Genomic DNA, 70,580 nt, shown 5'->3' on the forward strand with positions numbered 1-70,580 from the left:
AACTATGATTTCATAGAGGAGAGAACATCCTCCCTGAATGACTTCAGGAAAGTTCTTCCTTGCCTGTAGTAGGATGGTGGGGTGGGGTGGGGTGAACACCAGCTCACAAATAATGACATGGAGATTTATTAATTATGAAAGCTCTGCCTTAACTTAAGCTTGTCCCTCTAGGTCTTATAATTTAAATTAACCCATTTATTTTCATCTACATTCTGTCATGTGGCTTGTTACCTCAGCTCTCTGTACTGCCCATACTGCTTCCCCTGTATCTGGCTGGTGACCTGTCTTCTTCTTCCCAAAGTTCTCTCTCTCTGCCTGAAAGTCCCACCTATACTTCCTGCCTAGCTATTGGCCATTCAGCTTTTTATTACACTGATCACAGCACTATATCTTCACACAATGTACAAATATCCTACAGTATTTCCCCCTTAAAAAGCTATAGGCTGAGCTTTCATAATTAACAGTAAGTCTCCATGTGATTATTTGGAAGCTGGCTGGTGGGACAGACAAAGAGTTATTACATTTGGCACCCAATGTGGGGCATGTGCACAGAGCCTGTTGCTTGCAGTATACAGACGTGCAGCTCATTTAAGAGGCTCGGCGAGCTCAGTTAGTAGAGCATGAGACTCTTAATCTCAGGGTTATGGGTTTGAACCCCATGTTGGATGCCATATGTAGTCAGATTTCTTGGAGGGCTGCCAGCTTACAAATAATGACACGGAGATTTATTAATTATAAAGCTTGGCCTTAGCTTAGGCTTGTCCCACTATCACATCCCCCCCCCCCCGAGCTGAGGATGGAACCCAGGGCCTTGCTCTTACTAGGCAAGCACTCTACCACCTACTAGCTCTTATAACTTAAGTTAATCCATTTATATTAATCTACATTCTATCACATGGTGTGACTTCCCTTCCATCTTTTACCTCCTGTTTCCTCTCTGTGACTCCTGGTTTCTCCTGGCTCTCAATTCCTCCTCCTCTTCCTTTTTCTCTCCCTGGAAATCCTGTCTATACCTCCTGCCTAGCTATTGTCCATTCAGCTCTCTATTAAATCAATCATAGCAATATATCTTCACATAGTGTACAAATATCACACAACATTTCTCCCTTATCATCTAAATGAAAAGGAAAGGTTTTTAACTCTAACATAGTAAAACTATATACAACGAGAACAATTATCAGGTAAGAATTACATTCACAATGTCCAATTCATTTATACTTGGCATGTTCAGAGAAATTACTCTATTATCTATCTTATCATGATGGATTTAAAGCTTTATACCTAAGCCATTTTCTATCATAACTTGTATTGCTATGTCATAAAACTATACTTTTACACCTCAAAACATTTTCTTAGATAAACAATTTAAGCTTTTATTTCTCTCAATCTTATATACTTTATAACTCTTTGTGAGTTTTTTCAATTTGGTAACAAGGAAAACTGCAACTATAACTATCTCATCTTCAATTACATCAGAGACCTGAGAAGGATTTAATATTACCTGAGTAAACAGGAAGTGCAGAACAAACAACTTCCAAAACTATAGAAATGACAGAGACATCTGAGTGTCTGGACAGTCACCCAAGGTCGCTTTGCAATGTTGGGGCATCCATCTTCAGCCTACAGGCCTTGAATATCTGACAGACCATTCTGTGAAGCAGAAATTTTGAAGGACTATCCTACCTTGTCTTGGTAAAGTTCAGCAGTTGCCTTCTTTTGTGTGTCTTGTTTGTCCAGTTTGGACAGCATTCTGTTAGCAGTTGAGGCAAGGGCAGTTTCTTGCCCAGATGGCTAGCTTTGCCACATAGAAAGTAAACCCCATAAGGAGGTTCCTCAATGCCCATCATCCTTATTTGAAGTAAATGGATGCTGCCAGGAGCATGTGAGACATGTCTCACTGTCATGAAAAGCCTTATGTTATTAGAACATTTTAAATGCCACATTCTGTAGGTCTTTAAATGTTTGAAGACTATCTATCTGTTTAAAAAATATGTATCTGTTTGCCGGGCGGTGGTGGCGCACGCCTTTAATCCCAGCACTCGGGAGGCAGAGCCAGGTGGATCTCTGTGATTTCGAGGCCAGCCTGGGCTACCAAGTGAGCTCCAGGAAAGGTGCAAAGCTATGTAGAGAAAGCCTGTATCAAAAAACCAAATATATATATATATATATATATATATATATATATATATATATATATGTTTAACCTTGAAAATATATTTAACATGACTACCAGTTTGATTATTATAGACAACTAACTACTAACCTGTATTTCTTTATTATTCTAAATAGCTTTTAAGGACTAGAATTTACATTAGATTGTTAAGTGGGGTGCATAGGTAAAACACCTTGAAGAAGAGTAGAATCATATATACAGTAAAACAAAAACAACCTTAAATTTGTGTCAATATACAAAAATCTATACCAATGTAAAATATTTAAGACTAGTGGTTGTTCAAAAGTAGACTCAGCAATCTACCCTGTCATCTCATCATTTCTATACTATAACCCCACCCCCTTTTCCCTTCAAAAAGAGATCCCTGAATCTAATCTCCTTTGTTCAGCTTTTTTCCTGACCATGACCAATAACAACTTGTAACCCACCCTGCCCCCGCACCCCCCGCCCAAATGATGACAAATATCCATAATTCTCCAAATGAACTAAAATCACCCATCCCACCTCTTGGGAATGTGGGCATCATGTCCTCTAGACTGCTTTCTGTTTTCTGGAGGTGACAGCATCTTTAGGGGACCCTGGGGAAATTGGGATAATCGTCAAGTCCTAGGAGATCTAGCTGTATTATTTCTTGTTTAGTCTCTGTGTGATGGGAAAGTGTAGAGCTTATTTGAAGTCTTGGCTGGATAGTCTGTGAGGCTGGACCATCTCAGATAGCAGCTTTGAAGTTGTTCTGGATGCAGAATCTTGAGGAAACTGCAATAGAGGCATTCTGAGAGGCTGGATCACTTGGGTTGCTTGCCTTCATTTGGTGTCTACTTTTAAAAACACACACACACACAAACTTTTAAAGATAACATATATATCTGCATTAACACAGGTATGGAATGTCCAGTGTGTAAAAGTCAGTTAAAGATATATATTTTTTAATGTTTGAGCAGGTAAAAGGCATCTGTTAAGTTTATAAGTTTCTTTGGACTGTATAATTAAAAGCTCTATCCATGCCAAATGAAAGGACGGCATGTAATAATAAGTCATGAGGACTCTGTAGCCAACAAGATTTAGCATGTCTCATCTAATCTCAGAGATGTTTCTGTGTCGAGGGATCAGTATAGACACCACCTGTCCTGTAGTCTTTCTTGGCTTTTTCTGTAGCCAAGATCCTCAGGAGGTCTCCCCCTATCAGATCTGATCTCCACTGACTTTGAATGAATTCATAGCTTTTCGCTCCTGTGGAAACAAAAGCAAAACCTCTCACCCAATGTGACATATTTTCAGACTTCCATTTTGAAGTTAAGACATTCTTAAAATATTGGTTTAATTTAGCAGTTCCCATAATCCAATGTCTCTCAGCATCTATTGTTTCCTGTTTATTAGCATTTAAAAGAATTCAAAGCCAACAAAACACCATACAGAATCGAGACACCCTGTATATTTCCCATCTTTATGTGGCTTATTGTTTTTATATTACTTTATTTTTATTTAAAGATTTTACTTATTATTTTTAAGCTATTTTTTCTATGACTGTCTATATCCATTATCTTTCTTTCTTTTTTTTTTCTTCAGCACCTAAACCTATTCAGACATATTGTATCTGTTTAGAGGTTTCTTTGGTCTGGACCTGATTGTACTAAGCACCTACAGCATTCTTGATCACACGAGACAAATCTTAAACTGTTTGGCTAGGCCCTCTGCCAAAGTGGCTTCAGTTTATGACACTGGTGACTGGCTCTGTCCCCTGCAGGTCCACCGAGCTGTCCCAGCTCTGGAAAGCTGCTGTGTCTATGCTGTGGTAGGTGTTTCCATCAAGTCTCCTGGTGCAGAGTAGCGTATCAGCTGCTCCTAGCAGAGCCTCTTAAATGAGTCTCCGTGCTTCTGTACACTGCAAGCATTGGGCTCTGCATATGTGCCCCACATTGGGTGCCAAATATGGCAAGTCTTTCTCCGTCCCACCAGCCAGCTCACAAATAATGACATGGAGACTTATTACTTATGAGAGCTTGGCCTTAGTTAGGCTTGTCGCACTAGCTCTTATAACTTAACCCATTTACTTTAATCTACATTCTATTACATGACTCCTAACCTCATCTTTCCATATTGCCCATGCTGCTTCCTCTGGCCATGATCTGCCTTCTTCTTCCCAGAGTTCTCTCTCTGCCAGGAAGTCTCACCTATCCACCTGCCTAGCTATTGGCCATTCAGCTTTTTTTTTTTTTTTTAAAAAAAAAACACCAATCACAGCAAATATAACTTCACACAGTGTACAAATATCCCACAACACTTGCCTGTGCTTTGAAACAGTTAAATCAAAGGAAAACCTTCTGGAATATATGAGAAAGTCTGAAAAGCAAGCTCACATTAATTATTACATGTGCCCTGTAATTACAGATGAAGGCAGATTTGTCAGGTATAAAAACTGAATGCAGGGCATCTTTATATTTTCTTGTTTCCAAAAATGTTTCACTTACCTCTGCTCCCAGTCCTTCCTTCAGCACAGCTGATTATGCACACACTTTACACTCTCACACAGACACCACACACACACACACACACACACACACACACACACACACACGAGACATCATTTCAGAGATCTCATCTAGGGTCCTACCCTTAACAAAGTCTAACCATTATGTTCATCAACAGAGGGGGAAGAGGTACTTCATTGATCTGGGGATAGTGGTGGTGGTAGTTGCTTGCTTAGACTAGTTTTGCAGAAATCATGGGGAGAAAAAAGAAAGCAAACATATAATGAAAGTTTTATGTGTACATCTCCTATCTTCTTTGTTTTGTATTTTTGAGACAGGATTTCTCTGTATACTAAAGAGAAATGGATTAGAGCAGAGTGCAACTACGCCCGCTGCTTATCTTTTGACCTCACCTCATACACCTTACAGGCCAAATAATAAAGCAGCCAGGTAAATAAAGATATAATCATTGCCTTTAAAACTCATCCCTTGGCTCTGGGTGTGGTGGCACATGCCTTTAAGAACAGCACTCAGGAAGCAGAGGCAGGTGGATCTCTATGAACTCTAGGCCAGCCTGATCTACACAGAGAATTTCAGGCCAACCGGGCTACATAGTAAGACCCTGACTCCACCCCTGCTTCTGATCCCTCCCCTCAAAAAGGGAAAAAAGGTCACCTCTGAGTGTGGTGCTTGTCTAGCATGTGTGAAACCCTGGGTTTAATTCCCAGCACTTCAAATAAAAAATTAGCTGGGCGGTGGTGGCGCACGCCTTTAATCCCAGCACTTGAGAGGCAGAGCCAGGTGGATCTCTATGAGTTCAAGGCCAGCCTGGGCTACCAAGTGAGCTCCAGGAAAGGCGCAAAGCTACACAGAGAAACCCTATCTCGAAAAACAAAAATAAATAAATAAATAAATAAATAAATAAATAAATAAATAAATAAAATTAAAGTCACCCCAATCTGATCTGAACTTTGTGTTCAGTGGGTTCCAAAGTGATACAGGATCCCTGCCCCTTTGGTAATCTGGTTTGATCATCTACCCTGTCAAAACTATATGGACACTGGATTTTTTTTTCTTCCGTGATGTCCTGGCCTTCTAGGAGCTATGGCTCCAGACATTACTGGGCTTGACATAGTCTCGTATACAACCCCTCCTCAGGGGACTAGCCTTGGCTCTCTACCTTCTGCATGTGTGGCACAGGGGCTTAACATGCGTGACACCCTACTGTGCCTGTCCACTGAGGGTACACGTGACTTTCTTTCTTCATTCTAACTAGTATGTGTGCTGTGGATATTGCTCTGTATGCTGTGAATGTGTTGCTCTGATTGGTTAATAAATAAAGTGCTGATTGGCCAGTAGCCAGGCAGGAAGTACAGGCGGGACAAAGAGAGAGGAGAATTCTGAGAACAGGAAGGCTGAGTCAGGAGTCACCAACCAGACACAGAGGAAGCAAGATGGTAAGACACCGGTAAGCCACGAGCCACGTGGCAAGGTATAGATTAATAGAAATGGGTTGATTTAAGTGTAAGAGCTAGTCAGTAATAAGCCTGAGCAAATGGCCAAACAGTTTTAATTAATATTAGCCTCTGTGTGTTGACTTGGGTCTGAGTGGCTGTGGGATTAGTGGGTGAAAGAGATTTGTCCTGACTACCAAGCAGGCTGGGACACAGGAAATCTTCAAGCTACGTATGTAAGTTGAGGTAAAAGGTTTAGCCCAGTTCTGAAGAACCGCATTTCAGAAGAACCTGAAAACAAATAGGACAAATATGACAAGCAAAAACAAAGCTTTTGTGTGTGTGTGTGTGTGTGTGTGTGTGTGTGTGTGTGTGTGTGTGTGTGTAACAACAGCATTGAAGTGGTAGGGTCTATGGATTTCAGATGGTTAAAACTATTCAGCTGCTAAGCCTCTTTGTGACCATAGCTCTGTACTTGTTAGAGAGTTCCCAAAGGGCTAAAGACAGAGGAGACAATAACTCACATAAAGAGTTGGGGTGGAGGTAGAGAATGTCCTGTGGGAAAAGGGACCCACAGCTAGGTAGGGCCTAGCAAAATCTTCCAGTCTTTAGCATCTAGCCCATAACAACAATGGTGGCACAGTGTTTAGTTATAGTCTTTTGCTTGGATTTAGAATTCTCCCTCCCCCACTCTTTGACCTCTAAAGTGAACTACAGAATCAATATTAATTGATTATGGTGCATTCATTAGGATACAATACAGACATGTACAAATCAGTCAATTCTTCCATCTACGGTGATGTCTCAGTCCATTCAGGCTGCTATAACAAAATTTCAGAAACCAAGGACTAGGGATATAGTTCAGCCAGTGGAATGCTTACCCAACATGCACAGCAGCCTGGGTTCAATCTCCAGCACTGGACATACACTTGTAATTCCACTGGGTGATGGAGAGGTAGAAGTAGGAAGATCAGAAACACAAGGTCATCCTTGGCCACATAGCAAGTTAGGAGCCAGTCTGTTCTTCACAAGACTTTTCCTCACAAAAATTAAATTAAAATAAATAAAAATGCAATCTGGATAGTTTATAAACTATTCTGAACAGTTCTAGAAGTTAGAAAATGGAAGGCCAAGGCCCCTAGCAGTTGATGTTGGTGAGGTTGTGCTTTCTGGTTTACCTGGTGGAGGGGGCCAGATGTGTCTCTGAAGCTCCCTCAGAAGATTCCACCTGAATGACTCAGTAATGATCCAGAAAAACCCACCCCCTAACCTATCATATTGGTGATGAGGTTTCAACATGTGACTTGGGAAGCAGGGCCCAAAACATTGAAACCATGGCCAATAGACGAGGCTGGCTTGTCCATGGAGCAAAGCCAGTGAACTGATTCTATTCGAAGAGGTAAAACCAGCTTGAGCAAACCCTGTGCAAGACTTAGCACAGGCCACCATCATGAAAGTGGCATGGTGATGACCAGGTGTGCAGCAGGAGAGGAAAATGAAGGATTATTCATTGGTGATGTGAGTCTCTTGGCTCTGCTAGATGGCTGTATGGCCATGCACTCTGATGAGTGCACACAGGAGAAGGGACATATCTCAGATACCTCTCAACTACTGCATTAGGACCAACCTTAGGGACCTGGATTATGATTCAGAGTCATATATTTGGAGGGGAGAAGTCTAGGGGATTTTGAGTCTTGGAGGAAAAGATGAAAAGCATTATGGAGAAAGCTGAGTGTATGTGGAGATTGTGAGCCTGCGTGGAGAGCTAGTTGGGGGCTGTCACTCAATTAATTAGAATAACAGATTGCTCATACCTGGCACATTCTCTAAGTAGAAAAAGAAGTAGCAAAAATGGAGTGAGAATAATAATAATAATAATGATAGTAATAAAGAATTAACTGATACCAAATGTTTTCCCCTTGGTCTCTGCTTGCCCAGGTCTGACTGGTACAACTTATAATTAGTCTCTGCCTGCAGATGTGTGGTTCCAATGACTTGTGGATTAAGGAGAAACTCTAGAATTTCTCAGTACCTGACAAGTTGTAACGTGAAAAGCTACACTTAGTCCATTAAAGATTTTTCACAGTGACATTTGAGTGCAGCTTGAGAAATACGCCACCTTGCCATTTATCATTTTCAGGGCACGGGTGTCGGGAAGGAGGTTGCCACAAAGAACAAAACAAAATGGATTGCATGTGTAGAGGTGAGCTAGTGAATGCTGATAAATGTACTTCACTGAATGTCAGCAAATGTCACTTGAGAAGCCATTTGCAGCTACCATAACACTCCCCAAACCAACAAAGAGTACCTAAAACAGGCAAAATGAACTGGGCGTCTTGCTTCCGCATGAATAAGCAATCAGGCCTCTCAGAAGTTACACCAGAAAGTTGTTAAACTTGATAGAATGGGCTTTTCAGCCATACTGACACATGTCTAGATTGCTGCAGAGGGCTGGGGACCTTCTGAGGACACTGGGGCTGTGACTGGGGGACAAGACGTAGTAGCCCCTTCAGTCCTGTGGGTGCCTTCCTTTTGCGTGTGGACAGACTAGCTGTCTCGGAGGCACACATGTTTTCTGGCTTCTTCTGCCCAGCATGCTGCTTTTGCAGATTCTAAGAGCCCCACCCCCTTCTAATCTAGCTTCCCTTGAAGGAGGGACCAGGTGGGACTCAGGAATGCAGTTCTCATATCAAGAGATGTCTCCACATCAACCACTCTTGACCCAGCGTTTTTGTCCCTCATACAGAAAAAGGAGTTGAGTGACGGCATCAGTTTCTGTTTCATTCCTGGTGATTGGTCAATACTTAGTTCTCATGTGACTTGGGATTTCTGGAAGCTGGAAGCAGGCTTCCTTTAGAATTCTGCTTGGGCCCACATGTGCCTCTCTCCCTCCTCAGCTCGGTGCTTCTCCACAGATCACTGCAAAGAAGTAAATGGGAGAGAAAGAAGATCGTGGACTCAGAACAACTCTCCAGGGAAATAGGAGAGTCATTAAAATGAAATCACAGCCTCTCTCCATTTCCTAATCTCTGTGGACTCCTCCCTCCCCTCAGTACCCACACACAAGGTCACCCAATACTTACTTCCTCCTCTGTGCCAAGACTCCCAGACTAGCCTAAATTAGCTAACCTTGTAAACGTTCTGCACACACATATGCACGCCTGTTCAGTGCCCACTTAAATTGAGGTCAGTTAGGCAAGCATGGGAGCAATGCTTTGGATTAGAGCCCTTCCTGGACTCTGTCCCCGAATGCGGCGATGGATGGACTCTGCTCCTCACACTGTTACAGTCTACATTCTGACCGTGTCCTCTGAACACATTTTACAACCAGGAAGAGACGGGCTCCTGGGAAATCAGCTTCCCCTGGATGAACTCTGAGGGTTGGTACCTGGAGGAGTGGCTGGGCAGGTTTCTCTTTCACAATCCTTGTAGAGAGGCCTTCATTACCCTGCTGGTGAATTAGGTACTTCCCATGGACGGGCTTTTGCTTCAGTCCTGGAAGCTCAAAAGACGTCTGTTTAATATTGAAATTGGATTGCTCTCAACTTGTTATCTTTCATGCTTAGTTTGGGAAGGGACAGTGGCATGTTTAGTGAGAAGAGAAAGATGAGGGAGTAGAGAGGGAAGACGCGAGAAGAGAGGTCTCTGGAGGTGAGGGTGATAATCAACTGGAGGTGATACTTACCAGAGGAATGACAGATGAAATGCCCTGCTTAGGGAAGGATTCATTGTACAGTCTGGGACCCACTTTACTCAAGTAAATGCTTTTCTGAAGAGCCCATGCCTGCTGTGTCCCAGTGTGGGGTTCCTATCTCAGATTCAAAGACCCACTATAGCGTATAAACACATTCTGAAGGGAAATCAGGAGAGGTATAGACGTCACATCGTGCCAGGATTATTCATTTTTCTGCTTCCACTTTTTCAACTTGTATTTTTCTTTCTTTCTTTTTCTTTTCTTTTCTTTTTTTCTTTTTTTTTCTTTTTTTTTTTTTTTTTTTTTTTTTTTTTGAGACATGGTCTCCTGCAATCCAGGCTGGCCTTGAACTTGCTATATAGCCAGGGTTGACCTTGAACTGCTAACCCTCCTGCTTCTACCTCTCAGGCATGGGGATGACAAGTATATACACACAGAGTGAATTTATGTCTTAGAGTTCAAACTAATGAGCATCTATTTCGAGAAGAGGGGAAAAAATGCTCATAATTGGTTAATATCACCCAAATTTTGCTGCCATTGCTGGCGACAAGAGCTAGGTAAAGATAGATAGATAGATAGATAGATAGATAGATAGATAGATAGATAGATAGATAGATAAACAAATAATCTGGAGTGGTAAGAAGGTGGTCTCAGCTCTTGGCTCCTGCTCTCTGACCTCTGGACTTTAACTCTGCATTTGGCTCTGTGTTTCTTATTTAATAAGACCATTTAGAATTACATCTACAGATAGATAGAGAAATAAATAAATAATCTATCTTTATAATAGTTTTTAATGCTTAAGGAACCAAAACAGACAAGAATTGTCCAGCATCATCTCCGTCTCTCGGGTGGGAAAAAGCAGACCTACTTTGAGTTCGAACCTCTATCTACACTCAGTCGCTGGTCTGGCTTTCCTTGAGTCTCATCCAGAGGCCGTGTCCAGCAGAGCGGGTTCCTTTCCTACATACCTAACCCATCAGACACTTTGCATTCTGAGAGGGTAAACTGGTGCCCTGTGAGGATGGGCATTCAAAACACAAAACTAAAATTTGAAGTGTGTCCTTACTCTTGCAAGGATGGGCACAGGGCAGTGATGGCGGCAGTGTCCATCCATAGAGGTCTCAGAACAAGAACACGTACTCACCAGATGATACCAGTAAATGGAATTTGTCAGCCCCAGACATCAACAGCAGCCTCATGCTGACCTCCCTGGTTGGCCTCCAGGGAGGGGAATAGAACACTGACATTATAAAGTTGGAGAGAACTAAGGAAATATTAGGATGATAGAGCAGGCAGGCCATCCCAGGGCAAAATGTTCAGAGGAATTTACAAGGTTTTTGTTTGTGTGTGTGTGTGTGTGTGTGTGTGTTTTGTTTTACCATGGGCTCATTTACTCCATTGTTTGCCCACCTTAGGTCAGATGAGATGTTATGGCTTCCCTGGATAGCATAATAACTGTGCTGCTTACCATTTAGACTTAGACTGGACCTTCAGTGCCCGGTTCAAATCCTACCTCTTCCTGGAAGCCATCTGAGATGAGACTCCTGTTTGTTCCCAGCGGGACACCTGCTGTCTTCCACTACTCATGTCCTCTTTACAAAGAAAAAAAAAAAAGCCAGTGCCCTGAAAAAAAGAATCCAGGCTATCTCTTCATCACTGAGTTGGTCTCTCTTAATCAGGACTTTGAAATGGGATTTAAGGCTACTGTAAACTGAGTTATCTTCCACACACACTGAGATTTAAGCTATTTGAGTTTAAATATATGGAAAACAGTTTTCTCGGCTGTTGGTGATATTTACATTCAGCGTATAATAGGAAAATGCAGTTGGGGGAGAAGCATATGGGTAGCCATCTGGATTATTTGGGTACACTCTGTATAGTAGGGGAGAAATCAGGAAGTGAACTTGGGTGTGTGTGTTGGGGGGGGGGGCTGAATTAGCCAAACTGGCCTTTGCTGTCAAGTGTCACCCTTCACGTTACACTTTGGTATTTAAAGCTGTTTCTCCCACCTCTGTATCAAGCAGGCTTGAGAGACTTAGGGGCTGACTTCTCATGCAAAGAGAATGGGGTAGTTCCCATTGGTTTGGCGTCACCCGGCATCAACACAGCCAGTTTCCTCAATACAGTGAGCGACCTTCACTGTTTCTGTAGGGAAAGTGTGGGTAGGAATTAGCCCCTCTTTCTTCTCTCTCTGCTTAGGTGGTCACAGGGGAAGGATGGCCACCTTACCAATCACACACCGCTGGTTTCTCTATCGAAAACAAAGGTGTTGTAAGAGGTTTACAAAAAATAGCGGTGGCTTTTGATAATGTTCCTCTCTTCCATTCTTCCTTTTAAATCAAGAACTGGGAATTCCCTTCCTTCCTTCTGATACCTGTTTTGTTTTCTTGTTTGTTTGTTTGTTTGTTTCAGAGAAATCTCTTTAATGCAAATTCTTACTCTTTTCAATGGAATGAGTCTCTGATGCAAGCAAAAGACTTTGTGCCCAAGTTGAATTGTAATCCAGAGGAAACCATGATTTACCTCCCTTGATAACTGCGACATTTAAAAAGCTTGGACAACTCTTACTGTGTTTACTTAAAAACAGAAAACAAAAACAACAACAAAAACTTCACCTAACCGAATTCAAAATCGCCCTCTCTTGTTATTTTTGAGTATTTCATTTCAGTTTTGTAAAATGTACTTATTTTCCTGCCCAATCGGGCGATTTAAAAAATAAACAAACAAACAAAAAAAACCCTCAATTTTAAAAGAATGATCTTTGAAGTTTTTAAGAACAAGAATGGTTGAAAAGATTTTCCTCTTCAGAAAACTGTTCAAAAACATGTGTAACCCCCTTCTTCCTTCCAGAGAGCACAACTACCATGCATGTGCATGCTCAAACACTTTTTTTTTTGAAGTGGCACAAATCTGTAAGTGAGCATTTCTAGAATTATTACGCAGCAGAAGCAGTGGGATTTCCTCCCAAGGAAATATGCCTGGAGAGAAGTACTGAAGTCCAGGGATCGCAGAAGGAAAGTTCAATACCCAAACAAAAGCAGTGTTCCCATTGCTACCCATTCTCTCACCCGGAGGAGAAACAATTAATGATTTGCATATGCTCATGACACAAATTAAAGACAAAAGACCCCTCGAGGGCTGTGGTTACTTCGCAGATCTCAGCGTGATGCAAGGCTGCGGCCCTGCACTGCTCTTGCTCCAAATGAATAGCATTAAGCTCCATAACCAAACATAGGGGTTGTGGGCCCTCTGGCCCTATTCCCACTGTAGAGTCCTGTTCCCCAATCAGAAATATCTCCCAGTCTCCCCCGTGAGCTTCTAGGCAAACAGAATGTATAGTCTCGAGGGGAAAAAAATAATGTATATACTTTGCCCTTTTTATTTTAATGGCCAAACATTGTAATGCTAGCTAAATAGAAATTCTCGTCTGCTAATAGGTTCCTTTAGTTTGTAATAAATAGGAATGCTAATGACTAAAATTTGGTATTTGGTATGCATTAGCTTTTGCAAGCTTTCCTTTACAGCCCTCATTGACATGCAATATGGCAAGCTTCCTTTGAAACATATTTATAAAATAACTACAGTATAATTAAACCAACAAAGCATCTTTTAAGGAAGCTTAATAGCTCAGGTTTTTTTTTTATCTCAGTAAAAATTTTATTTTAAAAAGAAAAATAGTTATGCCTCAATCCCACTGTATATTTTATTCTATGCATCTAATATTTCCTTTGCAGCTACAATCTGTGCATATCTAATTCTTTTTGACAACCATGATTATTAATAAAGAGCTCATGAAAGATATACTTCATAGCTTCTTCAACAAGAATAATGTTTTTTTTTGTTAATGGAAATTGTAACATATCTTGACAGATACAATATATAAGATGTGATTCTTTTCCCCTTAATTGTTAATTTTGCTGTGCTGAATACGGCCGATATGGCAGGTGATAATCAGAGTGGATGCTATTTTATACAACGTAACCAAAAATATTTTAATGATATAAAAGCAATAGATAAATAAAAGGCATTATGTTTGATTTTGCTTCCCCGTGGCCGCAATTTTTGTTGTTGTTGCTGCGGCTGCGGTTTAACAGAAGAAACCAGGGGCTGCAATACGCCCCTTCTCTACCCTTGGCCGCTTCAGAATTCCGAGGGCGCAGGGCCCTGTGGAATGCAAAATCGGGATACACAGAGGCTCAAGTTCGCCGAGTTTTGTGCAGTTTGTAAGCCCTTCCAGTCTCCCCAGAATTCCAAAGATACCAAGGCGTGGGAGTGGAGCCGCTGGAGCTTCCTCAGGCCGCTCTTTCGCCCCTGGGATCCCTGTACTCTTTTCTCCCTTCTTAGGAAACTCTGTCCTGGTGGCCGAGGAGCTGCGGAATCCTCTAGGCAGCCCCCCTGCGCAGAGAATAAACACAGTTGACACCACTGTTATAATCTTTATTTAAAACAGTTTCCAAGGTTACAAATTGCAGTGCCTCGGATGCAACAGGTTCATCCGAAGCGGTATCATTACAGATTAACTGTAATGTGTAGGATTAAAATAAAAACAGAAGGGATTAGGTAAAATGGGCGATGCTTGAGAAATAACGCCCGAGCGCGTCTCTACTGCGAGTCCGCAGAGAGAGCCTGAGACGACGCTGGGCGTTGGGATGCCGCGGCGCACAAAGCTGGACCCTGGTTCCCCGCGAGCGTCTGGAGTGGTGGTTCTGGTAGGGCCATCGCGGCTAGAGGGTGAGGGGTAAGGCTTCTGGAGCGCCAGGGAGGAGACACTGGGCTCCCGGGGATGGGGAAGGCCAAGGGCCAGGGAGACTATACAAGTGGACACCGCAGGCAGGCCTGTGATCCGGCTGGGGGAGACAGGCAGCGCGACACCGGGGACGCGGCTCCACTGCCTCGAGAAGCATCCTGCAAGAGGTGAGGGGGGACAGCATACCCACAAAGGGTCATTGGGTTTGTAGGTATAACTGACGTGGCATTCCAGGCCCAAGCTTGATGAGGTCCTACATGGAGTCCTTCTGTTAGCCCCACCGTTATCCCCACTCTGTGGCCACGTCCCAGGCCCAGAAGCCGCCACTCAAGTCACATGCGCCCCTCTGAGACCAGATCTTGGGCCTTCACAGCCCGCCGAAGTCCTGAACTGTTCCCGCCCCCCTTCCCCCTCCCCGATGTCCCTTGTGCCCTCTGGCTCCAGGAAGACCCTGAAGCCCTCCCGTCCCCTCTGCTTCCTGCGGGGCCAGAACTCGTGGCGAGGCGGAGGCTAGACTGCGGCCTGAGCTGGGCCACGGCCTGGGGCAGCCTCGAGGGCTATTTGTGCGTCTGGGTGGAGGGCTCGGGGCTGGAAAAACAAACAGGACCAGGGCTCTGCGTCTTGGAGGCTGGCTGGGGGCTGGAAGGAAGTGTGCAGGGTGGCTAGAGAGGGAAACAAAGCCAGATCCCCAGCCCCGTCACCCCGCAGTGACCCCAGACCCGCCCCGCTGAGTCGCGGGGCTCCTGGGCCTTTACTCTGACCCGGTCGCGCAGCTCGACCAGCCCACGCCAGGTGCTCCGGGGACTCCGGGCCACCGCGGCCGCTGCCGCCGCCCGTTCCATCGTCTGCACTCCTGCATCCATGGAGACCCAGCGGGCAGCCGGGCCGGAAGGCGCGATGGCCAGAGCAGCCGGCAGAGAAGCCGCCGCACCCCTCCGCGAACACTAACCGATCAAGGCTGAGGGGAAACGGTGTAGATACCCTCCATCAGAGAACCAGGCGACTCTGGGGTTCACTAATAGCCACAGCGGCGCAGAGCAGCCAGGGAAGAGGCGAGGGAACTCCCAGGTGGAAGAAAGTGGGCGAGCAACTTCACCGAAGACTCCTGCCTGCCAGAGACGGGCCCTGGCTAAGGCGGCGGTGGGAAGGGGCTGCGGCAAACAGCTGTTCCTCATACATATTTCATTACACAATCAGATAATGCGTCCCACTACCTTCTCAATTATTCACAGATAAACATTTTCAAGACGTTTTGACATCTGTCTTGGTGCCTGCTATTAATTTAGTAATCACTGTAGTTAAAAATGTATGGGATTTTTTCCGTCGGAGTACCTCCTCTCTAAGCGCCAGCCCAGTGTTGGGCTGCGGCAGAGCCCCGGCCCCTCTGGGAGTGAAGACACCTTGGGAGGTGAGACGGCCGTCTCCAGAGCGTTGACACTGTTGTGGAAAGGATTAAAGGGGTATCTGGTTATTTTAATTTATTGTTGAAGGTAATGACTGCCCTATCACACACACACACACACACACACACACACACACACACACACACACACCAGTAATATCCTATGCCAACACTAGACCCACAAGGGCGGTTAGCCCTTTGCCCTGGGCAGCGGAAATAGCTTGCTTCATCTAGGCAGCCCGAGTGTGTTGGGAAAGTGTGGGCAACCCAATAGGAACGCATGCATGCATACACATATATGCATTGACCTATGTGAGACAGGTTATCACTGCTCAACACAAACCTAAGAGTTGTGGGGTGCTATCAAAAGGGTCACAGATCTCCCAAGTTTTGCCCCTAGTTTTGTGTCCTGGGCAGAAGGAACAAGGGTAAGAAAGAAAAATAAATTAAAATGTCCAGTGAAGTATGTGGAGCCTTCAGGGTTATGAGAAAACAGAAGATCTTTGCTTGAGAGGTGACTGGTACAGTCTTCCACCTAAACCCACATAAACACATTTTCCAGTTAGAGTGTGAAAATTATTGTGAGACTGGAGAGTCAGAGCAAACCCTTCCAGTTCTCAAGCGCTGGGATGCGTCATGAGAAAGGCTCTAAACTACCCCAAGAGGCAGAGAATGTTCCAAGGCAACCAGTTCGTTTCTTTGTGTTCCGAATCTCAGCTAGAAGAAGGAAGGAGAGTTACTCTTTGGATCGGAGGGGGATGCCTCCTTATTCAGTTCACTCTTTTGACCACAGCCCTTTCTGGGGTGCATCAGCAGGTGATTCAAATTTGGGCGTGAGAGAAAAACAAAAACAAAAACAAAAACAAAACAAAACAAACAAAAAAAACCCGACTGGACTAAAAAAGCTTTGGCAGCAACTGCCCTGCCGCCGACGAAGATTAAGATTACATGGACTCTAGGGGCGATTTTCACAATTTATTGTTCAAGACGCAAACAAGAACAAATTCACTAAAATGGCCAGGAACTAAGAGTGTCTTGGAAAAGTGAAAAGAACTGCTCCCCAAAGGGCAGAAAACCTTCCCTAGTCACACCCCTCGGTCACTTCAGGGGACGGTTACATCTGTGATGGTGTGCCCTGCAGCAGTGTTTGGGGGTCACTTCCTCTTTACAACTGCAGCTCTCTTTTCCCCCTTAGAGAGCAGCTCCTGGGCTTGTTGGCCTAGGAGCTAGCACCTCCTCCCACCCCCTTTCCTCCTTCCCTTCCTCCCTCTTCCTTGCCATCCTTTTTAAAGAAATGGTCCAAGACTTCACTCCTACTACTTTCAAAGAGGGAGGCTCAGAAAATGAGCTCGAGAGAGCAAGTTGGACAAGGCGGTGTGGGGAAGGGCACCATTGCTTGGAGCAGTCCCTGACTCTTCTCTCCGGAACTGGGGCAGTATGGTCCAGGGCAGGCAAAAGAGGTGACAGTGAGAATAAATTTGCACACTTATTCAATCTAGCCCCCAAACCACTGTGGGAAGCCCTGTTGGTAGACTCACAGCCAGGCCAGGACCTCAATCTCTGCCTGGAATAGAGGAGCCATGGTTGAAGACTTCTCAATATCCCACAAAAGAATATTAGTTAAATAAAGAATTTGGCTTGCACTAGCACATTCCTTGCAGATATTTGATACCCTTGGGGTTGGGGAGAGCTACCGTTCTCTTCAGATCTCAGAAGAGAAAAAAGAAAAACCGAAAGGGGGGCAGCCAGGGCTTTTGCACATCTGGAAGCTTCTTTAGAACTGAATGTTCCCATTGGAAATTGAGACTCTCCTGTCACCTGGTGAAGGCTGTCAGTGCTGTGTACTCAAGCCCTACTCTGGAGCACAGTCTCCCAGGCAGAGGATGAAAAAGGCACCAACCAAGAGAAATAACTGAGTCAAAAGGAATCTTTCCTGTATTGCCCTCTTCTGGGTGTCTCCAACAGAGCAGGTAGGAGAGTCCAAAGGCAGGCTCTGGGTAGATGATTCCTTGGCTCTTTCTTCAGAACTGAAACTTTTACTTCCAGAAGACTCAGCAAAGTTTCTTTCTCCACGGACAACATACCTCTTGCAGGAAGTACTGCATGCCAGTTGAGCCTACTCTCCTTGGCTTCCTGTACATAGGTGCCTGTGTGTCTGTCTTCATGTGGGCACTGCAGCTTTGTTTGCATCTGGACAACTGGGTGTGTACCCATGCATTCGACCCATGCATATGGACACTTCTTTATTCCTCCAGCTCTGTTGCTAGGGTTCTTTAATCCTCCTTAAGTGTGTTCTCGCACAATTGCAGTGCAAACACCGTCTGTGAATACCAGTTGAGGGCGTGATCCCAGAGATCTGTGTTGGTGAGAGGATGTGTGTGTGTAAGGGTAGGTTGCTGACTTTGGGTGGGCTGTAAAGGTTGGTAAGTTTCCCAGTTCCGGGTATCCTAGACCCCCCCCCTTCATCTACCCTAATTAGTAGTGACCTTTTTCAAGCAGGAGCGACCCTCTGCCATCCTCCCACAGCATGGATTCAGGAAGGGTGTGACCAGCCCCTAGAACCTCCCCTGGTAGACAGTAGCTCCCAACAGCCAATAAAAGGAAAAGCAGAGTGAAGTCTTTCGGCTTTAGACCTTAGCCAGCCGGCATCCTAGCCACATTCGCCCTGTGACGCCCTGGGGTTCTGGAGAAAACAGAGGCTCGGTGGTCGATATCAGGGAGCTTCCAAGCAAGCTCTCTAAGAGTAAGGAGACCCTCCTTCATTGCATCCCTGGAGCAGCAGCAGCACTTCGAACTGCAAACTATGAGGGCCCGCCCCCTAGGCTCCTCCTCTAGCTCACACCCCAACTCTAAGCGCCCAGCTGAGCTCCTGAGCTGGAGCCACTTTCTCCCCTAGGCACTTAGGGACCAAGCCACGTTTTAAGGTCCCTAGAGGGACCCGAGGGCCTGAAAAGCAGAGGCCAGAGTACTGAAAGCAGTGATCACTAAACAACCATAAGCGATGTATTCCTCCGCCTACTTCACTTCTAGGGCCTGGGCAGCTGGTGCTCTCACCCTCCCGCGAGAGAGCAGGCATGGGGCGTGCACCTTGAAGGGTGTTGCGCACGTGTTCTCGTGCGATTGGAAGCGGCTTCATGGAATCTTCTAGACCTGATTTTTCCGTGATTGAAGCTGACTTGCGACTAACTTCAGGTAGTGTATTCCTAAAGGACGAATATCAGTCCGACTGCCGGCCTGTGAATGTTGCCTACGCGTTCGCACTGAGTGAACCCACTTATCCCCACCCCACCCCAAAGCAGCTTGTCTGGCCCAGTGAAAGGGCCAGCCTCTCCCCCCCCCTCCCGCCCCCGCCCTGAGATCTGTAAGGCTGAAGTTCTTACTGCTTACTCTAAAGATCTGATTCAAAGGTCCAAGCTATTTCGTACCTTTGCAGGGTCAGGAGGGAAACCCTGTGTGGGAAAAGGAGATCTTGATAACCGTCCCATACCCACTGCAGGGAGGAGTTCTAACTTTGACACACAGGACCTTCGGACCTGCTGCCTTGCCATCTCACTCCCGACCCAATCTGTGATCTGGATTGGCGGCGGCGGCGGCGGCGGCGGGGCGGGAGGGCTGGTGAGGGAGACGGGTAGACACAGGATGGAGGTGGAAATGGAAAGGGGGGAAGAAAAGAAGCAAGACCGGGTGAAGATGTGCAGATGGGTGAGAATGACGTGGAGGAGCAGCTGGGGTTACATCGCAGGGCACCAACTATTCACCCTTCTATGGAGAGGTGCGTCTGGCTGCTCCGTCACTCCCCCCCCCAATAAAGCTAATGATGTAGTAATTTAGGAGGGGTGAGGGGCTGGGCGAAAGGAGGGAGGGGAGAGGATTGGGGGGGGGAGAGAACGCGCGCCCCAAGAGCGAAAGCAAACAGCTAGCTGTAGCGACGCTGCCGCAGTTCACACTTCCCAACAGGTTAGCTAGCCTAGGATCCACCACCCGGTATTTCGCAGGAAGGGGGGGGGGGGAGAGATAGCTCGTGGAGGGGAGAGCCTTCCTGGAGGACAGAGGGAGGGAGAGAAAGAGATAGGAGCGAGAGCGCGCGCGCGCAGAGCCCTTTGAAAGGACTTACACTTCCTAATGAATATTTATCCGCCGCTACTACACGCTCCCGGCTTCTCTTACCTTACGGCAGGTAAGATCCTCCCTGCTCCCCTACCCTGGGGGATCCTCCTGGCTCCCCCGACTCGGGCGCGGGCGGTCAATTTTTGGGCCGGCGGGGTGAGGTGTGGGGTGTGGGGTAAGGTGGCTTCGCCGCCGTGTGCGGTGGGCCCTCACGACCAACGGAGTGTGGGGGCTACCTATGTGGGGGGGGAGAGAGGAGAGAGAGAGAGAGAGAGAGAGAGAGAGAGAGAGAGAGAGAGAGAGAGAGAGAGAGAGAGAGAGAGAGATAGATTGTGCGCCCCCGAGCGCGCGTCTGCTCGAGGCGCGCACTAAGGACATTTTCGGACTTTTCTCTCGGACGCCCTGAATCTCCTGCCTTTGCCTTTCTTCGGTTCTCTCCCTCCCTCTTTTGGCCTCTTCTACCTCCTCCCCCAACCCTCCGGTACCCTTGCTTGCAAAACCGCTCATCTGCCCGGCTTTGTGCGGCCGGTGCGCATCCCTCCAGGCAGGCTCTCGCATCTCTCACAAAGAGGATGAAGAGCTCATTTTCCGCTGTAACCCCTACACCGAGACCGCTGGTCAAGGGAACCCTCGACCCCCTTCCTGCGGGTTCTGCTCCTGATAGTCTGCCGCCCGCTCTCCCTCTTTCCCCCTCTTGGGGCGCAGGGGCTCAGTGCATGGAGATGGGAGATGAGGGTGATGGTCGATGACTGGGACTCCCGGATACTGGGCTGAACTTCACAAGGGGTCTACTACCAGGAACTGAGAGCCAGAACCCCCTCCCATGGTAGGGCGCTAGTACCCCCCCACACCCCCTCCACCACTGGCGGGAGGAGCCCGGCGAACTCGGACCCGCCTAGGGGGAAAGAGGGAGGGGAAAGGGAAGGGGTCGGGGAGGAGCTGATGATTTACACAGAATTTTTTAAACAGACTTACCCAGCCACCTGTTGAGAATCAGTCTGGGGTCGGCCAACTCCGGATCTGCTCGAGGTGGACACACAAAAACAAAAAGCCAAGTTGGAAAATAAATTTCTTTGGCTAGGCTAGGCTAGGCTAGGCAAGGCAGGTTAGGCTCACAGCCCTGCGCTAGGGTTGCAAGGCGGTTAAGATCCAAGAGGGGGCTTTGCTACAAGACCCAGGACTCAGCGTCGGTCCCCATCCCACACCTCCTCGGCTCAGAGGCCAGGGACTCTGAGCCCGTGAACTCGGCGCTCAGAGCTCAGCACCCTCAGTTCAGCTTAAGCCGGGGCAGGCCTTCTAAGCCCTGCTCAGAAGTCAAGAGCAGCAGCGCCGCCGCTCCTCGCTGCCTTTCATGCAGCAGCCGCTTCTTATTCTTGTGTCTCGGCCTCTCTGGGCGCCCCGGGACAAAGCCCCCAGAACCCGGCCGCTCCCTTCCCGCTAAATCCCCTTCGGGGTCAGTGCGCTCCCAGCACAGGGCCGCACGCCTCTCCTGCTAGCCGCCGTGTGGCTCTTAAAGAGCCCCACACCCCTCCGCCCCGCGTGCTCCTCCGACCCCCGCCACCCCTCCCCTCTCCTCCGGATCTAGCCCCCCACACCGACGCCTGAGGTCCCTGCTGCCCCGACCCAATGCCCATGGACTCACAACCCCCTCCTTTCGCCTCCTCCCCTGAGCAGCCCGTGGGGCCGCGAACTGAATTCCGCCCTCCGGTTTAGGTCTCTCTTCACTCCAAGAGCACCCGCCCCTGCTTTTGCCCTTTGAATGGATCATGACCTGGGCACTACCTTTGCCCAGCTCAGAGATGATGCTAGAATGTCTGCCCGGGCTTGGTTTAGGGGGTCGTGGAATGGAAAAGGGGCTGGGCACGGGAGTGGAGCTGAATGGAAGGAGGGAAGAGAGGAGGGGCCGGTCAGAGAGACTCTGAGACTCTGCTACCCCAGGACCTGCACTGGCCTTCAGCAGTCCTTGAACACTGGCCTTGAATGAGGACCTGGGGTCAACAGTCTCATCCTGCTCAATTGGAGGGGGAGGGTGTGAGCATATGGAGACTAGAGAGTCCAGAAGGTCCCGAGTGGAGAACTGAGCGTTCCCTGCTTCTAAACCCCCGTTTAATAAAGACCCAAGAGCTAGGCGCATAAGAAAGGCGTGGGAGGGGACCCTGAGTTCCAAATGTCCCGGGGAAAGGACGATGGAGGAGAGAGGGGTCAGGGGAAAAAAGTCAATTCTTTCCAAGGAGTGAAGTACAATTTCTAAAGACTGCTTATATTAACTACTCAATCATGCCCCTTGGCCCAAGAAGAGAAGTAGATGACGGTCATAGCGGATGGCTGTGTCCACCCCCTTTCTTCCAGAATTTTCCCTCTTTTCTCCTCCAGGTTTGTCTTGGGCCCAGTCGTGCCCAAGGAGAGTGGCCTTGCCTGGGGTGCCTTCTTCAGGCCTCTCCAGGGCTACAAACATGATTGAAGAGAGATTAGAAGAGGGACAGTGTGAAGGCAAGTGTGAACCTTCAAGTCAGGCTGTGGTGCCCAGGTTTCATCAGTGCCGACAGGTTACATCATTTCTCTGTTTGGGCTCCGTGGTGATGCCAGGAGCGTCGGGTTGGGGAGCTGACCCTGCCCACCCTTTCTCAAATACAGGCCCAGGGTTCCAGTGGTGGGGAGATTGGTGGGAAGAAGTGTGAGGCCTCCTGGGGAGATGAGACCAAAGGAATTTGAGGAAGGGAAGTGGAAAGCTGACCCTCCCCTGTGAATCCCTCCTTCTGACACGCCAACACTGGTCCAGACTGACTTTTAAGGAGCTGGGGTGGCTAATTGATTTACAGCTGGCCCTATGGGGAAAAGTTCGAGGTAGACAGGGATGCGCTAGATCCAAAAGCTTAAAAAAAAAAAAATCCACCTCCCTACTTCCCCAGCCACATAACCATTTGTGCTTCTCGTTCCCCGAGTGTCTAGCTCCTTTCTCCTGGGGCTAGATCACTGTGCAGCCAGCTAGACTGGGTTTGTGCCCACCCTCCCGGGCCTGGCGGTGGGAGGTGTTCAGGTCCTAGACAGAGCCAAACCTCTCTTGTTTGAGGATGTGGGGGGTGGAAGGGCCTTTAGCGGGCGGCGGGGCTCATTAGGCGGAGCGGGGTGCCGAGAGGTGCGCGCTGCCGGCCCCAGAGGCCGCCTTTGAGCCGTCGGGGCGGCTTCATTAAGCAGCGTTAACAAGGCGTACAAATGCCGGGCCCAGCAGCTTTCTTGAAATGCTGGGGCCTTAGCAGGGCGCCGGGCTAATGAGGGTCACTCAAAGGGGCTGATCAAATATTCAAATTTCCCCTCACGCCGGGAACTTTTATGCACCAGGAAAGTTGAGGCAACTGAGCTGTGTTTACTGTCCTGAGCCACAATTGCTAGAAACCCGGGTCCCCGGAGGCTAAGGAAGGGAGGGAGCTGAGGGTGGTGGTGGGGGGAGCAGTTGTTGTTGTTATTGTTGTTCAAAGGAAAGTAATCGGGGGTCCTTGAAGGGCTTCGAGGCCTCCCCGCCGGAGGACTGCGCTCCCCTGCGCCCTCCCTGGCGGCCGGCGCCAAGCTCCTTCGTTGGCAGCTTGCGGGGAGGCCCAGACCACCCGCTGCCCAGCAATCTCCATCTTCCAACATCCTACAGCCCGGAAGAGGCGTTGCCCCTTCAGGACCAACCTTCCTGACCATTTGGGTCGGCAGTTCCGGATTAAGCAAGGAGAACTGGGTGTAGCTGGCCCAGGCCCTCTGGGGCACTCTCTCCCGCAGACCTGCAGAACCCTTGGCATACCAAACAAGGAGGGAGCGGGCTTCCTGCAAAGTCCCCTGAGCCTTTCTCAGCCCTGTGGTAGGAGCTGACATGGTAAATAAGTGCCTGGCGGAGCACCATAGAACACCCCACTATCCAAATGCCCCCATTTCTCCCCGCACCAACTGAACTCTGACTCAAAAATCCGGTATAGGCCAGGGTTGGAAGAGATGGCAATTTTGTGTGTGCAGGTGACCTCTGTGGGTACCAAAGCCGTAGATCTGCCAAGTCCCAGATTCCTGAGTCTCGGAGGCCAGAAAGAAAGAGAGATCTAGAGGCCCTACCGGCTAATTCACCCGGGTCTTGTGGCTCTGAGAGTATTGGGGTGCAGGAGATCCTCAGCGTACCACCTACTCTGGAAGTGCCCTGGGCTCTTTCCCACCCCAGACTAGCGAAGAAGGCAGCCTGGGTCCTTTGCATCGGCCTCTCTCCCCAGAGCTCAGTGCATGGGAATTTGGAAAAACTCCAGAGGTCCACAGCAATCCCCCCCCCAAAAAAATGCACACCCCCAAACCTTTTAGTTCAAGACCCCACGGATCATCAGGGGGGATCCAGACCTGCCATAAGCATCCGGGACCATCCGCCCCGCCTCCCTGCCCAGCTCTCAGGACTCTCAACTTACCGGCTTTGGAAGCAGCGTATTGCTTCCGGCCTGAGCTGGAGAAGCGCTGGCGACCGTGTGGCCAGGAGGTGGGCTCAGAGGGCTGCGCACAACCCTCTTCTGCCGAGAGGCTCTCGGACAGTCGGGGCTGCAGCAGGCCCGGGCCGGGTAGGGGCGCACTCAGAACTGTGCGCCTTGCCTGCGCCCTCCTCCCGGCTTAGCGCTCGAAAGGCGCGGCCGCCACCCAACTGCCGAGCCCAGCGGGCCCACGAGCGACCAGGCAGTGGCTGGAGTGCAGGGCTGTTCCCGAGCCGAGTCTGCAATCCTTTTGCCTCAATTCTTCCCGAGTGGCGAGGGTTTTCGATTTCAGCGCTTTCGGCACAGCCCGCGGCACCTGCCCAACCTCCCTCCAGGCCTGGGTTCCCCCCCAACTCGGAGGCGGGGGGTTGCGGGGATTGGGAGGGGACTGGCCGGGTTCACCCGCCCGCCTGGCGCCTGGGTCCCCGGCTCCGGGGGATGCAGTTTCGGGGTCACGAGCTGCTTTCAAAAAGTTGAACACAATATTCGGAAACCCACCCGTAGGAATTCTCCCCCCCACACGCGGCACAATACCCACTCCCCTCCCCTTCTTCATTCCTTCCTCCCCCGCTTCCTCCTCCTGCCCCTTCTCCCTCCCACCTTTCAGCCTATAATCCTTCCCCTACAAGAGAAAGGGGTCGGGGAAGAAAAGACGAAGTGTCTGTTTTTGTGTCCCAACCTTTGGGCTCTTTTTGGGCCCGCATTGAGCGACCGCCCAGAGCCTGGCAGCTGAGAGGAAAAGGACTCTCCTGGTCCACAGGAAGATAGATGTATGGAGAGAGAGAAAGAGAGACCGCCAAAGTGGGGCTCGGCGGACCCACCTTTTAGGGGAAACATTCTTCCACCCTAGTCAGCGAGTTTAGGGTCCCCCACCTGCCTCCAGCTAGAGAGCCAGTACAGTCCAACCTAAACACTCCGTGTCACCCTCAAAGCGGCCCTTTGGAACCTGGCGCTGCTGGAGCAAGGCCTAAGAAAGACCCGAGCTTGAGATTTAAGGCCTGCGACCGTTTTAGCTCCAGGCTCCAGCTAGGTCCACATTTAAATTCTCCCACACTCTTTTTCCCTCTTCCCTCACTGAGATCTCCCGAGTGGTGTGTACCCGGCGCCGCGCCCCCAGATCTGCATCGGAATGTAGAAAAGATCTTAAAAAAAAAAAAGTTTTGAATTCCTCAATGATTTTTCTTCTAGAAAGGCAGCTTAGGATAATTATTTCAGCTTTATTGAGAGCAGATTAGTTGAAGTCTGGGCGCTGAGTTTCAATACGCGTTGTACATGGGCCGACAATGTGGGCATTGTTGGCTACTGTGTGTGAATCCATTCAACATATACACTTTTTAACACCAAACCGAATCCTGTCTAAATATACACAGTGAGTAGGGAAAAGATGTCTCTGACCCGGACAAATCTGCGTAAATCACACTTCCATAGTTACAGAAGCTTTACAAAGGGAGGCTGGACCCAAGATGCAGATTACAACTTCTCACAAGCAACATGCCTAAGAATAAATAAATGCTCATGGCTGGCTTGGGGGCTGTCGTAGCCCCTAGGCAAGGAAGGCCCTCTACATTCTTTAGAAGAGGTGGGAGTCTGTTTCAGGCTTGTGATATTATCTTACCTATGGAGAAATAGGACTTTTATTATTTGTTATTATAATTATTTACATTATGAGCAAATAAGGAACTTTCAGGCCTTGGGTGTTTACTCAGGGTGCCCTCTACAGTTTCAGCATCTTTCTGAGGATGTTGAGCAGGCCCAGTGGTTGTGCTATGAATGTAGGAAAAGTGGTCCAGAGAGTCCCTAGGTTTCTGGGCTCCTGTTGCTATTCGATAACTGGGGGGAGGCAGCTGAAGTCTGGGGGTGGGGAAACAAAGAATGGGTTGCTTTTGAAGATGGAGAAAGTGTAGTGTTATTTCCACTATTTTTAAATACATGGTGATGGAAAAATTCACCGATCCTCGTCTGAGAGCAGAGCAAAGAACTGTACAGTCAGCACAGAAGGAGGTCCGTTAAATGCAGTTCAGTGGCACTGTCCTGGGTTCAACCTCTTAGGCACCAGAAATCGTCTCCCAAATCTAGGCTCACCCAGCGTCTTGCTAGGGTGACTGTGCAAAAGGCCTTATAATCTCCTCTCTTCTTTCTTCCTGACAACTATCAGCGCTCACATAGACAGAAAGAGGTGACTGAGACACCGTGTGCAAACCTTGCCGGGCCACCTGGTCCTCAACCTTTCCACAGACAAGCTGCCTGGTGCTCCTGAGGCTGGGAGCCCCTTCGCTTTCCCAAAACACTCCTTGTAACTAATTGCTTGTCTCATCCAACTACTCTATGGCTATTCCTTTTCGAATTTTTTTCGATCAACTTCTTTGAGCAAGGAGAGAGAGAGAGAGAGAGAGAGAGAGAGAGAGAGAGAGAGAGAGAGAATATTAAGAGTTGCAAAGATTTTTTTTTTTTTTAAATTCTGTTTCGCCTTCTTCTCCCTCCTCCTCCCCCCCCCCCTCCGGCTAAGTGGTAAAACCGTCCTTACGTTCTCGGTATTGATTGGCAGGGCTGACAGTGATTGGCAGTGGTTGCCGTGGCAACGCCACAACGACACGCCGCAGACCAATAGAAAAGCGAAACAAAATGTTTCAATGCTGCACTCACTGTGGATTTAGGGGAGATATTATGAGGCTGTTGTCATTAGGGCGATTGCTGTGGAATCGCTGAATCTTGACTCGGCGGTGGTTGGCTCTCGCTCTCCTCTCGCTCTCCTCTCTCTCCCTCTCCCTCTCCCTCTCCCTCTCCCTGCCTCGGGTTCTCTCTCTGCGCGCGCGCACCGGGCCGCTCTCCTTCCTCCCTCTCTATGTGGCTGCGCGGGTGTGTGTGTATGTGGATGTGTGTGGGGTGTGGGTGTCCCTTACGTCCTTCCTCCTCCCCCTCCTTCTCCTTCTGCTCCCCCCTCCTTTCCATCTCCTCCTCCCCCCTCTCCTCTCCCTCCTCCTGGTCCTCATCGCCCCTCTCCTCCTCTTCCTCCCCTCTCTCTTCCTCTCCCTGAATTTTCTCCTCTCCTCTCAGGTCAGTCCATGGTATTCCGCTCCCCCCTAGACCTCTATTCCTCCCACTTCTTGTTGCCAAACTTCGCCGATTCTCACCACTGCTCCCTACTTCTGGCGAGTAGCGGCGGCGGGAGCAGTGCGGGCGGCGGCGGCGGCGGCGGCGCGGGAGGAGGCGGCAGCGGCGGCGGGAACCGTGCGGGAGGCGGCGGTGCTGGCGGAGCAGGCGGCGGCGGCGGCGGCGGCGGCTCCAGGGCCCCCCCGGAAGAGTTGTCCATGTTCCAGCTGCCCACCCTCAACTTCTCGCCGGAGCAGGTGGCCAGCGTCTGCGAGACGCTGGAGGAGACGGGCGACATCGAGCGGCTGGGCCGCTTCCTCTGGTCGCTGCCCGTGGCCCCCGGGGCGTGCGAGGCCATCAACAAACACGAGTCGATCCTGCGCGCGCGCGCCGTCGTTGCCTTCCACACCGGCAACTTCCGCGACCTGTACCACATCCTGGAGAACCACAAGTTCACCAAGGAGTCTCACGGCAAGCTGCAGGCCATGTGGCTCGAGGCGCACTACCAGGAGGCCGAGAAGCTGCGCGGCCGCCCGCTCGGCCCGGTGGACAAGTACCGCGTGCGCAAGAAGTTCCCGCTGCCGCGCACCATCTGGGATGGCGAGCAGAAGACTCATTGCTTCAAGGAGCGGACTCGGAGCCTGCTGCGGGAGTGGTACCTGCAGGATCCCTACCCCAACCCCAGCAAGAAACGCGAACTGGCGCAGGCCACCGGCCTCACTCCCACACAAGTAGGCAACTGGTTTAAGAACCGGCGACAGCGCGACCGTGCCGCGGCGGCCAAGAACAGGTCAGTGGCAGTGGCGGGGACCGCGGCCGGGCCACAGCCTCCGGGGCTGGGGAAGGGGCGACGGGTTGGAACGCAGGCGATCCCCGGCATGGTAGGGGCAGCTGACCCAGAGCTGGAGAAGCCGGGACTCTGGGTAGTTAGGGAAAGTTTTTGGTTGCCCCGGAACAGGGGACGACAGGCTGTGGGTTTACAGACTGCTTTCCCCAGGAGCCTCTAGTGTCCTCAACCCATGGTGCCCGTCCTTGGAAGCCCTGGTCCCCTGGCAGGTTTCCTCAGCCCTGGCCCCAGCTAGAAGGCTGGGAGGACAAGGCAAACTCTAGTTGCTATCTGATTATATCCATGCATCGCAAAAGAGGAGTGGGAAGCCTTAGAGAGGTCCAGAAACGTTCGAGAGGAGAAAGTGGACCAGGGACCCTGCCACAAAGGGAAGAAGGCCCCGTGGCCACCATCCAGCGAGCTTCTCTCTCGGACCCTGAACAGGAGAGACAGGCTGGGTGTGAAGAGGCCTAGTGTGTTTTAATTAACGTGTTCACACAAGTGTGTCCACCCCTGGTGTCCCTCAAGCATTACGTCTTCCTGTGTCCTCAGTTAAGGAGCATCCATCCCTTTGGTCCACTTAGCTAGGAAGCAAACAAACGCCAGCAGGTGCAGCTCTGTTGCCAGCAAGTTGGTTACAAAGTTACGAAGTTGTTTGGGTTCTTGTCCATCTTTAAAGCTGGGCTGGGAGAAGTGAGGAGGAAAGGGAGAGGAGCTAGAGCAAATCAGTCCAAAGGAAAGGGAGAAAGAAGGGGGGGGGGGGCGCTGAGCAGAAGCTCGGATGCAGATCCTCAATCCGCTTGAAAGGCACTAGGCCCGGGACGCTGCAGGCAGCAGAAGCCCCAGCTGCTGACAGCTGCAGCCGCTGGAGATTTAGCGAGAGTACCTAAAGTATGATGTGTAGGGTTAGGTGGTCTAGGCCTGAGGCCACTTCTCTCTCCTCTCTGCCTGTGGAGGCCACTTTTCGCCAGATGGAGGGAACACCCAGGACCAGGGAAAGGCTTCCTTGTGGGGAGACACTGGGATCAGGCAACTGGTTCTTCGCTCGGAAAACAGACAGTCTGTCCTTCCCTCCTGCATTCTCTTCCTTCCCTTTTCTGGCTGCTTTCTCGTCCCGCATCTTTTAGCTCCCACCCTTCCCTATTTTCTCTTCCCCGGATCCTGCGCCCTCCGCATAGGGACTTAGAAAGTAAAACGGTGGGTACTCTTGGGAGAACCCCCGCAGCTCTGGATGTGTGTTTGGGAAAGCCGTGGCTGGAGGCTCTGTGGAATTTCTGGGTCTCCAGGCGGCAGGCCCAGTTACAAGAGCCTCCGAGGTTGCGGAAGAAAAGCGGAGAGCTCTTCCCTACTGTCTGCTGGTCCAGGGCTCAGCGTTCCTAGGCGCGTGCTCAATTCTCCGCAGGCGGCTGGCTTGGGGTTCAACCCTTTCTCTAAGGCCGTCCCTATCTGGAACGCTTCCCTAAGCCAAGGAGCCAGGGAGCCAGGACTTGGGTTAGGAAGGCTCTGCGCAGCTCGCTGCTCGCGGAGCAAGCAGTTGGGTGCCCCGAAGAACACAAAGCACAGTCGGGGGCAGATCGCTCCGGGCTAGCGACGCGGGAGGCCGCAGAGGCAGGGGAGTGCGGGGCCCAGCCGGGCCAGGCTCCCCGCGGTACAAGTGAGGGGGAGCAGGGTGGCGGGCCTTTGAGTGAGGGCAGGCACCGCTCTCTCTTTCCCGCAGGCTCCAGCACCAGGCCATCGGACCGAGCGGCATGCGCTCTCTGGCCGAGCCCGGCTGCCCCACGCACGGCTCGGCAGAGTCGCCGTCCACGGCGGCCAGCCCGACCACCAGTGTGTCCAGCCTGACGGAGCGCGCGGACACCGGCACTTCCATCCTCTCGGTAACCTCCAGCGACTCGGAATGTGATGTATGATAGCCAAGGCCGCCCTCCTCCTTCCCCTCCTCCCCCCCTCCACTCTCCCCTCCTCCTCCTATCCCAGCTCCTCATCCTTCTGCTCCATCCCTAGAACAAACCGAAATCAGGATACACAGCCACACACACACACACACACACACACACACACACACACACACACACACACACACAAGTCCATACACACTCCCACCCCAGCCAAAAATTATATATATATATATATAACAAGAAAAATAAATTAACCTCAAACCATCAACAATCCCCCCACCACTACCTACCACCACGGCCACCCCAAAGGACCGCGACGCCAACAGACAGTCACAAACGCTAATGTTGCGGGCAGAAAACATAAAAGAGGTGACAATTGTATACTTTCCAGGACAAGCACGGTTTCTCCTTTTGGTTCCCACGGACCCGGCACCCCACCTGCATGACGATTTATTTGTATCTGGGAAAATATTCTCTCTAGTTTAAAATGATTTAAGGAGTCGACCATACAAAAACCACCGCCGCCGCGACAAGACGACAAAAGCAAACAGACAAAAAAAGGAAAAAAAAAAATCTGACATCTCCGTTCTGAATTTGTTTTTTAAAAAAGGAAAGAAAGAACTCCTCGAGAGAAATAGCAAATGTTTCTTCCTTCTGTTCTCTTTTCTCCTCTCTCTCTCTCTCTCTCTCTCTCTCTCTCTCCCTCTCTCTCTTTCTCTCTCTCTCTGTTTTTAAGTCCAAGTATTGGTCAAACAAGATAGAATCTTTTGTTTTTTGTTCAACAGACAATCATTTTCTTCGTAAGCACCTTTTCCTCTCCACTCTGTCACTGCCTGTGTGGGTACTGGTTATAAATGTGGAAAAAGAATAGTTATGACTGTAACAGATTTTTATTTTTATTTCAAAATTTTATATGAATTATGTATATCTTAATGATCGGTCATTTTCCCAGTTTGTAATATATGTGTAGAAATTGCTTGTATATGATACCTGCTTTTTCTTCCTCTTCCTCCTCTCTCCTCCCTCCTTCCCTGCCCACTCACCTCTTTCCTTTTGGGGGTTCCTCCTCCCACTCGAGGTCCCAGGCGTCGACTTGTCAGTCAAGGCTTGGCGAGGTGGCCAGGGTTAGGGCGAGAGAGGGACCCTCTCCCTAGCGAAAGCTGAGTGAGGCCGTAGTATTCTTATGCAAAAGCTATTCAAGTTTTTCCTAGCCGCTTCGGAGGCCTCATTCACTCCCATAGGGCGCTTTTACTGTTATCTTAACTGCGTGTTTATCTATATGTAAAAAAAACTTTCTAAAGCAAATACAGTATTCTCCATTTTCTTATCACTCCCAGAGACTGGTGTTTGTGTCCGCTCAGGCCGACAGTTCCCGGGTGCAGCGGCCCAGCCTCGGGCTTGCTCTCTCTAGCTCTGCGGCCCTCCAGAGCCTGAGGAAGGATGTCAAAGCTGGGTCCGAGATTTTTCTGGAAGCGGAGTCGAAAACTGAGAACAAACACTTGCTGGGCAAGAGAGCCCCAGCAGCATCCTGAGAGAAAGGCCGAGAGGGCCCGAGGCATGGGGGTTACAACGAGTTTCGTGCACGACACGGTGTCAGGCCTGAACTCTTCCCCGAAGCGCTTTGCCCTGAGATTGCAGCATCCGCCGCCCTGGTGGGTCCTTGGGATGTTTGGTAGCCTCTGGTTGCTACTTTGCTTTTTTAAAAATAGAAAGACACACGGTCCCCTAACCCAAGCACCCTGGACATAGCTGAAAATTTGTCTTTGTTGCCCTCCTCCCCTTTTGTGGAGGAGGCGTAAAATAGTTAACTATGATCCCGGGTGGGGGGGATAGGGACAGGGAAGAAGAAGAAGTAGGTAGTTTTCTGACTTCAGGGCCTAAAATCAGGATGCTCTTGCCTCCCGCCTTCCTTACCACCCTTGTCTGACTGGGTCACTTGCCTTTATATATAGTCTGGACCTATCTGTTTGATTTTTTTCCCCCTTGTCTTTTGGAGTCACCCGGTCTCCCTTCAGCTTCTGTGGGATTTGGGTTGGGTTGCATATGGTTAAATGAAAACCTGAAACAAAACAAAAGCATCATCCCTTCCTAACCACGTTCCTCTGCTGGCCCCAAGCTTCCCTGGCCGGCTGGGGCTACCCAGTTCCCAAGGATGGCTGGCGGGCAGTAAGCGCTTCTGCCGCTCTGGGCCAGGGCGGCCTGCGCTCGAGGAGGGGCCAAAGAGGTAATTTCAGCAAACTTGCCTTCACTTGAAAGTTCAATTTCCAAGCTAGGAGGATTAGGGAGAAAAGGGCCTGGAATTTCGCTCCCGCTTCCAAACTAATTTTGACTTCCGATTTCCTTTTGTCTTTAGGCCCCACAACACCAGGGGGGTTTACGTGGGCCGGCTTGGGCAGAGGGTCTGACTGGCCTGGAGGTGCCCTAGGTGCACGAGAGCGCATGCGCTTACACGGGGCGGAGGGTTCCTTAGGGGGTCCCTTCTTAGAATCAGGGCATCCAGCCGACTCCCCAGCCGGCCTGGCACACAATGTCAGAATCTCCGTGTGTGCCCACTGCCCATAGAAACAGTCCAGTGCAGCCGTATTTCTGACATCGCCAGGAGATTGGAAAGAGGCGATCTAAAACCCACCAGGCTTGGACCTCCATTCTGTAGCCTGCTCCTCACATACTTGACCCAGACATTGGGCCTTTCAACCCAAAAGAAATGGCTGCCTCGGTGTAGACAATGTGGATGGACCCAGAGCAGCCAAGGAACCCAAACCGAGGGGTGTGGAAGGAAAGAGGCTGTCGCTGCTTCAGAGTGACTTCTGGAACAGACTAGACCCAGTGACATCAGGAGCAGGGGGCTTTTTGTGTGAGGACAAAGGGGAAAACTTGAGAGTTACACTTCTTTCTCTCATCATGGCCAGCAGAAAAAGCAAGTTTGGGTCAACTCCTTGCCTCTTCCTCCGCCGAAGAAAACAGTCACTGGACTCCACCAGCAAGCAGCTTTCACTTTGGAGGGCCTGTGCCCCGTTGGGTGTCACCAGCCTGTGGCCCCTGTCAATCACGCCTATATTTCTACATAGGTCTGCCACAAATACCAATGCCGTGTTCCTTGCAGTTTTCTGACTTTACCTACAGGTCTCCTGTGTGCTTGGTGTGAGCGCCTATGTGTGTGCCGTTCTAAAGCTGGGCTCTCATCATTTTGTCAAGTTCTGCATACAGAAAGGATGCATGCGTGTGCTAGATATAAACGCATGCATACTTCCTTGGCATGTGCCTAGCTTGGGTTTTCATATATGCTGCCTAGATTGGGTGTAGTACTTACGTACAGAATGAGCAGCTTGCAAATTCCTAGTCTTGCCAGGAATATCACAGTGGCTCCCAGACACCTGCCGGGGGGTACTGTGAGAAGGGGCTTTCTCTCCAGAGAACATGTGTCTCATGCATTTCAGGGGTTTTTTTTGTGGACAACTATGTTCACTTATTCTAGTCAGTCCGTGAACCTGAGCAGTGAACCTCAGTCCCCATCCCTAAGAATCTTCCTACCCCTGTAAGAAATGGGGATGTGTGTGTGTGTGTGTGTGTGTGTGTGTGTGTGTGTGTGTGTGTGCAGGTGTGAGAATTCACAACAGATGTTCATTGGCTAGTGTGGGTTGGTTGTTTCCTCTATTCATTTGCCCTTGATACATCAGTTATTACCGAGGATTTGACCCTTGCCCTTTCAAACAGAGGGCAGAGGGAAAGGGGGGGGGCATTTCTGGCCAGATCTCTCCTTTACCCAGTCAGTGCCTGTCCATTCTCTTTCTAGCCCCCAGAATTATGGCCAAAGCAGTCAAGGTCCCACTGGGCAGAGCTGGATGGAAGAGCAGTACTGATGCTCTTTGTACAAAAGCCAGCTCACTTCCTAACCTCCTGGGAGTAAAGCAACCCGTGCCTGAGCCAGGGGGGCCTCTGTGGACCCTCTATGTGGGCTACACAGCAGCTAACGGGCTGGTACCCCTGAGCATCAGAGGGCTGAGACCCCTTCCCTGTGTACTGTGCACTTCCTCTGACCTCTCCTGGAGTGCATTTGGCTGAGAACATTCCCAACGCAAGACCTCCCTAGACCTAGGTGCTTGGTCTAGGGCAGTGTTTCTCAACCTGTGGGTCGCTACCCCTAGGGTCGCATATTGGGTGTTTATATTACAATTCATAGCGGTAGCAAAACTACAGTTAGGAAGTAGCAACGAAGATAATCTTATGGTTGGGGGGGGGGTCACCACAACATGAGGAACTGTACTAAAGGGTCACGGCACTAGGAAGGTTGAGGACCACTACTCTGGGGTCTACAGCTTGAGGAGTAACATCCAATTTTCTCCCTCCAAAGAAAAACATTAGTTATCTAGGATTTGCATCGGAAACCCAAACAGCAGATTGGACGGTGAAGCTGGGAAAATCTGTATCAAAGACCCCACCCTCAGAATCCCCCTATGTACCCCTTTTGGCTTGCTCACTTCTTAACCCACTTCCCTTCCCAGCCCCGTCCCAGAGCTCCTATTCAGGCCCTTTTCTTGCCCTCTGAATCCTGCCAAATTAACTGCCCAGTGCCAGTGAAGTTGATTCTCCCTGGTGAGATGCACAACTGATTTAAAAGAAATGACCCGGAAGCTGCCGCAGTACCACAGTGCTAGGCAGGGATGCTGATCGATAGTGGAGCTGGATGGAGGCATGGGGAACCTGGTGGCGGGGCTGGGATTGGGGGTGGTTGGGGTTAGTGGTCCAACTTTGGCCCCAGGAGCTGGTTCCAGTGCAGTGCTGGGGAGGCCAGTCCAAGGCCTAGGCAGGCCAAGTGGGAGGGAGTGTGGAGGCAGAGTAGTGGCCCCATCCTGTATTTCATTCAGCACACTGTAGTTTGGGGTTCAGAGAGGCTCAGTCAGAGCGGCTGAAGATCTGACTTCCCATAGCCCACTACCAGTTTGTCACGGACACCCATGTGCTTCAAAAGTGGAACGGAACTATCTGGTACATTTTGAACCTTGCAAGGATCACTAAGCCTACAGCCTATTGCCAGGCCTGTGGAGCACTGGGCATGCTCTAGTTCCTCCAGAGCAGGGATTGCCTCAGACTCTTCTCCCCGTCCTTGTCTTCCTTTACTACCCATCCGTCCGACCTTCCTGTGCTGCCTTGTGTGGCTGTCACCTGGAGTACTGGCTGCCACCTCTGAGGCTTTCCAATGTCCTCCCTGGGCACTGAGGCGGAGTCCTCCAGCCTATGAAGACCATTGAGCTGCACGTCCTCGAGCATGGCCCCCCTCGCCTCCCACTGCCGGGTCTCTTTCCGGGGGGTGGGGTGGGGGGCAGCTGAGCTAAACTGAGCCTTCCTGGTCCCAGCCAGCCGGCTGGGATGGCTGTCTGGCCTAAGGGGGAGGGGGGATAAGGGAGTCTGGGAGGAGGGTAGTAGTACATGCCCAGCTCCAATTTCTCCGGTCAGCTGAGCACAACTTTCCATTCGAGTGTATTCATGCGGTTGCTGATTGAGCTCTACAGTGTCAGGAAGGACTCGGCGGGAGGGGGCAGGCACAGCCAGGCTGACAGAGGCTACACCACACACACACACACACACACACACACACACACACACACACACACACACTTATACAAATATACCCTAGCCACATGTATGCACACCTTGCTTCCAGCCATTTCTGCATAAATACAGCTTACACACACACACACACACACACACACACACACACACACACACCTGCTACCAGAACAATTTCCTAACACCCATAGGTCTACCCTACATAACACACAGCTGGTCTTTCTGCTCTACCCCTTATGGAGTCCACATCAGTACTCAAAACACAAATGCAAGCATCCGAGACATCTCTCCTCCCTGCAGGTACTCTCTCCAGGACGCACATGCTCCAAACCTGCATGGATGCACACACAAACATGCCCGGTCTTACAATCTTCCTCCCACAGAGCTATCCAGACTCAGACCACAATAGAGCTGCACACTCGTGTAAAGCACCATTAGCACCCACAGACCGGCAACACACAGTCTGTTGTGCAGACAGGGCTGGGACTCACCGGAAGTTCGTACATGGGAGAGGCTTCAGAAGAGTGGTTAATTCATTTGAAGAACACAGCCATGGCATATTCACGAAGACAGGACGTTTGAGGAACCTTCAGACACCTGCCGACAGAGGAGCCAACCCAAAGACATTACCTTGTCCCTCAGGTCACTTGCCCTCCACTACACAGCCTGTCTGGGCACCTCAGAGACCACTTCTCTCAACCTCATCCACTTCCAGAGATGCCCTCCCCCTCCCCCCCCCCCAAAAAACACACTAGGTGGCTAGAGATTAGAGAAGACAGCCAGTGTGCTATAAATACCATCAGCTGAACATGCTTATTATTGAGAGTGGAACAGAAGTCTCTGTTTTGAAACTCCCCTCCCCCCAAGTGCCTAGGTATGCTGCTCTGCAGAATAAGGGCAGCAGAATGGATGGACATCACAGAGTGAAAAGAAAGAGAGAAGAGAGGTGAACGGAGACAAAAAGAGGGGAACTGGACACATGCCTGTAACTCAGGTAGAGGCAGGAAGATTACCACAAGTTCAAGGCCAGTTTGGCTATAGAGTGACACTGTCTCAAAAAAGGAAGAAAGGAAGAAAGGAAGAAAGAAAGAAAGAAAGAAAGAAAGAAAGAAAGAAAGAAAGAGAGAGAGAAGGAAAAAGAAGGAAAGGAAAGAAGGACAGAAGGAAGAGGGAAAGAAAGAAGTGAGGGGAAGAGGAAGAGGCGTAAGGAGGGGAGGGGAGAAAAGGAACAGAGTAATTCAGAAAGCTCTAGAAAAGCCAGCTGGCCTCAGGCTCGCACCGAGCTGGGTTAGAGAAAATGTGCTGCTGTGGTAGGGAACAGGGTAGTGTCCCCGAGAGCACCTGAGGGAACATCTGCCTCATGGCCAGTGAGACTTAGTAAGTGAACTGAGAACTTGCTGCTTGTGTGCCGGGCAGCCTGGAGTCCTAACGACGCCCACTCCCCTTGGAGGGTGGTTGGAGTTTAGACACCCTCCTCTATCCCGGAGGCTCCACTCAAGAAAGCACCTCCCGTCCCTTCCTGCCCTAGGCAGTGGCCTCTCCACTGAGCTCCCCCTACCCACTCTGTCCTGCAAGTGAGCACGTGTGTGTGTGTGTGTGTGTGTGTGTGTGTGTGTGCGCGCGCACACACACGCGCACAGATGTCTCCTACGATGGGCAGTTGCATTCCACTCTCTCCGCACAGGGATGAGTGGCCCACCAGCACCACACAGAAACACGTTTGTGCTCTCCACATCTTGCAAATAGGCCTCGCTCCCATTGATAGAAACACGGTCTTTAAGGAAAAGGGGGAGGAGCTTAAACCCAAAGGAGGCTAATTCAGACCCTCCGGATTTTACCGAAGGTGATGGCAAAGAGGAATTACAGACCAGACCTGTCCACATGTGTTTCTCTCTCTTCTGGCTGTGTCCACCTGGCAGCAGCCAGGCCAACCCTGGCTGGTTAGGGAGGAGAGAGCCCCCGCCCTGTGGGTAGACGGACTTTTCTGAGCACAGGAGGAGCTGCATACCAGGCCACTAGCTGAGTACTTGCCTGAGGATTTACCTGGGTTTCCCTTTCAGGCTAGCACATTCTATATAAAGCGTTGGTGTCTAAAGAATCCCTAGGCTGGGGATCAGGGGTGAGTGCCCTGAGACCTTTCAGATCCCTGGATATGAAGTGAATGTCTGGGGTCCAGGAATCTACAAGAAAGGCGGGAGGTGTGTGGGAGTCAGTGAGTCCCCTGGGACCCGGATGTGCCGTCAGTCGGTGGCCTCCTGGCCTTCTCGGAGCTCTTGCTAGCTGGGCCTTTGTGCCCCCACCCCCTCTCCACGCCCCTTCCCATTCTCTGGCTCAGACTGCCTTTCTTCTTTCAGTCTGCTGGGGGGCGCTGTGGTCCAGCTCTGGCTGCCCCAGGCCTTCCTTCTGGAAAAGCTGCAGTCACAGCATCATAGAGCCTTTCCTCTTAACCCCAGCCTCCACCCCCCCCTCCCCCGCAGCCTGGGCCACCCCAGGCGATGGTCCAGCCTGTGCCTGAGGGCTTCCTGGAGCCCTTCCAGGCCCATGCAGGCTTTGGTTTGTTGGATTTTGAGATGAATGTTTACCATCATAATTAATTTCAGTCTATTGTTCAACCAAGATTCTTAGCAAGGCCCTCTAATGAGTAAGTGTGGCTAATTACCAGCAGCGTGCATGCCTCTGTATCCTTGGCATCCCATGGCCACCCTGTCTGCCCTCACCTCCTCCGCACCCTGGCCAGGACCAGCTGAGAATGATCAAGGGTGTAGAAAACCTTGATCGAAGAATTGCAGCCACAAACCTAAGAGACTTTGATTAAGAAGAAATAAAGCTCAGAAAGGACCATGACTTGGACACTGTCACGAGGCTACCCTTGCCCACTCAATGTCCCACCCCCAGTCTTTCTCATCATGAGTTTCTGGTACCTGAGTAAACAGATTTCTAAGATCCTTCATTGGTGCTCAAGACCAGGCAGGGAGCTGGGGAGGTCAGGGAGTGGCCTGCCTCAGACACTTGACCCTTGACACTGCAAGAGACTGGACTACTAAGAGCCTGCTTAGGACCAGACACTCGGAAAGCCCCTAGCTAGGGGCTAAAAGCAGGCATTCCTACCAAGGCCCTGGGATCAATGAAGGTAGCTCCACTCTCAGAGTGTCACAGTGGGCTGGACTCAGTAGTGTGGGACGTGGGGATGTGTGATCTTGACCTTTGTTGGGTGTATAAGGTAAATATACATTTTACTCAGGAGACGCACCCACATACAGATGAGCCTAGGGTTTTGATTCATCCGAATGTAGGCTGGGCATCCCACTTAGTCCAAAAGTACCACCTAAGTTTTGGAAGAACTGAGGGTCAGATGTAACTCAGGTTTGCCTTCAGGTTGCTTACAGTCGACTGGAAGGGGCAGGTGAGACCATCAGTTGGAGACAAATGCACACAGGATGTCTGGGAGTGGAGGCAGGAAAGGGTAACATTGACCCAGACAAATGGATTGGCTTCAGTGGAGGAGGGGATTCCAGATGGGCAGAGTAGGGCCAGGGTGTGGAGGCAGAACTTGCTCCAGGGGCAGCAGCGTGGCAGGGCTGGTTCCTGACTCTAGGGTGTTGCCCATGGGGTATGGAGAAGCTGCCAGTTGAGTCAGAGGAACCGAGACATGAAGTGAGGTACAAGGTTCCAGCAGGCTATGTCGTCTTGACCCCATACCCAATGGGCAGCCGGACACATCCCTAGGAAAAGCTTAAGGGGCCAGCCTCAGAACTTGCCACTGTTTTGTGGACTTATGACTCAATGGTCCTGGATCCCCACTCCCTGTGACTTCAAGAAACATGGAGCCCGTCAGCTTTCCACTCCCAAGTTGGCCTTAGAGGAGTCTAGTCAACCAATCAAATTCTGTGAGTATTGTTGGAAAGGCCGCCCCCCTACCCAGAGTGAGAATCCTCACTGGCTCTATTCCCGTGCCCACCTTTCTGCCTTAATTCCACCGTGCAGAAACATCCTGGGGAGGGGGCGAGTCTGAGGACAGTGAAATCTTGACTACCAGGCTCCCTGAGGGGGGTGTGGGGAGTCGCTGAGGTAGGAGGCCAGTACACTAGGCAGTTGGGAGCATGGCCCCGCCAAGGGCTGGAGGGTCAGAGGTAGGGCAGGAAACCCAAGTCTTACGGGACCCTCATGGCCCTAGGGGAATCTAGGTCTGAGCTCTGCCCACCTTCTGCGCACCCAGACTCCTGCAAACTGTTTCTCAGTCTCCCTTGTTGCGCGGTGGCCCCTCCCAAGAGGCGTGGGTGTCAGAGCCACCACACAGCTTAGAGAACATGTTATCAAATAAGGGCGGGTTCTGAGATCAAGAGCAAAGAGAAGTCAGTTTTATCTTGTGATTTCAATTGCACTCCAGGGTCTCCTGGCCCCACACTCAGTTGGTGTCTTCCGGAGCTAACTCCTTGGAATTCTCCAGAGCCCGTGTGTGTGTGTGTGTGTGTGTGTGTGTGTGTGTGTGTGTGTGTGTGTGTGTGTGTGTTGTGTGTTGTGTGATCTTGGGAGCAGTTACAGAGAAGGCTCAGCTTTCAGGGTCATTCTTAGGGTCTAGCAGTAATAGGAACAGAAAGAGGCAACCGGGAAGGGCAGAAGCAGGTCCGGTTGTATCCAGAGTCCTGACACTTGAGGGGAACAGAGGAGGCAGAAGACTACTAGATCGGCTTCCCAGAAGTGAGAGGGCAAGGGGAGCCCACGGGGGCACAGGTTGGATAGACTCCATGACACCCTCGAGAAGTTTCCAGGTAACATTTGAATCTTTATTAGCTAGAGGCCAGAAGACATTAGTCTTTCTTGAGTCTTAAGGAGCAACCACAAAGTTCTCCGGGGCGCTCGGTCCTTCTCTGGGGCTGGATCCCCCTCTGCTCTGGTATTTGGCATTTGGGGGACAAACACACACTGAGGCCCCAGGCAGACAGCAGAGCGCGCAGGGAACATTGACGGGTTTTTGCTGCCACCTCGCGGCAGTGGCGCGCAGTATCTGGTTGCTGGGATGAGGGGATGCAGGGCTTCCTCAGCAGTTGATGTCTTTTAGTCTGGGATTTTGGAAGCATCTCCCTTCACCCAGCTTCCTGCAAACTGTTTTACTTTCCCATAGTTTTTTTTTAATGAGGGCAAAAGAACTCTGTGCTACACTGGACTTTGCCTTATAAAGACTGTCTGCCCTGGAGTATGTAACTTTGTATCGCTTACCTGAACCTGCAAGCCTCGGGCTGAGGCTTCCTTCTCCAAAACTATTAACTTCTGCCCATGCCTCCAGGGCACCTATAGACGCATCACATGGCTCTCTTCCTCAGTGATTGACTGGCAGGAAGCCATCCCCGCCTGCTGAGTGCTGACCTCAGAGGTACACAGGAGAGGACAGCTATTGGCCGCCCAGACCCCTAGCCCTGCAGCGGCCATAGTTTAAAGGAAGCAGAGAAAAAGCAGGATGTGAGATATCACTCACACTACTGTGCTGAACTGTGGATACAGAAGGAGCCCAGAGGGGGGCATTGGAAGCAGACCTTGGTTGGGATATATGAATTCTCCAGACGGAGGAGGAACAGATAACACCAAGGCTGGGGACAGTGAGTTTGGATACCCAGAAGTAAAGGGCGTCGTGTATTGTGTGGAACCATTGTTTCTTAGGGGCACCCCATGACCTGATGGTGAAGCCAACACCCCACTCTGATAATAGAGTCACCTTTTGGCTAATGAACTGAGTGGGTTCATTAAATATTACAGACAAAGGAACCTTTGGAAGCCCTCTGGGCCCTGTCTAAATAGGTAAGAAAACTGCTGATGCCGATGTGAAGTTTCTGTCCTTAAGCACACAGTGAGTAAGGCGGCCCTTAACTCTACAGAGTACGAAACAATGCCTGAGGAAGGCTGGCCTCCACAGCCAGGTGGCCTGAGGTGAGGGGATTGTGGGGGACAAGGCTGTCTTCTTTTCCTCCTCTTCCTCCTCCCTCTCCTCCTTCCTCCCTCTTCCTCTTTCTCCTCCTTCCTCCTTCCCCCCTCCCTCCTCCACTTTGCTGGGTTTTCTCTTAAGACACACACACACACACACACACACACAGAGAGAGAGAGAGAGAGAGAGAGAGAGAGAGAGAGAGAGAGAGAGAGAGAGAGAGAGAGAGATCCAAACTCTCTTCTCTACACTTCTAAAATTCAAAAGGCTCTGGTTTCTTATTGTGTGTCGGGTACGGTTGCTGCCAACATGACTTGGCAGGCAGAACCTGACCTGAACTGTATGAAGCTATTTAGAGTCTATTTATCCACTTGGCATGGGTATTAGATGTTTTCCCTGCAGAAGGATCGGTGCGCTGACTACAGGTACTGCTCCGGACCCGCAGTGTAGTGTCAGGCAATGTACAATATATGTGCCCTTCCCCTCCCTCCTCCTTTCCTTCATGGCCCCTCTTGAGATCAAACCCAGGGTCTCACACAAGCTAGACACTCTACCACCAAGCGATATCTCAACTCCGTTGGTGCTTTTTTGATATCTCCAAACTTCTGGTGTTGCAGAGCTTTGAGCCAAGGGATGGTGTTCCACTGAGTGGAGCTTATGTTGTCCGTGGTGCTTCCATTCACACATATCTGCTCCAGGCACCACTCCTCACCCGGGGGGTGCTCCAGGTGTGGCTCCAGTCACCTCTTGAGCACAGCCTCAGCAGTAGGTCTGTCCCCCTGTCTGGGGTTGCCGGGTGGGACAGAGAATCAGAAGGCCTAGAATTTAGATCACGGTGATACACCATGAAAGGCAGAGTCCACAGGAAAGGGAGGTCACATTGGCTGTGGGTCAGGGCCACAGAGTCGGTGAGCAAACTGGTGGCGTTGTGGAAGACTCCAGGAGTTGGGAGTTTGATTTCTACACAAGCTAGGAAAGTCAAATAAATCCTGGCTGTCAGCAATAAATGGGTATTTCTGGGTGTATTCTGCTACCCAGTTGTTGGGGGATTTGTCCGGGCCTACTCCTGTCTCTAAGGAACCTTTCTCCTCACTAACACATCCAAGCTCAGGGCCACTTTTGTTTGTTTGTTTGTTTTATTTTGAGACAAAGTCTCACCTTGTATGGTTGTCCTGGAACTCTCTATATAGCCCAGGCTGGTCTTGAACTCATAGAGATCCACCTGCCTCTGCCTCCCAAGTGCTGGGATTAAAGGTATGTAGCACCATGGCCAGCCCCCAGAATCACTCTCTACTGGATATTTCACGGTGAGTCGAGGTGCCTAAGTATTGTCCCCACCAGTGGAGTGATATCTCAGGTAAAGTCCCAGGTTCCAGATTGTCTCCAAGGAAGGCAATGAATCTTCCCAGAGAATAACGGCTCCTTCTCTCTGCTTTAATGCCAGCATGCAGGGGAAGATGGCCCAGGCTCCCTGTGGCCAGCTGTGCCTACCTCTGCTTCACTACTGATCTGACCAAACAAAGTGCCAGGGCCTCTGAGTGTGGTCTGGTCACCAGGTCTCCCTCCAAACGGTCCTTAGACCCTGTGAGCATTTGGCTCCATCCTGCCCACCTTCCTGGAACTGGGACCTCCAGTCTCTCAAGGCAAAGAAGATACATCCTCTGCTCGAGGCCAGCTTGGAAGTTCCATGCCAGGGTGGCTGAGAGGCTAGGAACAAAGGCTGGGAAGGAGTCTGGTGTGTTTCATTATGTGGCCACAGATTTTAGGTCTAAAGGTAACACAGTCTCAGCCAAGGCCTTTGGGAGCCACCTTGGGTGAGCTTTGCCCTTTGGATACTATCTTCTCAACAAAAGAAATAGAAACGTCCCTTTTAGTGAAGGGAGCTCTAGAACACTTCTCATAGGGCAGGGATTGGGAGGGTGAAAGTGGAGGAAAAAAAATACTCAAGGCTGGTTTTTCCTTTTGCTCTTTATGTTTCAGAGTTGTGGCAAAGCGCTCATAACAAAGCCGCCATTTTAGCCATTGTTAGGTGTCCAATCAGTGGGGTTGTCTGTCTGTCAGAGCTACCTAGTTAGTCTGGCCATCCCCAAAGGAAACCCAAATAACTTCAATAGCCACTTCCTGTACACCCCCTTCTCCTGCGTAGACCCCAGCAACCATCCATCTATTTCTGTTACCACGGCAGACGTTTGCTCTAATTGGGTCATGCTGTATTTGGCCTTTTGTATCTGGCTTTTTCCACAAGGTCCCATTCATTCCGAGCATGTGTCATTCCATTTTATGGCTAAATATCATCCCATTATATGGACGTGTTCAGTGAACCTCACATCATTACAGTGAAATGTCCGGCACAAGCTGTTTATGGAGTCAAGAAAAGCTTACTTTGGCCCATGGTTCTGGAGGTTCAAATCCAAGATTTGGGTGTCCCCATTGCTTGGATGGGATCAGAGTCACGGTGAGAAATTGTGACAGAGCAAGGACTCACATAGCAACTTAAGACAGAACTATATGGAGGGGGCAAACAGGTAGGGTCCCATAATCCTCTTCAAGGATGTGCCTCTTACCCTAAGAACCTTTCCCTAGTCCCTGCCTCCAAAAGAGCCACAGCGTTTCCCAGTAGCACCTCCCTGGGACTCAATCCTTTAATACACAAACTTATGGATGTGTGCTTTGAGACCCTATTGTTTATCACTTCTTAAAAAAAAAAGATTTACCTTTATGCTATGTGCAAAGTGAGTTTTCTTGCAAGGATATCTATGCACCCTGTGCATGCAGTGGCCACAGAGGCCAGAGTAGGGCACTGGATTCCTGTGGAACTGATGTTGCAGACTATTTGAGTTGTCATGTGAGTGTTGGAAGCCAAACCCCGATCCTCTGCAAGAGTAGCAAGTGCTCTCATTGGTGGAGCCATCTCTCCAGCCCCATCAACCTCTCCATGAAAAGGACTTTTTTTTCTCCTTCTCACAGGTGGCCAGAAGCAGAGGAGAACATACTGGACCACACACATGGTAAGACCATTGGCAGTTGGGTTTTCTGACAGCTTGGCTTACATACCCCACTGTTCCCAACACATATTCATATAGAATATTTCTCCCTTGGCCGGGGGGGGGGGGGGGGGGGGAGAAGAGATGGGAATGTCAGAGTGGCCCGAGGACATTTGAAGCCAGGAGCAAAGTTGGTGACAGAGACTTATCTGGAGGTGTGGGAAGATTCCTGGGACAGCCTGGGAGAACAACTTCAGAAAACTCATTCGTGAATGTCTAGGTTGATGCCGTTTTCTGCAGAGCCCAGGAAGAATTCAGCCTTAGCCATCAATGGGAAAGAGAAGAGAGTTCGTGCAAAAAAAAAGCTTCAAAGTTGAGAAAGCAGAATGGGTTCCTCTCAGGAAAGTCAGTGGTTCAACGTCCACATCTCAAACTCAAGTCCGACCACAGCATCTCAGCTGGAGGCTGAAGCGTAAATCTAACTAATCTTATCAATAAAAACCAGGTGTCAGATATTGGGGTAAATATCCTGAAAGATCAGAGAAGCAAAGGAGCAGCCACCAGTAACTTCCTACCTCTCCGGATCCTCCAACCAAAGGGGCCCAGATCCTGTCTCCACCCTGCCTTGTCACTTCCTGTCTCCTCTCTGTATAAACCTCCAGACCTCTATGGTTAACTGGTGGCTAGCTCCGCCCTCTGGTCTCCAGGCAAGCTTTATTTGTCAGAACACAAACAAAATACCACACAACATGAGGTGGCTCTCATTGGTCACGGCTGTTCCTTCCCAAATGGAGGGGCTTCTTCCTTGCTGACAAAAACTTACCCCTTCACTAGATCCAGGGAAACACTGGACACCACCCACCACTCACGTGCCAGGTGGACATAGTCAAGAGGTCCCTTCCCTCACTGGATGCCTTAGAGGAAAATCCTCTAACAAAGCCTCAGGCAACTGTGTAAGATGTGAGACCTTTACATGGAAGAGTCAGTGCCCGAAGGAAGAGGAACCTGGACACATGTGACACTTGTGGGTGTTGGGGTACACTACCCATCTTCTTACCCACATGCTCTCCTGGGAAGAGAGCACTTTTGTCCCATTTTTCAGGGGAGGAAATTGAGGGCCTGGGAAGTTGCAAGGTGCTCGATAGCCATTTCTGTTGTCTTCACTCTGCAGTAGAGAGAAGGATTCCAACACAGACTGTCTTCTCTACCTTCTTTTAGGAAGGCGCTAAGTTGGAACTCTGATTGTGTGTGTGAGACACACACACACACACACACACACACACACACACAGAGAGAGAGAGAGAGAGAGAGAGAGAGAGAGAGAGAGAGAGAGAGAGAGAGAGAGAGAAGTAGCTGGAGACTGAGGTCTGGGGATGATGCAGGAAGGCTTGGCTTGAGGATAACCCTGTGGATCTCCTTATGAGACTCTGTCTCCGACCAGAATGATGATGGTACATCCCCTGGTCCTTCTAGTAAGGCTACCTCCTCCCCATCAGCATGCACCTACAGTTCTTCAGCCCTTCCTTCTGGTCAGACTCCTCCCTCATTCCTCTGTGAGAACTTTAGATGTATTGTCTTTGCTGTTTATTTAATGTATTGTGACGCTGGAAACTTGTGTGCCAGGAGTCTGGAAGTGCACTGCCCTGGAACATCGCGGGCCCCTGAGTCACTTTGAAATTACTTAGAGACAGGGTGGGGAAGGGTGATGAGGAACTCTCTGAGTCATTCTGGCTATCCAGAGCAGAGCGAGCAGGAAACCCACAAGTGGGCACGAAGGAGCTGGGATTTTCAAACAGCAGAAGTAAGGTCTCAACTGTTGACCAGCCAGAGGTTACAGCTCAGGGCAGAAGGTACCAAGCTAACATGGTCTCCTTATCCAGATATCCCGGCTCCTATGGAGCCTAGGACCACTTTCTTTCTGGCCTGATAGTGAGTGGTGCAGATGCTTGTTTCTCCTGCTGAGTTGGAGGCGGGGCTGCATTGGGTGCACTTCCGTACTGCCCCTGGCACCTATTACAAATCCAGGTGCGTATTATTGGATTAATGAATGAGTAAACCAGTAAGTATCCACCCAGAGTCATAGACGAGGGAGCCAGGCATTACTAGCCTGCTACAGCATATACCTAGAGAAGTGAGCTTGGAACCCAGAAGGAACAGGGAGAATTGGAGCCGTGAGGGCCACTAAATGTGAGGAAGTGAGGGTTGCCTGAATGACTGGGACCCTCCGGAGCTGACAGGACTCTCTGGCATCAGATGTGAGGAATAAGATAAACTTTCCAGGAGTAAGCACTACCTAGGCAAGGCGTGCGCACACACCCACCCACCCACCCACACACACACACACACACACAAATACAGTCAATTTGTAAAGAGAAAAATAATGTATTTGGATCACAATATTAAAGGTCTCAGCCCATGATGGGTGACCTTTCCAAATTCAGGACTGTTGAGTCCACCCACTATGACTGACTCTTACAGTATAGCAAAGCCACCCACCTCATAGTCAAGGAATTGAAACAGAGGAAAGAGGGGAGTGGGGTCTCACAGTCCCCTTCCAGAGCACACCCTCAGAGACCTGCAGACCAGGCTCTCCTGGCTCTCTTAGGGCTCTACTGCCTTTTTGGAATGCCTCTCTGACAAAGCCTGCACCACTTGGGCCTTTGGGGAGCACAGGGCGAAAACTATGGGGGGGCATCCTTGAAAGCACAGTTACAGAAGTTCTGGGTGAGTGCCATGGGGGAGCCAGAGAGGACGGTAGTCTTGGGGAGGCGGTGGAAGTGCCTGGAATCCAAGACTGGAGCTTTCTTCTTTGGGGTCCATTTGAACACTAGTATGGAAGTTCAGATAGCGGCTCCATCCTATGTATTTTAACAAACTTCTGCGTAACTCTTGTGGGCCTCCTTGGTTACTAAATTTAAAATCTAGCCACTTGGAATAGGGAGGTGGCTCGGCGATTAAGAGCACTTGAGGCTTTTGTCCTTCCCAGCACCCACATGGCAGCTCACAATTCCCATTCCAGGGGTCCCAAAGTTCTCTTCTGACCTCCATGGGCACTGCATACATGTGGTGCTCAGACACACATGCAGGCAAAGAACGCTCACGCACAAAATAAAAAGAAATAAATCTGAAAACAAATCCAGCCATTTGAAACACATACAAACACTTGAATACACGACATGGACCAGGTATATAGCTCAATGGTAGGGCACTTGTTTAGCAGGTAAGAGGCCTTGGGTTCAATCCCAGAACCCCCCAAAGCGAAAGACTGTAAACAGTCAATCACTTGAGCACAAGTCTTCAGGTCCACTTGTCTTTTGTAAAAGTAGTAAAACATACGGGATCAAATTGACATTCCTACTTTCTCGTGTAGACACGTGGGCTGAGCTGGCTTTGCAGGGTCATTTCTGACTAATGGTTGTGCCCTAGAGTAGCAGGTGGTGTGTTTCATGAAGAGAAAAGAGAAACAGAACTCACCATACCCTGGTTTTCGCTAAGACAGAACTAATCTTGGCTCATCCACTGCAGTACATGGCAACTCCATTTCCAGAAAATGAACAGAACCGGCACTAATAATTTACTTAACTTTTATTCTTATTGTTTTATTTACTTATTCATTTTGAGACCCTGGCTGGTCTAGAGCTCACAGAGACCCACCTGTCTCTGCCTCCAGAGTGCTGGGATTAAAGGTGTATATCATCATACCCAGCTAATTTTTTTTTTTAAAAAAAAAAAACTTTAACATTTTGTTTGTGTGCATGTACACATGCATGTGACAGTGTTTTTGTGGAGGTCAGAGGACAATTCTCAGGGGAGTCTGTTCTCTTCTTCTATCATGTGGATCCCAGGGACTGAATTCAGGTCCTCAGGCTTGGTGGCAAGTGCTTTTACCATAAGCTGCCATTTGCAGGCACACAAACTAATCATTTTTTTGTAAGTCAATATATCTCTTTATCAATGTCTCCATCACTCTCCCACAATGTCACTCTCATAGACTTTTTTTTTTCTTTTTTGAGACAGAGTCTCAATATATAGCTCAGGTTGGCCTGCAATTTAACTACAGTAGCCCAGGCTGGTGTTGAACTCTCAGCCATCCTTCTGCCTCAGCCTCTCAAGGCTTGAATTATAGGTGGGAATGTCACACTCAACCCTAGTATACTTTCAATTTGATTTTAGGAGGAGAGTACCTATGTACTTTGGTTCATTTGCATTTGTACTGCATGTGTAAATACCCAACGAGAGGTGGATCCTCAGAGGCCAGGCGGTTTAGAGCAGGAGGCATGGGGTTTGGTTCCAATTCTGCATAAGATCTCTGCAATTTTCAGTGCTCCAAGTCTGCTTCTTTCGTCTGTAAAACAGGAATGGTGGAACTTACCTTTCTGGAGTGGATGGGGTATTCATGAAAAAAAAAAAAGTAAGCTTCCAGTAAATGCATCATCACTGCCTGCCAAGAGGCCCCGGGTGTGGTAGTGGCCACTCTGAAGTGGGATGATGTTGTCTGGGAGTGGAGGAGAGCCAGTGAGTGGGAAGCTGGGAGAGCATGGCTCTATCTTACGGCTCCTCCTGACTTTGGGACCAGCAGCATCTTGATTCCAGAACCAGTCTTTCAGTCCTCCCCTCCATCCCACTCCGGGCCCTCAGCCAAGCCCTCCAGACTTGTTTCTCTACTCTGATTGGCCACGGAGAGCCAGGCTGACTTGTAGTGGACACAGTCTGGGTCTCACATTGAAATGGCCTCTCCTCACTGTTGCTTCTAGCCAATCAATCTCCTGGTTGTTCCACCGCACTTTTTAATGCCAAGGGTATTTATTGCCAAGGTGTGGTTCATTCTGTGGCACTCTCCTAATTCTGTCCCTGTGCTCCAAGCACAGCTATGGCTGCCCAGTTCCTCCCAGGCCCATTTTCTTTCTGTTTTATCTGCCTGGTGCTTAAGGGACTGATATTACCTCGGTGACCCTGGCAGCTCCAACAGCCCCTTCTTTTAGGTACCTCTTCCATCAGCTTTGATGAGTGCCCTGGCCTTTAGATATAGGGTCCATGGTGACCAAAGGGTGGGTCCAAGTGGGGGGGGGGGGGTGGAGGGAGATGGGAAGCAGTCTGCTGCAGGATAACTATCTAAGTGAGGTCAGAGCCAAGGCAGCCTTTCTGTGCTGGAGTCTACTAAATGGAAGAAACCAGGGAATAAAGGGTCACCTTAGGACCCTGATGAAAGAGCTCAGTTGTGACCACATCTGCCCCACACTTCCAGGGTATCATCTCGCAAGTTCATCTGACCATGCCAGACCCATGAGAATCTTTTGAGTCACACTACTGAGTTCTTATTGGATCAGAACTTTCAGGGGTTCCCAGTGTCTCCTAGGAGTGGACTGGAGGGGAAACCCTGTTCAAAAGTTTTTGTCCATCCTTGGCTGTTGGTCTTTCTCTCTGGCCCTTGAGGATGCCTCATCCTGTCTGTCTTCTCACTGGTCCTGCTCTTGCCGCTCTAACTCAGTACCCAGGCTAGCTGCCCGAGGCAGGGGCTCCTCAGGTTCTCCAGATAAACTCCAGAGGAGGTGGAGGCAGTTGGCATCGGGAAGGACCTCACCTTGGTCATGCCCACAGCTCTTCCTTCCCAACTCTACATCTAGTCAGGGAAACCAGACAGGGCATCCCTTAGGGCACAGATGCTACAGGAAAATGTGAAGGGCAACCCCAGACAGGGGGACAGACCTACTGCTGAGGCTGTGCTCAAGAGGTGACTGGAGCCACACCTGGAGCACCCCCCCCCCCCCCCCCCGTGAGGAGTGGTGCCTGGAGCAGATATGTGTGAATAGAAGCATTGTTGAACCATCGGACAGACAAGTTATTCCTTGAGCATGGGTGACCTGAATGGGGATCAAGAATAATATGGCCTTCCTGGCAACCTTCTAGAAGCCACAGGATGCTTTGGCTTCATGCACTTCCTCCACTATTAAGATTTCTCAACCAGGCGGTGGTGGTGCATACCTTTAATCCCAGCACTCGGGAGGCAGAATCAGGCGGATCTCTGAGTTAGAGGCCACCTTAGTCTACAGTGAGGTCCAGATAGCCAGGGCTACCATGGGAAACTCTGTCACAAACAAACAAACAAACAAACAAAGATCTCTCCAGAGGAACTGCCACAAGTGGGTCTTAGGAGCCCTTTGGTCTGCCCCTGTCACTGATTCATGACAGCTGCATGTTTTAGACTTTCCTGGCTTGTCCCATCTATTTTATATTATATACTATTTGTTCCCCAAATTACCCTCCTGTGCTGTATATAATCACTCATCACCTCCACCCTTTAGCTCACTAACAATTTTATTTGTGAAGCCCTTGAGTTTTATTTTGTGGGAGACATAGCAAAAATGGCCAGATCTTTCTTCCAAGCTGGGAGATTTCCGCTTCTGCTTACCAATTGCGAACGTCATCTGTTCTATAGCACATAGCATCCATGTTTTCAGCCAAGGGTTCTGAGTTACACTGATTCTTCTTTCTTTTTGAGACAGAGCATCTTGTAGTCCAAGCTGACCTTGACCTTGATATGTAGCCAAGGATAACCTTGAACATCTGATATTCCTGCCTCCACCTCTCAAGTGCTGGAATTACAGGTGTAGGCTACCACATGTGGTTTATGCTATGGCACAGGAATCAAACCCAAGGCCCTTTCCATGGTAGGCAAACACTCTACCAACTGAGCTACGCCTCCAGCCTCCTGATTTTTCCCCCCTGAGGGAGTGAGAAAACAGCAGGATCTTGCTGTGTATCCCTTGATTGCTGTCTTACTTTGGGTTTCTATTGCTGTAAAGAGACATCATGACTGCAGCAACTCTTATAAAGGAAAACATGGAATTGGGGCTGGCTTACAGTTCAGAGGTTCAGTCCATTACCATCATGGCGGGAAACATTGCTGTATGGTGCTGGAGAGGTAGCTGTGAGTTCTATATCTTGACCCATAGGCAGCAGAAGGAGAGGAGACTGTGTGTCACACTAGGTGTACTTTAAGCTTATAAGACCTCAAAACCTGCCTCCACAGTGACACACTTCCTTCAAAAAAGGCCACACCTACTCCAACAAGGCCATGCCCTCCAGTAGTGTCACTCCCTATGGCCAAGGATTCAAACACATGCATCTATGGGGGCCATTCCTATTCAAACCACCACACTTGCTAAGAACTCTATGTAGATCAGGCTGACCTTGAACTCAGAGAGATCTGCTTGATTGCCCCCTGAGTGCATGCGCTACCAGGACTGGCATACAATTTTATTTGTTTTTAGTGTGTGTGTCTACGTGTCTGTGTGTCTATGTGTGGCCTGTATGTAGGTATATATGTGCACCATGTGTGTGCAGTGCCCTCTAAGGCCAGAAGAGGGCATGGGATTTCCTAGCACTGGAGTTACAGAGGTTATGTACAGAGGTTATATACAGCCTTGTGGGTGCTGAGAACTGAACCCAGGCTCTCTGCAAGAGTAGCGGTTCACAGTCTTCTTAAACCTCCTGATTCTTAAACCGTTGTATGGGTGTGTGTCATAAAACCATAGGCCAGGATTTCTTCCAGCTTGGTACCCCACAGCTTTCTGGGGTGCAGCCCTGCTTCCTCCTATGTGAGTACTTTTCCAGGTCACCCCTGGAAAATGCAGGCTTTATCTTCTGTAACCTGATGTGAACAGGCCTCTTGGGGAACAGTCTTCAGGATGATTCCACAAAGATCTATAAAGAGATTTCCAGAGTCGTGAATCCAAACCCAGAAGCCTGGAGTACGGGAGAAATGAACCACGGTGGGGACTCTCCACCTGAGAGCCATGTGGGGATGCTGTCATCCAGGCGGATCCTTGTCCGGGCAAACTGGGCTGCTGTAAATCTTGGCAGTGGCATTTCAGGTCCACCCTGTAGGCTGACTTTCAGCTGAGACCTGGGAACCTTTGTCCCAGCTGTGATTTGAGAGACAGTGGTTTAGGACGGGATGCCACCAGCGACCGTCCCGGGCGCTCCAGCTTGGGAGTGAGACGACGCAACCTTCGGGGGCCGGTAAGCTCTTCCTAGAAAGAATCTGCCTTCCCCGAGTTCTTCCTATCTCTTTGCTTTTCTCCCTTTCTTCTTCTTCTGTGCCCCACCCTCCTAATTTCCTTTTCCTCCCTTTCCTTTCTGGGTCTGCTGATTGCTTTTCTAAAGAGTCCGGGGCGCAGCATTCCCTCTTTCAAGGGGCTGGGTACGGAGTGACAGGCTCCTGGCGGGCGCAGGAGGCAACGCTGGGTGTCCTGCCCCCCGTGAGTGCGGCCGCCTCCCCGCCCGGGCGGACGCAGCACCTCCCGCATTGTTCAGTCCTGAAGCCGAGCAGCTGCGGCGTTAATTGCCACCAGCAGGGGGGCCGCGCCGCAGCTCACCCTCCTCCCGCCGATTAGGAGGCCGCCCAGGAGGGAGGTTTTCAGGAGCCAGTGTTGCGCATTATTCCAGGAATTTTAAACACTCGTTAAAGGCTTTGCCGTGTCTCACTTCAGTACACATCATGCTCCAGTTACTGCTCGCAACCGCGGGGGCATCGGCGCGGGCAGCACTTATCAATATTTTAGCACGAGAAAGGCAAATGATGTTGAAACATTGAACTATATTTCCATCTGTTCAAACTGAAATGGGACAAGCGCAGCTCAGGAAATGAAATACCTCCTCCCCAGTTGCCTGGGAGGCAGCGATACCCACTGGCCTGGCCTCAGCCCCCTCCTCTGTTTCTCCTCCATCTTGCTTCCCACTTGGTCCCGGCACTCACACCCTGTGGGCAAAGTCCAAGGAGTTGCATGCTGCCTAGGCGATGGCTTCGCCTGTAGAACATAGAGTGGTAGCCCCTCGAAGAGTGAACAAGGAGCCTCTTGTTAACATGTGCCTTTGCCGTAGACTGAGAGGGAAAAACGGGATCCAGTGAGATCTGCCTCTTTGGTGCTGGCGAACTCCTTCTGTACCCTCTGCTGCCTCTTCTGCAAGAAGACTTGGGATGAAGTGAGGTGTGCGGCTCCGGCTTGTAATCCAGTTCTTCCCAAGGTTGAAGGAGTGAGCCGGTAAACAGCCTGCCTGAGCTGCAGCGTTCAAGGCAGGACTCCGTCACACAATTAGTAAACAGCCAGGGCGGCAGACTAGCCTAAGACCTTGCCTCGCTTGTGCGAGGCCCTGTATTCAAGCCCCAAACTTTAGAAGAAAACAGATCGTATCCAGGCATAAAAGCTCAAGGTAAAGATTGTTAAAACAACAACAACATCAAAAACCATTTGTGTTGTACTTCTGTTTCTCCCAGAATAAAACAAGGTTGATTGACAGGAGATGTTGATTGACAGGAATGTTGGAAGGGTCTCTAAGGAGCTGAGAAGTTTCTATACTGTGGAAAGAAGAATGTCTGTCATGAATCCTGAAACAGGTTATCTCGGAGATCTAGGGACCCCTGAGTATCTCCAGGAGGTGGGCTCCCAAAGGCTGGAGAGTGAGTTGTAGGACTGTAGATGTCTTCTTGCCTTTTGTCCTTGTCCCTAACTCAGAATGGGGACTGCTTCTAATTTTTCCTTCAGACTCCTCGTGACTGTGCCCTTTGAAGCTGTTTAGTTAAATGTGATTCCTATCCAGGGTCAGGATGTGAAGAGGGGAGTCCAGAGCCTCCAAGGGCCAAGATTCACGCTGCTAATGAGGGACACTGTGGGTGACTCTCAAGCCTTGAGGTTATTCCTGGCACCAAGAAGAGAATAACTGAGAACATTCTTGATGTTGGTCCTGATGCTGACAGCCAGGCTGGTGGTACCTGGCCCTCTGATGAAGGCGTTCCCATCGTGGCAGTTGGAATGGCATCATGTAGTGAACGAATGAGGTAGGATGAAGGAGACTGGGCTGTAGAAAGTGGAAGACACTGATTTCATCCATCCCTCACGTACACACAGGACCCTCCACATCCCAAGCCAGCTGGAGGGGAAGCATTACCACAGTCTTCAGAGATTAATGCCTTCTCTGTAGTGAGCCTTTGTAGTCAGAACAGGGGATAAACATGAAGATGGTAACTAAGTTCCCAAGCGGAACCCAGAGCTGTCCAAGGTATTCCACCCAAAGTATTTCTTTCAGAGCCTGATGTACAAATATTATTAAATCCGCTAAACTTAAGAGAGAAGCAAGACTCTGGCCAACTAAGTGATATGCCAAATAACACACCCAATGTCACCAAGTAGCACATTCATAACCAGAACCTAAATTTATATATCTTCAAGATTTGTGTTCTTTTTTTTTCACGCATATGCAGCATGTAACCTCGATGTCAAGGGTCAGGGTGGGGAAACAGACCAGGCAGAGGTAGGGTGGGACTTTCTGAAGGCCAGAGGCAGGGGACATCATGGTGTAGCAATGTTGTTCTTACAAGGGGCACTAACATATGGCTGGTCCGCAGCTAGACAAATCCAGAAGTGCAGGAGAAATAACCTCGTTAAAGCATGAGCATCAGCCAGCTGCCAAGAGGACAAGGACATTTGAAGGATGAATGAGGGCTATCCTCATTGAAGGTGCATGGTCAGGGCCAAAGCCCAAAGACCGTCATACAGGTGGGGGACTGATTGGTGGCCAGCATTCCAGGGGTTCAGCAGACACATGCATCGTAGACAAAGGATAGGAGCACATGGTGAGGGTTGGGGAGATGTAGTTCTCCTACTCCTAAAACCTGATAACACTGTTAGGCTGCCAACCTATACACAATTGGGAGACAGAACACATACAAACTCCTCAAATAAACTTTGAAGAGCCTTGTGCAAGCAATATGAGTGTGTGTGTGTGTGTGTGTGTGTGTGTGTGTGTGTGTGTGTGTGTGTTCTGCTCAGTGTGTGCATAGCTCATGGTAGCGAGGACCCCAGATCATAAAATAACAAGGAGAACCAAGATCCATCCAGCAATCTCATCTGTGAAATGAACAGGAAGCAGGACCTGAAATATGAAGAAGATGGCAGATTCTTTTAACTTCTTGGAAGAGAGACTTGCATCATGTCCTCAGAAAGCCGACTTCATGGTATGTGGACAAGAAAACAAGTAGATCTCAGTCCTGAGGCTGACTTCTGGGGACTGTGGGAGGCTGTCTGGGCAGGCTTCAGAGACCATATACATTGCTTAGAAATCAAGAGGTTGTTCATTCATGTATCAAGGCATTTCCCAGTCATATGGCTGTTCCACTCCATCACTAACATCCCAGAATATCTTTACTTTTAGTGACCAGGGTTACCAGGCCTAGGACCTGCAATAGATGTTTAAAATTTTGCAAATACATTTTGGCTCCAAAAATCTGAAAGGACAACTGTAAAGATTTTAATAAACACATATTTTCTTAATATATCTAAAGTTCATTGATTCAATATTCATAAATGATTTGAAATTTTGAGGTAAAGACTTAGGTTTCTCAAGATTTCTGAAATATGTCCAGTAATCAAGACATCAAAACTACATAAATGAAATGTGTCAAGATCACATAGACAGGAAATTCTAAGCAGGAAATTTAATGTTCTGACCACTTGTTTGTTTCATATTCAGCCCTTGAAGTACTTAAGATTGGCCCAAAAGAGTCAGCCAAGCAATTCAATGCTGTGTACTGAGAATCTACTACAATTAGACATTGTTCTAAGAACTTGTATGACATTAGTGGCCACAAACAGTGAAGGATCTGTGTCTTTGTGTCCAGAGAAATGGACAATGAAGAGAGAAATGTAATAAATATGTGAAACATATGGTGAGCTTGAAGATTATAAAGAACAATGAAAAGGGCTGGGGAGAGGGCTAAGTGGTTAAGAGGGATTGCCGCTTTTACAGAGGACCTAGGTTCGGTTCCCAGCATCCACAGGGTGGCTCACAACTGACTGTTCCAGGGGATCTGATAGCCTCTTCTGACCTCTGCAGGCTCCTGAGCACAACACTCAGGACATAAAATATATAATCAAAAAAAATAATGACAATAAAAATAGAATAAGGAAGAGAACAGGATGGTTGGGCAAATTGTGGTAAGAATACACATCTATCTGATGCACACACACATGTGCTCACACACACACACATAGGTGTCAGCTTGTGCCTCAGTGACAAAGGGAGATGTGTAAGCCTCAAAGGAAGCCTGTGTTCCAGAAAGAGTTCCATCTAGGCCTGGAGACCTGCTTGTTGTGTTTGAGAGGCAGCCAGGAGGCCAGTGTGACATTATAGGACACATAGGACTTAGGAGCGGACATTATAAACGTGATGTAGGGCCTGAGTGCCAGTTTTCCAAAAAGACGTGCTTGTGAAGAGCTGTCTTGCTCTGGAAGAAAATAGGAACCCTTGGTCATTCTGAGAGACTACAAGGTTGGAGCCGCCATGCTCAGGGCTGGGAAGCCTTCAGGTGAAGGGTGTTTTGGGGGGTGGAGTGAAAGCCGGAATCATTAGGAGTTCAGTTTGGACATGTTGAGTTTGAATGTCTGTAAAACACCAGGCAAGAAGTTGAGTGGGTAGCTGGATGTATAAGTAGAAGCCTGGAAAAGATCTGAAGGGTAGGGAGGGCCATTAGAGTTGTTGACCTGCTCTCGCTGCTATGACATCACTGGGGGGAGGGAGTAGATGGAACAGGGTGAGGCTCTGAGAACTCCAACTCCAGCGAGAATAGGTAGACTAGGTAAGAGGCTGAGCAGCTCTTACCTAGTCTACCTAGAGAGAGCAGCTAAGATGACTACCCTGATGTCAGAGATGTGTCTCGAGGCAGAGGTCTGTAGTAGTCACATTGTACAAGAATGCATGACTAATACAAGAGAGGGAAGATTTATCCCGACTTACAGCTCAGGGAATAATCAGTCCATTGTGGGGCTGGGGACAAACATGGAGGCTGCAGTGCCCCAATCCATGGTGACGGGAGCGTGTAGCAAGGCTTATTCACATCCTAACAGCTCAGGAAGCAGAGAGCTCAGGATACAACAGGAAGCAGTCGTCTCCTTCAAGGCCTGCTGCAGCAATTGACGCCTGCTAACTAGACCACATCTTCCCAAAATAGTGCCATCAGCTAGGGACCAAGTGTTCGAACACGGGAGCCCACGGGGGACATTTCACAACCGAATTATAACAAGATCCATAGTGGTGCAGAGTATAATGAACCATGACACCTAGTGAGAACTCAGCAAATGGCAGACTTTTGAATTACTGTTCATTGTGATTTGAATGTGAAATGTCCCATAGGTTCATGTGTTGGATCACTTGGTCCCCTGCTGGTGACAATGTTTCCAAAGGTGCTGGAACCTTCAGAAGGTGGCTCTTTGCTGGAGGAAGTGTGTTGGGAGCCATGCAGCCTAGTCTCATATCAGCAAATGACTTCACCTGTCCAATGGGCTTCCTCGGGGCAAGGTACCTGTGGAAACAGACTCTCACTTGGCAAGGACCAGTAGTCCATGGGACAGAATAGGAATTTGCAAAATTCGTGCACCTTTTAGGCTCTTTTCGCTCTCATTATATTGTTGATTCTTTGGGTGATTTTTAGTTTTACTTTGTCAGTCACACGCACAATAGCTGTAATTTTCCCTGGAAATTCTCTTCTTTCTCAAATATTTCCCCCTAAGTTTCAGCAGGGGGCTAATGCTTCTCAAATCTCTTATCTGGAATTACTAACTACAATTCCTAATCCTGGGCACTTTTCTGACTCAATAGAGACAGGTACATATGAGAAAACAACACTTGAGACATTAACCATGTCTTACAGTAAAGCCAAGTTAAGGCATGCATACACAGAAGAAGGAAAAGTCTCAGGACTACACACAGTGTCAGCCTGGACACCAAGCACATAGAATCAATGATAGGATCTAGTATGGTCCCATGGGGGAAAATGTGATGTAAAATACAGGATGGATAGATTCATCTTTACCATACACAGGCGCTTATAATGTATGGTGTAGTGGAATGGGAAAAGAGTGCCTTATCAAAATTTGACTTTTACAGAGAGATTGAGACATGAGACCCTCTTGTAAAAAAAAGGAAATAATAAAAGCATATCTTGCAGACATGACAGAACTGTTTGAGTTTGAATGTTGTCCTTAAAGCATTGTGCCCAAGTCTATAACTTTTTAACTCTGTAACCACAAGTAGCTGCCTGACGACCTAAGTGCTGAGAGAGCAGGAGATGTGTGGCTCGATATTTAGTTAAGCTGCAAGAATGCTAAACTCTGTTTAGAATAAGGTTGTGCAGCAGGTGGGAAAATGTATTTAGGGAAGCATGAAGGGGAACAATGTGGGCTTTCATAATGATCACGATGGACTCCTTAAGTTGTGATGTATTTCTTAAATTCAAAAATAGGAGCCAATAATAAAACTCCTCATGTAACCCTGATAAGAAGAACTCTGTTCAAGTATAAAGATGGCTCGAGCTATTCAGGGCCACTTGTGTGCTCCCCACTTGCCTCATGACCCAAACCTGAGCCGAGGCTGGACCCCCCAGAAGTGAATCACTGGGGGCAAGCTTCGGGGTTGTATAGCCTGGCCTCACTTCCTGTTGTCTGCTTCTGGAGCGCCAATGCAAAGACAGGCTGGCCGCCTTCTCCCAGTGCCTTGCCTTCTCTGTTATCCCTTCCCATCTGGAACTGAAACATCTGAAAGCCAAACACTTTCCCTTCTGTCTCTTTAGAGTATTTCATCACAATAACAGACCAGAAACCAAGACACTTATCGGGATGATGGTGTGTGAGCTCTGGGGAAAGAAGGAAGGTCCTGGCTGTTGGATCATCATGCCTATGAATCTACAATTAATCACAATCTAATGGAGGGCAATTCTCACTTATCTACCACCAGAATAAAGCAACTCTGCCTCTCATATCAGCCTCAGGACTAGGGACGGGTCATTCTATAATAGATCTCCAGACTTTGGACACTCTCCACAAGGGGACTGTAGTCGGGACACAGTTCTCATAATGTTGGGTTTGTGGTGCCCCCCCGCCCCCCCCCCCCGCCCCCGGCCTCCTAGTGTGGGTTCTCCAAAGACTCCTTGGACGGCTTTTGACCTCCACCCTTGAACCAGGAGTCAGATGCTCTGGCAAGCTCACCACAGACAGGAGCACGCTTGCATATCCTTTGATGTGATCATTCCCTTTAGCTCCAGGAGCAACAGTCCCTGCTGGGTTCTCTAAACATTCATGAGCTTGAGGTGACCCAGCCTGACCCAGAAGAACAGTTGAAATGTGTCCTGGTGACATGGTGACCCCTCCAGCAGAGCCTAGGAAAGAACTGCTAGAGAGATGCTGGGTCCAAACTGAGGCTGCTGCTCGAGACTGGGTGGTGTGTGGTTGTCTGCTGGGCCCTGGAGCGCCAGGACCCAGAGCCTTGGGTAAATCAGCCTCGCTGGCTGTCTCATGGGGCTGACCTCGGCCTCCCATCCATGTGTCCTCAGTAGCTAACACATGCTCAGTAAATGCACCATGAAGGACGCTCATGAACCCGTGAACACACGCCTTCCATAGCTACCTCATCCCTAACCACACAAGGTTAAGGTTAACCACCACTCTAGCCATGGAGATTTTTCCATTTCTGCTCTCATTCCTGGGTCCATCCATCGGTTGCAAAGCCCTGTGGTTTTTCATCCCTGAGATCAAGGCAAAAGATCTTGACAGGTAAGAGTCTATATCGTAGCATGCCTTGCAGACAATTCTGATGCCTAGCAGATCTGGGGCCCTCAAGGACACACAGTGAAGTGCTGACTTTTAGGCCCAGTCATTCATTTGTGGGCCAAATAGGCCTAAGGTGGGCTGAGCGGAAGGTTGGAGTGAAAAAGTCCATCTTTAGCCGCCTTTGCCTAACGTCAGTCACACTGTGGAGTGCCAGTCACGCCTTTGGATCATGTGCGGTCTCCTTCGGAGCCTCTTAAAATGCCAATGCTCTGGAGAGTCCCCTTTTAGAGGCTGTGAAGGGGGAAAATCTCATCTCAGGGTCCAGAGCTGATCCTGACTGTGCCGTGGACAGCATCCCCGTATCTACCATAGTCTGGGATCCCAAGGTTCTTACCTTCTAGCCCAGACCACCTACTTTTAGGTTTTATACAAGTATTTTGGTTGGGTAAGACCGGCATCTCTCTCTCCCCTCTCCTCTCCACCCTCATCTTCCACCTGTTGCCTGCTCACTCTGCCACTTGGGGCAAAAGCGCTGAGAACCAGACTATTTCATCTGTCACCCGGTGCTACTTTCTGGGACATTGGGGTCACAAAAACACTACTGTTGAAGTAGCAAGAGGGTGCACACTCCAAGTTCTTCCTCCACAGGAATCCTGGAGCTAGTACTGCCACTCTCTGGGAGACCTCCTGGGGTGACGAAGATGTCCTACCTAATGGGAAGATACTTCGGAAACCGTCTAGTGTCCTCTCCTGTTTCTGCAGCCCCTCCCATGACCTCAGGACCCGTGAGCTCCACAATCCAAGCCATCACAGTAGCCTAGCTAACACCAGTAACGAGTGGCTCTGGTCCCCACTCTTCCCTAATCCAGGGGCTGGATGCTGTCTCTGAAACCTCGCACACAGCAAGGGCCTGTCCCGAAGTCCCTTCTCTTACATTTTCTGTGATGGTTTCTATTGGTTTTCAACTTGACAGGACCCAGAATCCCCTATGAACAGAGCCTTTGGGCATGCTTGTGAGGGATTATCTAGACTAGATTAGCCTCGGGGGATGTCCATGAGGGATTATGTTGATGAAGTTAATTGAGGTGGGAAAAGCTACCTTGATTGGGCAGTGCTATTCCCTCGGCTGAGACCCTGTTCTACATAAAAAAAGGGAAAGCTAGCTGACAGCCAGCATTCATTACTCTCTGCATTCAGGTCTTGGATGCAAAGAGACCAGCTGCCTGAAGCTGACTTGTGCCCTTGAACTGTGAACCCAAATAAACCCCTCTTTCCTTAAGTTGCTCTTGTTGGGGTGTTTGATCATATTAATAGAAAAAGCAGCTAACCCACATTCCTAGTACATCTTTCCTCATGAATTCAAGGCGTGGTCTCAGCCACCACGTGAAGTCCTAGGGGTCCATGCATAGGTAGGTATCCATTACCCAAAATGCTAATAGGCTTCATATTTGGAAACGGGATGTCAAAGCCTCCGTCATCAAGACTCACGGAACCCCCAAACTCCAGTGCACATTTGTTCCTTGTGATGAAATACATAGGCATAAAGTTTTTAATACTAGTCATTTTTAGGTATCCACTTGAGTGGCACTAAGAACATTTACGCTATTACGCATCCATCACCTCCATCATCTCCAGAACCATCTTCATAACTGAAATTCTGTACCCATCCAACTCTAGCATCCCATGTCCCTTCCCTCCCAGCCCCTTTCTGCCTGCATGAATGTGACCAGTTCAGGTTCCTCATGCACAGGTGTTTGATAAAAACGTACCTGGCAATTTGCATTTGGCTTATTTCACTTAGTGTTGTATCCCTAGTCACATGGAAATTCCATTCATTCCCTTGTGGGGCTGATTAACACCATGTTTGCTATCTCTTCATTTGTTGTCCTGGTCTATTTAAGCTTTTGTAAAAATTTCTTGAGCTAGGTCAATTATAAACAATAGAAATGTATAACTCACAGCTCTGGAGCCTAGACAATACATCCAAGATCAGGGCATCAGGGGATTTGATGTGGCGAGGGCCTGCTTCTCATAGGTGACACTTTCTTTGAGGAAGGGTAAACAGGGCTAACAGTGGCTTCAAGCTTCTTTCATGATGGGACTAATCCCATTCATGAGGGCTCAACCCTTCCAATCCAGTCACCTCCCAAAGGACTCTCCTCTTGATGCCATATTGTTGGTATTCAGATCTCAACTCATGAATCTGTGGAGTCCATGCATTCAGATGACCACCCTTGGGTAGTTTCTACCTTTTGGCTGTTGAGTATTGAGTGTGATGCCGCTGTGAGCATGGGTAAACAGGTGTCTGCTCAATTAGTGTGTATTTCACAAGTTGTTCAAATAGTTTCTCATTCTTCTTCCATAATACATCATCGCTCTCTGCCAGAAAGTTCCCCTAGGACAGTGGTTCTCAACCCTCCTCATGCTGTGACCCTTAAATACAGTTCCTCAGGTTGTGGTGACCCCCCCCAACCATAAAATTGTTTTCTTTACTACTTCCTGTAGATGAATTTCTATACAGTCTTATTAAATAAGAAACACAGAGCTGTAGAGATCAGAGCAATAGCCACCAACTAACCTTAGCTCACCATCTCGCCGTAGCTTCCCAAGAGAGCCTCTTCCTGTCTAACCTGCACCTTTATTGCCTTCCTATTCTGCCTTCTCATTGGCTCTAAGCCCAGCCACATCACTTCCTCATCACTGTCTGTCTGTACAGACCTCCAGGTCTCTATGGTTGGTACTGGGATTAAAGGCATGTGTCACCACGCTTGGCTGTGTCCTTGAACACACAGAGACTCTGCCTGCCATGTGATTGGATTAAGGGTGTGTGCTACCACCGCCTGACTTATGTTTATGGCTGGCTATAACCTCTGATCTCCAGGCAAACTTTATTTATTAACATACAAATAAAATATCGCATTTCAGCACAAATAAAATATCACCACCACTTCCTAACTGTAATTTTGCTACTGTTATGAATTGTAATTTAAATATCTGAAGTGCAGGGTATCTGATATGCAACCCCTATGGAAGGGTTGTTTGACCCCCAAAGGGGTTGCGACCCACAGGTGGAGAACCTCTGCCCTAGGATATGGTAGAAACCTCGGTCTTGGGACTCTTTGTATCTGTCCCCAAGTTTAACACAGCCTGGCACAATAATGAGTACTTGTGGTACCCGCTTACAACCCGGGAAACGGATGGGTGCCATGTTTCATTGATCTAGGCTGTGCATCCTAGTACCCTGGGTCCCAAGGCTGGGCAATGTAAGAATTGCCGCTCAAGACGACTGTTAGGACAACACACAGAACACAACCCTCACCCTGAATCACCTGTCTCACTCAGTGCAGGGGCTGCCATTTGCAAAAGGAAGACAATGCCCACTTTTCCAAATGGTTCTGATCACTGAAGAAAAGTCTTGAAGACTAATTGTCGCAGCCATCCATCTTTCTCGTGATTGTGACCTAGCACGCGCGCGCGCGCGCGCGCGCGCGCGCACACACACACACACACACACACACACACACACACACACACACACGGGGATTATTGGTGTGGGGGTTTTCTGTGGTTCCTTACCCTCCCCTCTGCTTCTTGAGGAGCAGAGGCCCGGCTTTTTTAGACTGGTCTACAAGAAGGCAGGTGCATGTCAGTAGGAGGCCTGCTACAACCTAAATCTCCCCAAGACCCCTGGGAAGTGTGCTCAGGCCTGGGCTACTCTTGGACCAATGTTTAATTCATCTTGAGTCCTTGAGTACCTGGGATCTGGGCGCTAAGACTAGGAACTGGCTCCGCTGTCTCAGTAACACACATGAGCTGCCTTCGCCCCCCTTCCCCTCTGGTGCCCTTCCCCCCAGGGTAGCCCATCTTCACTTGACCTCATCCCAATCAGAAGTGTCACTGGGGCTTCGAGATCCAGTGTGACACCACTCAGGGAGACAACATTGTAGGAGACAGTGCCTTGACTCAAAGCAGCCGCTCTGTAAGAACTACTCAGGCATTAGTATGAACGGAAGAGAGATTTGGGGTGAAGAGCCCTCAAAACATACCTCTTAGCAGTCACCCGTTTTAACAGACTCAGGAGCCTCAGATTTGGGAGGTGTAAGGCCACATAATCCAGTCCCTTCGACCTTGCCCAGTCTCTGCCTGGGCTCCTATAGTAGCAGAGAGCTCATGATCGCCTACACCACCCTGCCGGGTCTGGCGTTGGGGAGTCTCTCCTGGCTGAATGTTTCACCGTCTAACTGAAGTGCCTTCTGTGGACCTCATTATCTCCCCTGGGCGTTCTTAAGGATCACCTAGCTACCGCTTCTCCAAGTGCAGCAGCTCTTTAATTATTGGAAGGCAGTGGTCAGCTAACTCCTGGGCATTCCTATGCAGGGCAGGACTCCTGGCTTTGAAACATTTCCTGATTTGGGGTATTTTCTTATTGTAGCTCAAACAGACGGGGAGTTGTAGTGGGTAGCCATTCCAGCTTGGATCTGGAAGTTCCAACCCCCATTGAGACTCTGGCAACTGTCACGCCTACGAGGCGGGGCCAGGGGAGGCGCCTGGAGACCCGAGAGCTGGATGGGCGAGCAAGCGAGCTCTGTGCTCTCTCTCTGTGCCAGGACGCTGAACAGTGAAGGTGGACTGTGCAGAGCTCCGGAGAACACCACTGGACTGCAATACACTTTTCCCAGACCCTGCGACCTACCTTTCACTTAATTTGTCCTACCTTTCACTTAATTTGTGAGTTACGCCATTAAATAAATATCCTTTTATCTACGTGGAGTGGCCAAAATAATTTCTCCAATAGGGAGTTTTTAACGTATGTTATCACATGTAACTAATCCTGCTTCACTGATGAGGACAGTCATGCTCATATTCTTGGCCCCTAATAAAAATTTAGGTTAAGAATCACTGAAATAGTCTTTTTTTTTTTTTTTTTTTTTCCAGACAAGGTTTCTCTGTGTAATAGCTCTGGCTGGCCTGGAATCCGATTTGTAGACCAGGCTGGTCTCGAACTCACAGAGATCCACCTGCCTCTGCCTCCTGAGTGCTGGGATTAAAGGCGTGCACTGCCACACCCGGCAAGATCCAGTCTTCTAATAGCTGCATTAGAAGGAAGTTTCTCATAGCTTCCTTATTCCTCCAGATTGAGAGGTACTGGTGGAGAGAGGTGATTCTCCCAGTGCCAGAGCTGCCTATGGGGCTTTTGAAGATGAGATGTGTGTGTGTGTGTGTGTGTGTGTGTGTGTGTGTGTGTGTGTGTGTGTGTGTGTAAATCCCTGCTCTCAGAGAGGAACTCCTGGGCTGGTGAAAGATCCTAATGCAAATTTGTACACCAGTATCCACCATCCTTGGTCTCCCTGAGATTCCCAGGTGCTGGAAGGCACAAAGTCCCCCTGTCCTGCTTCTTGGGAGCTCTGGTCTGGCTCTCCAGGCTGTTTGACTTGCAGCTGTTTTCAACTTACCCATGACTTGCTCGTCTGACCTAGTCTGTGGCCAGGGGCATTCAGGGAAGGTCAGAGGTAAGCAGAGTGGAGACCAACTTCTAACATCGTGCCCCGCAACACACACACTGCAGAACTCCTCCTACATGGAGTGGCCATGGGGTGGATGTCAGCCTGTGAGGCTGGGCTGTTAAGTCCAGTAAGTTAGTAGCAGAGAAAAAAGAAGAGATGCTGGGGGGGGGGGAACCTCCTCTCTGCCCCATATCCTGGCATCCCATTCCCCTCAGTAAGCGATCAGGATCCTGGGTGAGGACAAGGACTCTCCCGGTAAGATTAGAAGCCAGGTCAGTTCTGGAGGAGAGCTCTTCCCTCTCTGGCCTCTTGCTCGTGTGAGACTTATACACCCGTGGCCAGGGAAGGTGGTCCTGGGCCTACAGTCAGGCTGGCTCAGCTGTGGACCCTATTTCTTACAAGATGGACTGTTTCCCACGAGTGCAGCCACTAAGGCTCAGGGCCCGTGTGAAAGGGGACCAACTCAGGGGCCATTTCCTTTATGGTGGCTCCTGCCCTTGTGACCACTAGCAGAACTTAGACGAACCTCCTGTGAGGTCCCATCTGGCTCACCGGGGGACCACAGCAGAGTGCTGGCACATACTGGACGCACTTAGGAGTTTGTGATACATGCACTGGAAGATTCAGTTCTCTTAGCCATAAGACCGGGGCATGGTACCGACCTTGTGGGTTTGCTATGAGGACCAAATCGTAGTGAAGCTCCTTAGCAGGCTCCTGTCACATAGTACAAGTTCAATAAATGCACCTTGCCATTGCTGTTATTATAATATATATCCATTAATATAATATATTAATTATAATATAATATAATATAAATACAATATAATATAACATATATTATAATAATATATTTAGTTATATTATAAGGATATGGCTATATCCTTCTGTTTTGGGTACATGATTCCCCTTGGGAATGCCTTGGGAACCCCTGGGATTCAGACATTCTTAAGTTGTGGTCCTTAAGTATTAGATACCAGTTTATAACACATGACCTGTCTACATCCAGACATATTTATTTATTTATTTATTTATTATTCATTATTTATTTATTTATTTGTTTGTTTGTTGAGACAGGGTTTCTCTGTGTAGCTCTGACCACCCCAGAACTCGCTCTGTAGACCAGGCTGTCCTTAAAACTCAGAGATTCACCTACCTCTGCATCCCAAGTGCTAGGATCAAAGGCGTGCATCACCAACGGCCAGCCATAGATTATTGTTATCCTTACCTTTTGAGGCAAAGCTACATCTTCTCTAGCAAGCCCCAGATTGTCATGACTACACAGACGCGTGTGTAATAAGATCCAGGTTGTACCCTGGATACGTGCTGTTGCCTCTGTGGTGCCTTTCTTCTCCCTCCTGCCAGGTAGAATCCAGATCCGAGCCCACTTCTCTGTTGCAGGAGGAACTGGCCACTCCCTCCCCTATGTGTACAGTGTTCCTGTAAGTCCAGGGCAGAGCCAGCCATAATGACATTAATGGTTTCTGCATGCCTCTTCTGTGCTGAGAGGACTAGCTTTATATCATCTCTTTCTTTAAAGTCAGCATCAAGAATGGACAGACAGAAAAGGGGATGTGAAAAATGATAGTGTTTTTAAAATCCCCCGGCAGTGGGTAACTCTGCCCATGCCATAAGCCAAATCAAACCGAATTGAAAGTCCAGGTTTAATGAACCAAGCATCCTCAGATGTTGTCTGGGGAAGAGAAGAAATTAAGGTTGCTCCCAAAGAGGGGACCTTAAGTACCCTGTAGGTGTGGTCTTTGAGCAGCTTTGGGAAAGGATCCACTGCTTGGCAGGCTTTCTTTGGGCGGGGTCTGCAAGGGGGGGAGTGGTACTGAGTTTCCTGCCAAAAATCTGGGCGGAGTTTGGAATGAGGCCTGAGATGGAGATTCCAAACAGAAAAGCTTTGTGACACTCTTGGATGTATCAGTGTAGCCAGTGTCCTCTTTAAATTTTAACCCTCCCTCCCTAGGGTATATGATGGCTAATACTGTCAATGTGAAGGGATCTAGAGTAGCCAAAAAAAATAAAAGGCAAGCCTCTGGGCCTATCTGTGAGAGATTATCCAAATCAAATTGACTGTAATTCTAATTAATCTTATTAATAAAAACCAGGAGTCAAATATTGGGATAAAAACCTGAAAGATCAAAGAAGCAGGAGAGCAGCCACATCAGTGACTTCTTACCTCTTCCATTCCTCCGACCAAAAGGGGCAAGATCCTATCTCCACCCACCTTATCACTTCCTGTCTCCTCTCTGTACAGACCTCCAGACCTCTATGGTTAACTAGCAGCTAGCTCCGCCCTCTGACTCCAAGCAAGCTTTATTTGTCAGAGCACAAACAAAATGACATAACATCAAATGAACTGAGATGGGGAGACCCACTGGGCTGGCATCTGGGACTGCATAAAGAAAGAGAGGACTGGCTGGGCACGAGCCCTCCTGAGGTGGCTTCTTGATTGAGGACGCACTGTAACCAGCTGCCACAAGCTCCTCTCTGCATGGAGCTCAGTGACCTCGAACTGTCGACAGAAATGAACCATCCTCCCCTGAGTCACTTCCGTCAGACAGTCTGCCCTGGTGACAAGGCCATGGCCAACCCTGGATGCAACCAAATCTCCCTTCACCTCTTCTAGGCACCCAGGAAATGAGCTGCACCCCCCCCAACCCCATCCCACACACCAGGATGTTATTCTACAGCCAGAAAGGACACGGAGCAAACAAAAGGATTAGTATCTCTGAATACAAGCTCTTAGGGGGTGGGGGAGGGGTGTGCTGCCACTGGCCCAGCCAGTTCCTCCCAGCTCTTGCACAGGCTTCTACACACTTCTCCGCACCATCCAAAAGGAAGTGTAGACAGAGAAGTGGGGGTGGGGTAGGAGGCGCAGAGCTCTGGGGGGGATGCACTCAAGGTCACAGGTTTGGGAGACTTGTCTCAAGCCACGCAAGAGAGAAGAAGAAGAAAAGCCGGGGTCTTAGCAGGTCCCAGGTGGGTTCTGGGAAGAACCATGCTGGAATGATCTTAACGGCAGTGTGTGGAACCCTCTGTCACCCTGGCCAGGCAGTGACCCTTCTGTGACCTTTAAGGGGGACCTATGCGGAAGGGCCTGAGATGAGTTGCCCCAGGTCTGAGGGATTCGGGAGCAGGTGGCAACGTTGGGGTACAATTGGAGAAGACTGGCCATGCAGGTACAAGGGCTGGAGGGGGAGCAGAAAAAAGAGCTGGGTAGGGGCACAGGAGCAAGGGGCATGTCAGTGCTCTGGCAACTCATTTATTACCTGTCCAGTCCCGCCCGACCTGTTGGACGGTCCTGAAGGGGGAGTGTGGAATTGGGAAATGATAGCTATGAAATATAGACGTAGATGAAGGAAAAGACAGAGACACAGGATAGCTTCAGGAGGGCTCTGGGTCAATACCACAGACACCTGAGTATTCTTATCACAGCCTTTATATACCCAAAGCAAGGGGGGCAAAAGACCTGCCCCCTTCAAGGACATCAGCGTTCAAGGTACAAAGTACAATCAAGTGTAAACACCTCCTTAGTACTCAAGACATCTGGTGACCACACCTTAAGGCAAAGCATTCTATAAATAGGCCTTGAAGTATAAGACACCTGGTAACCACGTCTTTAGCCCAAAACATCCTATTATTCAGCCTTGCAGGGGAAAACAAGCTTGGACTCTCTGAGCTTGAGTCAAGATGAAAACAAGCCACAAGCTGGGGTCTCTGTGGGCCCCCACAATTACTTAGCCAATGTGTGCCACCTGTCACGGTGAGTAGGCACTGTGCTTATGGTAGACACAGTGGCGGCGGCAGCATCGAATCCAAGGTCTTGGTCCCCAGATCCCATGCTCTTCTCTACGTCACACAAAGAGGAACTTTGGGCTTGGGGCCAGAGAACCACAGTGACAGGACGTAATTACGTACTAAGAGAAAATACAAAGAGATGCTACCTCCCAGTTTCCACACACACACACACACACACACACACACACACACACACACACACGTCCTTCAGTGGGCTGAGAAGTATAGGTTTGGGGATGCAAAGACTGGGTTCATCTCTCCTCTTATTTGAATGGATGGCTCCATATTTCCATAGTTGAAAATTTCCCATTCTCTTTAGCTCTCCCATGGAGAGCTCCCCATGCATTGTGGTCCTTAGTGAACCCGTAGCTCCCCATATTCTGTGCTGACTCTCTTTGTTCCCTCTTGAGGAGGGCGTTGTACTGGGTGGTGCTCCTCAAGACAGTGTGAATACCACAGATGGCAGCCCCATGGCTTTTCAGGTCTCCTATCACATCTTGGGTGCCAACGACTGGCCATCATGTCCAGTCTTGCCTCTGGGTTCCTTCTGGTCCATCCTCCCCTCACCCACCCAGGTATTATCACTTCTTACCAACTTACCCTTAAAAGGAACTTTTGAATTCCTCTTCATAGTTAATTTCACACTTTTAAAGCAAGTATGTGTGGGTGTGCACACACACACATGCCAGGGTGGAGACCAGAGATGCATGTTGTGTCCTTCGAAATCATCCTCCATCCCACTTACTTATTTATTTTCAGATTTATTTAGTCATTTTTATGTAAATGAGTGCTCTATGTGCACATATGCCTGCATGACAGAAGAGGGTATCAGATCCCACTATAGGTGGTTGTGAGCCACCATGT

General features: G+C 49.3%; 2 protein-coding genes and 1 long non-coding RNA gene across 5 annotated transcripts; 2 read left to right on the forward strand and 1 right to left on the reverse strand.

Annotated features, from left to right (window-relative positions):
* The first annotated feature begins 14,572 nt into the window (after positions 1-14,572).
* LOC143270120 (uncharacterized) lies at positions 14,573-15,484 on the forward strand. The gene is made up of 2 exons (XM_076558952.1): positions 14,573-14,703; positions 15,310-15,484. The coding sequence occupies exons 1-2, from the start codon at positions 14,573-14,575 to the stop codon at positions 15,482-15,484; spliced, it is 306 nt and encodes a 101-aa protein (XP_076415067.1).
* A 119-nt stretch (positions 15,485-15,603) lies between these two features.
* LOC143270121 (uncharacterized) lies at positions 15,604-25,114 on the reverse strand. The gene is made up of 4 exons (XR_013047069.1): positions 24,470-25,114; positions 21,021-21,065; positions 20,106-20,281; positions 15,604-15,973 (listed from the first exon to the last, which is right to left on the reverse strand). It is a non-coding gene; the product is annotated as an uncharacterized LOC143270121 (long non-coding RNA).
* Positions 18,826-30,590, forward strand: Six3 (SIX homeobox 3). 3 transcript variants are annotated; one of them, XM_042267127.2, is made up of 3 exons: positions 18,826-19,130; positions 27,581-28,406; positions 30,160-30,590. In XM_042267127.2, exons 1-3 carry the CDS (start codon positions 19,073-19,075, stop codon positions 30,350-30,352), a joined length of 1,077 nt encoding a protein of 358 aa, XP_042123061.1. In that variant the 5' UTR covers positions 18,826-19,072; the 3' UTR covers positions 30,353-30,590. The 3 variants fall into 3 exon arrangements, with proteins under 3 accessions (XP_042123061.1, XP_042123060.1, XP_006986562.2); XM_042267126.2 differs by lacking the exon at positions 18,826-19,130 and adding an exon at positions 19,564-19,710; XM_006986500.4 differs by lacking the exon at positions 18,826-19,130 and adding an exon at positions 19,905-20,115.
* Positions 30,591-70,580: the final 39,990 nt, after the last annotated feature.

The sequence above is a fragment of the Peromyscus maniculatus genome, chromosome 22 (assembly GCF_049852395.1).
Source record: "Peromyscus maniculatus bairdii isolate BWxNUB_F1_BW_parent chromosome 22, HU_Pman_BW_mat_3.1, whole genome shotgun sequence".
In the NCBI taxonomy this organism is placed as follows: domain Eukaryota; kingdom Metazoa; phylum Chordata; class Mammalia; order Rodentia; family Cricetidae; genus Peromyscus; species Peromyscus maniculatus.

Coding starts and splice junctions, on each gene's coding strand:
- Six3 (XM_042267126.2), top strand. CDS start 19,578: ATGGAGGTGGAAATGGAAAGGGGGGAAGAAAAGAAGCAAGACCGGGTG. Junction 19,711..27,580: donor ATTCACCCTTCTATGGAGAG/GTGCGTCTGGCT, acceptor CTCTCCTCTCAG/GTCAGTCCATGGTATTCCGC. Junction 28,407..30,159: donor GCCGCGGCGGCCAAGAACAG/GTCAGTGGCAGT, acceptor TCTTTCCCGCAG/GCTCCAGCACCAGGCCATCG.
- LOC143270120 (XM_076558952.1), top strand. CDS start 14,573: ATGGGGAAGGCCAAGGGCCAGGGAGACTATACAAGTGGACACCGCAGG. Junction 14,704..15,309: donor CGAGAAGCATCCTGCAAGAG/GTGAGGGGGGAC, acceptor CCGGTCGCGCAG/CTCGACCAGCCCACGCCAGG.